This window comes from Leptinotarsa decemlineata, unplaced genomic scaffold (genome assembly GCF_025532065.1).
Source record: "Leptinotarsa decemlineata unplaced genomic scaffold, Ldec_3_MD MMD2_tig00000690_RagTag_RagTag, whole genome shotgun sequence".
Taxonomy (NCBI): domain Eukaryota; kingdom Metazoa; phylum Arthropoda; class Insecta; order Coleoptera; family Chrysomelidae; genus Leptinotarsa; species Leptinotarsa decemlineata.
This window is the reverse complement of record NW_027412554.1, coordinates 526,214-598,302: the sequence shown is the minus strand read 5'-3', so window position 1 is coordinate 598,302 and position 72,089 is coordinate 526,214. Positions and strand designations below refer to the sequence as shown.

Sequence of the window (72,089 nt, the reverse complement as noted above, 5' to 3'; positions counted from 1 at the left end):
GGGCTCTTGTCTTTCCACTGCACAAAAAAGGTCGGAAAACAGAAATTGACAATTATAGACAGATTTCGTTGATTTCATCCTTTTCAAAACTCTTTGAGAAAATAATAGGTAATAGAATTTTGATGTATATTGAACAAAATGACCTATTCTGCAATAATCAACATGGTTTCAGGAAGAGTAAATCAATTGAATCTGCATCTTATCAACTATTGAACTATATTTATGCACAAGTGGATAACGATAATCTGGTTTTTTCACTTTTTTTAGATCTATCAAAAGCATTCGATACTGTTTCTTCCAAATTTCTATTGAAAAAATTACTAGTAATGGGTTTTCCCAATAATGTGTTGTGTTGGATAGAATCGTACATGGAAAACCGTAGTTTGGTGGTTAAATGTAATGGAATTACATCAGTTCCTTATGATGTGAAACTAGGTGTTCCACAAGGGTCTGTTCTGGGTCCATTGTTATTCTTGACTTTTATCAATGACTTGCCTGAATTCATATCAGATTATCATATAACTATGTACGCTGACGATACTACAATCACTGTTTCTGGAAAAAATGAGAATGAATTATCGATGAAAATTAATTTAGTTATTGACGAATTCAGTAGTTGGTGTCAACGTAACAAACTGATTTTAAATAAATCTAAGTCAGTGCTGATGAAAACATTTGTTAGGAGGGATTTCTGTTGTAATTTAGTCACTTTGAATGACATAAAAATATCAAAAGAAGTTGATTTTCTTGGAACTATTTTAGATGAGAATCTCACCTGGAGAAGTCAATTCCGCTTATTATTCGATCAAACAGTTGAAACATTGTTTAGATAGGTTTGGTTTACTGAATGTTTACTTTGCGAATGCATACTCCCACATTAGTTTCAACATAATGGCTTGGGGATGTGCAAAGGAATTTTCTAGAGTTTTCATCTCTCAAAAACGACTGATAAGATTGATATTCAACCTGGGGTACCAAGAAAGTTGTAGACCCGTTTTCAAAAGAGAACGCTTGTTGACTGCACCCGCAATTTATATAATGAAATGTGTCATTTTTGTGCACCGGAACCTTGACTTGTATATAACGAACTTGAGCATTCACGGTCGTGATACTCGATATGCTACTGCTCTGAGGGTCCCTTCACATAAGAGTGATCATTTCAAAAAATCTCCATTATATAATGCCATAAATTTTTATAACAGACTACCACTTTCTATAAAGAGATTGAATTCTTCAACTTTGTTCAGTAAGAAAGTTAAAAACTTATTACTGGACAAATGTTACTACAGTCATAAGGAATATTTAGAGGATTCTTTCACAGAAGGATAATAAGATATATAATCGTGCTGAATTTTCACTTGCTGTTTTGCTTTAGTTTCAGTGTTCTGACTGGCGATTTTATCGTTTTTTTTTAAATATGTGTGTACATGTTTGTAAATATATGTATATATGTAAATATATGTATATATGTAAATATATACATATGTATATTTATTTGACTACGGCAAGGAAAATTGCCACATTTTTTTATTCATTTTTTAATTAGCATTTTATATATCTATATGTACCTATACCTTTGTATATGCAAATATTAATTTTCATTCAAGCTTTGATCCCATAATTTTATTCATAAGTGACATACTGTTTTTTGTAAATAATCATTGACCTACCATATATACGCTATGTATCACAAATGGTGAATAAATATTATTATTATTATTATTATTATTATTATTGGTGGAGTTAGGTAGTCTGGCGAGAGCATCTCGGCTATAAACCGGCTGGGGTTCCATCTTTCCTATTCGTGGCTCCAGCTCTCTTGGTTCCGGCCGAGCGTACGTGTTGGGCCTATGGACCTGCTGAGGGCATACCATAAAAATTCACCTCATAGTATTAGGGCACCATAAATAATGATACTAGTCTTTTATCATTTCGTTAAGTGCCCTTGTATATGCGATGTGGAATACTACAATATAGGATATCACCACACCAAAGGTAATATGGTCGACTTCCAATACCAGATACCTCAAGACTATTCAGAGAATTTCTCTCCTGCAGGCAGGGTTGGCAAACTCTGTTCACTCGCGTCGCCACTAATACTGAAACAGAATATTATTTTCCGCTTATTGTAAATGGCGAAAATTCCAGGCATATACGAGGGTTATCCGCTGGTTCCCTCCATATTAGAGAATTTATTGCATGCAGATAACGAAGACCTAGCAGACCATTAGTCAAATCTCCAATGATAGTAAACCATCCGTCAAATCAATTCCTTAACTGAACACGGGCTTTCTAGCTATTCAGTTATTCGATTTATCTCTTGTCGTTCAGCGACAAACATTAAATTTTCTGGTATCTAAATCACTGAGTCTTTTTGTTCAATTATGCAGGCTCACTTTATGAGTCCAATTTGATTATTCAATGATGATAATAATAAATGTTAATTTCCATAAATTTTCAGATCATAATAAATACATTGCTGTCTAGCGTTACTAGATGACAAAATTAAAAGGACAGTTGGTACATTGAAAAGTTCCAAGGAACTTGTCTATGAATATATATTTTGTCCAGTTCACGTTTTACACAAGCTATCTTATTCATAAATCATGACGTATTACAAAGTTTTATAAGAGAACTAATGTAGGTAATTACATGCATAAGATATTATGACACGATATAAAAATAAATTACGAAAAGTTCAGAACTGCTGCCACATGTTTACTTATCGTCGTTAAGATGAAGGATATATCATAAACTTTTGCCAATCGGGCGATATAATACGAGCAATAAAATGATATTGTATTTATTCTGCCTTTTTCATAAAATCATAGATATACATTACATTAGGCAAAGAGGTTTATTGACATGACTCTCTTTCGAAACGGAAGCATGCAAACCGTTATTCAGTTACCAAATTTTTACCCTCTTTATAATCAAATACCTCAAAACGAGTGCGAATTAATGGTGGGTAATGTTGGTGATCCCCTCCGACATCAACGTTCAATACTGAAATAAAAGGTAGTGCTGGAACATCTGGCGTAGAATAGTTCCAAACTTTGGAACTGATCTCTTTTTATATCTAACAAGGTACAGTGTCACTTTCGAATACACACATCAATGATTTGAGGAAGAAATTCTCGGAAATTTTTCTCGTGAAAATTCCAGCTAATTTCAAGAGAACGGCTCATATAAAAGATAAACAATGGACTGTTTGGAATGAGATCTTTAACACTGTTCATAGGTTCTTATGCCACACTTTGCTATTTAGACTTTCAAAAGCATCGATAAATCTAGTGTCATGTACCGATCTCAACCATTTCAGACGGTTTTCATTTATTCCATCGCGTCATCCAAGACGTTATGAGAGACACAATAGGGAACTTGCATAAAACTTTTATCACGAAAATTACATCGAGAATCTGTTTAAAATCTGTTTAGAATATGTTTTTCCGTTAACCAGCTGTCGCATCCCTACGAACGGCAACTCTCAGAAGTCGTAACTTGTGCCAGCTAAGGACTAACGAGGACTAACATGTGATTCCTAACACGGGTTGGACGATAGCAAGTGAAAATCGATCGTTCAACCTGGGGCTTGAACCACCGGCCAACACGGCGGTCGATTTGAGTGAGTGAACAAAGCACCCACGTCGAAACGACCGGCTATGAAAAGATATGATTCTAATAAAGCCTTTATTACCGAAAAAAACTATTTTTTTAATGCTAATCGTTCTATAGAAATAATTAAAGTTTACTAAAAATTTAAATTTCGCCCAGCTATTGGATGTGACGTCAAACTGTATTTCGCCAGTCGCCATTCCATTTATGTTGAACTGTTTGCATTTACTGGTTCAGTTGGTTTACTGTTGGTTTCTGTTGTTTATTGTGATATTTTAGTCCAAATCTGTGGTTTTTACTGTATTTAGTTAATTTCACACAGTATTAATTACTAGTTATTAAGTGTGTAAATTCGAACAAATATAACCGACGACGGATTTTCAAAAGGTCAATCCGATAATCTGCCAGTTGTTGATATGTTTATGGCAGTGAAATTCATTAAAGAAGCTGAACATTTTTTTCAGAGTGAAGTACGCGGAGTTGAAATAGATAAGCTAGTACACTTATTATTTTGTTGTAAGTTTAATCACTATGTATAAATTCTATGTACCTATGTTACAAAAAATTAATACTCGTAAACTTATGTGAATATCTACAATATGAAGCATTGCCATTGTTTTTGTATACCTCAAAAGTATAACAGTATAATATGAAACGGTTGTCTGTTACTCCTTGTAAGCATGTACGTATTTATCATATTATTTTTTTCTGTATAAATGTATTAATTGAGCATATGAGCAAATTATTACTCCCCTTGTATCAATGCCTAGGTTTCGTGAATGCTCAATTTTATGTGACATTTAAAGAAATAAGGAATATTTGTTAGTTATTAGAATTGGTAATGTTGATTTTAGCCAACCATGCCAGAGGTGAATATTCATTTTTGATTTGGATTATAATCAAAATAAGATGAAAGTAGTACAAAATGTCTTTAGGCGTAACGTGTATGAGAGGTAATTGAAGAATGCATAACCACATATTCAATGTCATCATCTCTTCCTCTGATTAGAGAGGTTTTGTGACAAATTGAGAATTAGATCAAATCTTGAGAAACGTAAAGATTGGAATCATCGAAGACGGCCTTGCAAAGGTCCTAAGCACCATAAATCAAACAACTCAGTCGGCGAAATTGAGATGTGTTAATGTGCGTGGCAAATGATTGAAGTCATAATTAATGGAGTCATAAATAGTCAAAGAAGCCGCGTGTAATACAATTTGCGATAGTTTGGATTGCCGGCAAATCATGAAACGGCTTTGCACCTGTTGTTATATGTATATGAAAACCCGAAGTCGCGAGAATATCAGTCCAAAATCAATCTCCGTTTGATAAACATAGAATCAGTGCGTGATGTAACAATGGAATCAGTTCAGATTCGATCACCTAAAACTCAATTCTGGTCTCCGGTCTTGTGTGTTAAAATTAATATAATGTGCGATGAAAAGCAACAGGGCAATTTCGCTTTTAAATCGTTCATTACCGAAATTATTCTTTTGACAATACGAGAATGCCAGAAATTGATAAGTGTAGTAACAGTTTGTTTAATCGATCGTTCAATGCTGAACCTATGCAAAAACCTACGGATTTAGTAATATAAAAAGGGTCCAGTTCCAGACGGGAGTGAACGACTATGAATTCATTCGAAAATATGATCAACGAGTCCGATCGAATAAATGTGAACTTATCTGGACATTTTTATTAGGAATTATTCACCGAGTTCGGCATGTTTCATGATTTTTGGTTTGCAGTTCATTTGGTAGTAATTTCAAATTGAAAAATAGTGTACTTTGTTTAAGCTCTCTGAATAGCGTTGTTTTCCCGTAATTAATTATTAAAAACCGGATTTTCTAGGCCCGTGACGTCACGGACCTAGTCCCGCTTCTTGTTCGATTGACCAATAGAAACAATACAAATAATGAACATTGCCAAATTGTAAAATTCACGGAGCTTATAAACAGTTTCTGATTCATTCGTGATTCAAAGTAAAATCACACTCACTTCCGACAACTAAATCTAAGAAGAAAGTGTAAGAAATGTATTGGGAGAATTAATTATACATGGGATCCAAATAACACAAAACGCAATAAAAACGTTATTTTCAAAATATCTCCGGCAGTAGACATTTTCATGTTGATATCACAGAAATTTCAATAATGGAAGCGTATATGAACCCGTTAACGTTTGAATTCATGAAAAAATTCTTCATATGAAATTAAATGTACTCGAAAATCATGGTTCTAAATAGAATTTAACGAGTTATATTTTCAAATGGTTCTCAAAAGCTTATGGACCCTAATAAAATAAATCAATTATGCATTCATGCTACCCACCAAAAATAAGAAATTCAACGTTATAGGTATATATTAACCATATTGCCACCCATTCAGCTATCTCTCTTGAATGTATGAGACAATGTACTTGTTTCATAACTTCGTATTTTTGTTAAAATAACACCGCTGTAGACACGATCATTTTTATTGATCAACAGACACGCGGCCAATTTAAACTCTTGCTTCTCGTATTTTTCTTTTTTCTGCAAATATGAAGAGATATTGGGACCGATTAGGCTCGATAAGTATAATACACCCCTAACTCGATCAGTCTATAAGCAAATCAGTATCATTTTCAATAGCATGAAACATGCCCATTCACTGAGCTCTACCTCTGATGATTGCATTTCTGTGTTAGTAAGCCGAGAATACCGCCCAATTTCTCTCGAACATGTTAAGTCGTCAAACCATTATTGTATGTTTCACTGATATTAAACTAACTTATAGGGAAAAAGAAATATGATCAACTAATGATGATAAACCTACCTTCCGCTTGAAAGATTACGGTACATATTACCTATATTGGATTAACTCTAATGATTATTCCGAAGGTTAATTGTGATGATTTGAATATCCCCAGTTGTTAAAATGAAACTGAGTAACTTTTGATATTTTATTCGATGTTTCCTATCTATTGTGTTAACTACCTGTATATGCGGCTATGTACTCTTTATCGGGTTACTGTTTGATTATAATAAGTTGTTTTCATGCTGTTTCGCCCATTATATTTAGAGGATTGTTATTGTTTATCCAATTATCCAATGTTTTCATTGGATGCCCTGCTCGTAAGTGTCTGGTAAACCCTTTTTTAGAGACAAAACACAAGCACTACAGGGATATCCTTAAGGCACTCTAAAAGAGGTGCCTGTGCGGAAATAGTGATTCACGTTGGATTTGAATCGCTAAAGATTAAATTAATTTGGAAAAACCTTCTTAGGAAGTTTATTCTACATAAACGAAGTCCTTCAAATACTATGTACTCTTTCGATAACATCCAGCTAGCTATGAAAAAGTCTCACTTGTTTGGGAGTGAAAGCTCGTTTACAGGCAAGATCATTCGTCCTAATCCCGACGTTTCGAGTCACCCTTTCATCATATACTTCGGTACATGCTCCCGTACCGTTGAGGTCGTGTGAGAAACTTCCGGTGACGTGCATGCTGGTGGTGGCAGGTATTTGTATAGTTTTCAACTATTATATTTTACTTTGTTTCCCATTCTTGAAGTACCGGGTCATGACGAATGTTGACAGGTACGACAAGAAAGATATAACAAATAGCGTCTATGATCCATGTTCAGCTTTTCCTATCAAGAATGATACAGCTCGAATATTGGCGAAGTAGAACTACCATCAACATCAATGGAAGTGGTATCAAGTTTCCGTCTTTTGTGGGTGACAGACATTATCATTACGTATAGTGTATCCCAGAGAATGGAAAATCAATGTGTTTACTGGTGTCAGCTGTTGACTTCGAAAGTCTTTCCACTATTAGTTGTTTGGCGATCTCTTATATCTAAAAGTAGTCCCATATGGTCGTTGCAGCTCTGAATTCCAGAAAAATAATTCATGTTTCCCCCTTGTAAATTGACTGGTTAACCGTCTAGATCCAGAACTATTACAGTAATGTTGGGAAATTGGTTGGTAAACTCGAAGGTTTCTCGTCAATCACATAACCTGGATCTGATTCAATAGTGAATTCATAAATAGTTTGCAGAGGTGTGTATCCGTCGAAGGTTCCCTAAGTAATACTGTAATCAAAGTGTATGGTCAATACTTGTATGATCCTAACAGGTGAACCTGAAGAATGGACTTGTCCTGGTTGAAGCACCCCCTGAGAAAATTCAAATATGGTACCAAAACTGTGAAATTTTTGAATTGAATCTTGAAGTATTATTACTGGGTTTGAGTGACAATTTTGGTACAGGACCAGCGGATTTTGCAATGTTCATTATTTTTTAGTATAAAAGCTTCAATATTGTCAAGTTCATAACAGCCATTGGAAAATTTGATAACATTCCACTTGTGAGTGTCGTGATACTGAAATTTTGTTTCAGACTCCAGAGTGCCAATACATAATATTTTTATTGATATTGATCGTTGATATAGAAAATTTCTACTTTTTTCTGAAACATTTAATGAGTTCTCTCATTGGCCTCAAATTACCAAAACAGTCAGAATAGTTCACCTTATCAGTCATCTTTCTATAAGCTTCCCAATGAGTTCCACCATTTCGCGCTGAATCCAATTTGATAATAGCACATTCATACCTGTGTCTCTCATAAAAATACCTCGAAAGTATGATATTAAGTCTTCGTCATATAGTGCTCTGTTGGGTAGCGTTATTGGAAGTTTTTTTGTTTCTTTCACTAGAGTCTGAAGCCGCTGTAGCATTTTTCCTCAGATATAGTCCTTTTCCGATTTTGAGCGTTCTTCGCATCAATTATTGTTTATGCAAGTCTTATCGCTCTCTCACTTTGAGCACCTAAGCCACGTAAACCAACAAACAGCGGTATAAGTGGGTATCCCCCAGATTTAGATTCAATCTCTATCATTCTAATAGGTAGCCTTACTCGACGTTTTCCACTGCTGCTTTCGCAGCTTTCGAAGCAACAGTAACATATTGTTTAAGCGTTGAGGCAGGTTTCAGAGACCTCTTTAGTTTCCAAAAGAAACAAGTTGTTTGGGAGTTCCCATACCCAGTTTCCTCTTAGTTTTCATGCCACCAGTAACTAAAAGAACTTTTGAAAGTTCACTCAAACTTACGTTTTTGTCTTCAACTCGTTCCCAAACTCTATCTTCGAGCGCTTTATCAGCTTCACGTCTTTCTTGGAATGAATAGTTCTGCAAATAGGCAATATCTCGATTTTTACAAGCGACCTTTAGAGAGATAACGCCTATATATCTCCCTTGCAAGCCGCTTTTGTAGTTTAGTACCTACCTGGACAGCCATACTATTGTCCGCTCAATAAGTGATCTTCAGATGATAATTTACTAACTAGAGAAATCAACACACCCTCATCCTCGTATACCAATATTGTTGATGATATTGTTACAAGATTCAGATGTAGGTATATTCATTGATAAGCATCAAATATAGAAATGCCATTTACAATGGGAAGCAGACACCCTCCATTGCAAATCTTAATTTTGATAATAAAATGTGATTTCAAAAACTATACCCCACGATTTGATCTTCACAAACTTCATCACTAAGTTTGTGAAGATCAAATCCTGAGGTGTAGTTTTTGAAATTACTATCAAGTAACGGCCGAATCAATCAGAAAAAAAATGTGATATTTAAGTGAACATGGAAAGTTATTACCTACTCTATTCAACCCAAATGGAGTTGAATTCAAGAATTTTTATGCGTATTCAAAGTCATTGTATCAACCCAAATATCACCTGTTGCAAGAAGTATTAGCGCAAGTCCCAGACGTCGGATATTTTTCATTTAATGAAATAAACTAAATCATTTCCTCCCATGAGGCTCAACCAAACTTAATTTTTTATTTGATGACGTTGCGTGCGATGGTCAACAGAAAATTCGAAAAGTTATTGAAACGGAAAGCGAAAACAATAATCAAGTATTTGACGAATCTAGTCTTTCAGAAAATATATCAGATATAGTTTCAAATGAATACTTGGACTACAACTACATCACAAATTATAGGAAAAGTGATGCCAAGATAGATACAGTGTACGGTCGTTTTCATATGATAGTGTTACCTCGAAATGGTTTCTCGGAAACACCGAGATTGATTTCGGTTGATACAATAATATCATAAATAAAAATCGTCAGGTTTAAGTGGCACCAGGCCTATATGTACTACGAAATAATATTTTACTACGAACCGGAAAACTTCAATAAGGACGATTAAAAATATTACATCTATTGAAGAAGATCTTCCGAGTATGAACCTCTGATATTTTCATGTGGCGATTATTTCAGTCACAATTTGTATATATTGATACCAAGTGTTTAGCGATTGCGAAATACATCATTCCATTCTATTTTTCCTAAGAAGAAGTTTACCAAATAATCGAAGCTGACAAGAACTTACTGTCTCATCAAGTTGCCTTACTGGAAAATATTAACTTTTGTGCTGATTAACATAATATGATAGAAAGGTATTGTTGAAACATTTTTCAAAAATACACCGGAAATTAATTTTGGAAAGTTAGAGTTATTAGAAATATCTTGTGAAATATCAAATACTTTATTTAGTAATGCTCTCAGATAATATATTTTTTAATATAAAACTAAAATTATAAATGATCTGTGAATTTTTTTAAGAAATCACGTTTTTTATTACCAGTTATTTTAAACGTTGTTTGGCGTTTGTCAAGGTTTAGATGTAACGTCGACTTCGTTACGTCGATCGTTGACGGAGTATCAACATTTCGTCGAGGCTAATGCTTCATCGATGTGTGTTGACGCTTCGTGGGACATTGTTTTAATCGATATCTCACGAAAAAAACTTCATGTGACACTGACAATGGTTCCTGAAATAGAAGAAAATCAAAAGAAAAAAAAATTTCTACATTGAACGCTGCATAATCAAAGTTTTGGTCCTGCATTTGTTGTGCTAAAACATTTTAATCCAATCCAGTTTTTCATTATACATCATTTAAATAAACTTTTTTCAGCATAATTTATTTTTTTAGGTGGTGACTATCCTTACAAAAAATTAGAAGATAATGAGTAATTGTGTTTTGAAAGTAACCCATAAAATTATTGACGCCAGATTAGCTGTCATCTGAACCTGTGAATCTATGATTTATTGGACAAGTGTGTAATGAGTTTATAGGTACCTACCAAATTTCCTATCTTCAGTTGCGAATAAGAACTGTTGAAAACAATTTTGACAAAAATGAAACTTTCTATGTTGTTTCTATAAGGACATTTTTAAACTTATTCATTAAACTCGGTTTAATGTATGAGTTTGAAAATGTCCTTATAGGACAAAACTGCAGAAACTATAGTTACGAATAAAAGTGGTAAAAAACATAGAATGTTTAATTTTTCATTTTTTATTATGATTTCCTACCACGTAGTAATAGCTATATCCATCAATTTATTGAATGAAAAAGTTGATTAACTTACCTGGAAGGAGCATCAACTTTAAAATTTTGTGAACATTTCTTCCCAGGTGATTACAAAAACATACGTAGTCTTGATGATTCATATCAGTCGATGGTACATCTTTTAAAGCAAAAAATTATCTCTCTCGCTACCTCATTTACACGATTTAACTAATCACTTCAACGTTTCACTTCCGAAGAAAAGATCACAAAATTAAAGTTGATGCTCCTTCTAGGTGAATCAATCAACATTCTAATTTTATTTAACTTTTTTTTTCGGTAATTACAAAAACAAACGTAGAAGTTTAAAGAATATAACTGTGATCAGATTGCTTTATTTTATTCAATTTTTTTAATGACTAGATAAACGAAAATTTATACATCTAACATATCTAATTTATTATAATATATATCCCAACACCAAACCGTTATTTTAACATCTCGATACGTGTTTGGATAACCAAGTGATCATCTTCAAATGGTGTTGAAATAACGGTTTGGTTTTGGGAAAAAACTCCAATTATATTCATTAACACACCAAAGGTTCCAAACAGTGCATCACAAATAACAATATATACAATATATATGTAAATTTTTTAACTTTACTACATAATATGAAACAAAGTCTCTTCCATATGTCGGTCCCTATGTACGCTTAGAACTTCAAAACTACGCAACGGATTTTGATGCGGGTTTTTTGATAGATAGAGTGATTCAAGAGGAAGGTTTATATATGTATATAACATGCATTATATAGGAAAAAAAACTGATAATTTTAGAGGTTTCTAATGTGATGTCGTAAATAAAGATATGTTTTTGCGCTTACATTGCAAACACTGATTACGAGATAGATCAAAAAATGTACTACAGTATCAAACACCTTAAAAAAGTCTACAAAAAAGTCCGCAATGGTATATGTCTATCTTCAAGTCATAACCCACAATAACCATTTCTTATCCCCGAGACTTTTTTACGAAGCGATTTTAAGCAATACAGCATTAATCCGTATCCAACTAAGTACCTTATATACATTGTGCATTCAATATAGATCAATATGGCCCTGTACACTATGTAATTCAAATGAATATTTTCGAAGATAGTACAGATTTGTGCAGTACCCGCCTATGGAAATAGTGACGGAGCAGCGTGACTTATATATTATCTAAGCATTAGTCACTGTGATGACTGTGACAGTGCCGATTATATTATGTTATAGGATAGGAAATGTAGTATTGATTCATTACCGTTTGAGACTTGAAGTAGAAGAGTAGTTAATATATCGTTATACTGTGAATACGCGTATGATTCCGTAACCTTGTCCAATTTACTACATCAGAAGTGGTGAACAGCGTGAATAGTGTGGTGTCATGTCAAAACACGAATTATTTCGAAGGATTTACTTTGAGACTTTTTAAAAAACTTTATTTGTACATTTAAGGCAAATGACTACAATTGAATGACATGAATAAGAAAACAAGGTGTATAAATAAGTTCGCATATGACGCAATGCTGAGTAAGCAGGCTGGATCGGCTAACGACCTGGTCTGGGAACATGCATCTGTAATGTTATACCAGTGTACTATCAGTTCCTGATATAACTCCTCCCTCCTAAAATTTCGACTTCGGGCTGGAACAAGACTGAAGGCGAATTTTCAAGTTCTTTTCCTTCAAATTTCACTTTCAATTCGGAGTTTGATTTCTTCCGTGCATTTTGAATTTTCCTGAAGGTGTAGCAGGCCAAAAAAAATAAAGCAGATAATTGTCCATAGAATCCAGTCGGTTGATTGGTAGTAATCGATGTCTTCTATTGATAGTTGATTTGTCGCATCGATATGTCTCTGAAGTTGATGGATATCTTCCAGTAGTATAATTTCTATCCTTAAAGGTTTTATTTCGAGTGTCTCAATCCTTAACACTTCATTGTCGATTTTTGGCAAGACAAATGGTTTTCCAAAATTTGAATTTTGGCGGTTTTCGAATTTGTATCGTTTGAATTCGAAACTGCAATTGGTTGGAATTCGGAGAAGGGTGCTGCCTTTGACTGCGAAGAATTGGTCCTCTGGGCATTTTGATTTTATTTTTATTTCTTCTGAGGTGATGACGATAATATATTCTTTGTTGATTTTATTGAATATTTGGGTGGGTGGTTCTATCGGCATCGTGGGGCACCTAGCATCCTTGTCGTGAATAAGGGCGGCAATGCAGTCTTTTTCTGGGTGGAAACTCAGGTTTTCTTGATTGCAGAGATATATGTCCAAGATTTGTGTACAGGGTTGGTCCATATATTGGAATGTTTCTTCTCCGAGAGCCAAGTAAGGTGTTTTTTGGGATGATTATGGTATTTGTTTCAGTTGGGATAGGAAACAAATGAAAGTATTGAAAGATTTTGGGATAAACTATAGGAAATTCTAAGGCAAAGATAATTTTTATTTTTTGAAAAATAACAGTTTGTTTGAATAATTGAATACCATGAATGGACATCTAACTGAAGTATTTCGTCAGGACTATAGTGATTGTGAAGCTCACTAATGATTTCTTCCAAATTTTGACTTGTAACTGTATGTAATTTTGCAAAAATTATTGCATTTTCGACGTTATCAAGAAATGTGATAATTACATTTGCATTTAAAAATATTTGATCTAGCATACTTGAATACACAGTATATTTATAAAATTGATCAATTATATTGATTAAAGCTGGTTTATAGATTTCAATCTATTTAGAAATAGCTTTCTGATTTTTGATAATAGATTCAATATGTTTGGAACATTTATTTTTGTTTGTTTGGAAAGAGAAATTTATGAATTAACTTCTTTTACAATTTTTTGTTGATTGCTTTTCAAAGTTTCGATTGCCTTATCATATCGCTCTTCATCGGATGCGCCTAAGTTACCAAAAAGCCATTTTTGGATTGTTCCTCCAATATTTATTAATCCTCATTTTTGTCTGATCGTGGGTGTATTTCGAATATTTTTGAGTTTATAAGAAATTTCGAAAACCAGTGGTTTTAAATTTTCGTATTTATTTGCCAAACTCCTAAAGTACATCTGTTTATTATTTGATATCCCATTTAATTTATTATAGTTCTTTATTAAATTTTTTATTTCAAGTTCAAGGATACTTAAATCAATATCGTTGAGATAAATATGTTTTTTAGTTAAAATTTTTGCAAAACCAAGTTCAAATGGAAGGATTCCGGGAGAAGGAATTATTGTTTTTATTTCAATTTCTGGATTGGCCCTGACCATTGCTATTAACGTCAGGAGGTTCAGGATTCTCAGGTTCTTCATTTTGAGCCTATAACAAAGGTGGTTTTCTTAATTCTTTTATGTGAATTATTTCAACCTTTCCCTTTTTATTTTTTATTTCTACTTTGTTGTGTTCTAAGATTTTTGTAATGGTAAATGGTCCTAAAAATTTATTGTTCTTTTTATTTCTGTTTTTCGGATTTTTCTTGAAAACTTTTTGATTGATTTCAAATTCCTTGTTCGTATTACCTTTAATGTTTGTTTTTTCTTGTATTTTTTCTTTGCGAGATTTCAATTTTTCCAAAACTTTTTCATAAACAGGGGTTAGTTTTTTATTGTGTTCTTGTACATATGTTGAAAAAAATTCTTTGGGGCTGAAAAATTCTTCTGGACTTCTTGAATTTGTATGACCAAATATTAATTCAAATGGAGTAAAACCAGTTGAACTGTGAATTGAAGTATCTTAACCTAGTATGGCGTAATTAATAAGATCTGTCTCGTTAGGGTGTATTTCTTTCAAAATTCGTGGATGTTCGATTAAGGTGGAATGAAGTCTTTCTTCAGGACTGTTGGATTCATGGTGTCCAGGGGTGGTGAAATGTACTTTTATTTTGTGTAACTTCAAGAGTTCTTTGACAGTTTCGTTATTGAATTATCTGCCACTATCGACAGTTATATTTTGAGGGGTGCCAAAAGAAGCAAAATACCTTACTGCATTACAAATGTGAATGGCTGATTTGCCGGCCATTGGTATCGCTTGAGCGAATTTGGAAAAAGAGTCAATAATTGTCAAATATATTTGGGCGTCGAAAAAGAAAGCATCGATGTGAATTATTTGAAAAGGTTTTGAAGGAGTTTCTGTCAAAACTGAAAGTACATATGTATTTTGCCTAGAATACTTTGTTCTTCGACAAATATCACATTAATTAATGTTTCTTCGATTCCACGATGTTTTTCCTTCGTGAGGATTTTTCATCAAGAGGATTTGTTCATCCTGACCTTTTATAGTGTTGACAAGTTTTGTACACCTGATTAATTTTAGAGTCTGTTTGCTAAAATTTTCAGAGTACACTTTTGTGAAATTTTTCGTGAGTTGTGCGTTTTCAAAATATATGAAGTAATTAATATTCGGTTTTAAATAATCTTTCATGAAATTGAAAATCAAGAATTAATTTTCTTCTGAAGGTAGTTTTACTGTTGAAATTTTATGAATACCATATGTTTCTTGTTGAAGAGATATTTTGTTTTGTTTATTTTTCAAAACGTGAATTTGATATATTTTATTATTGATTATATCATCTCGAATAGGAATTCCATCATTGGCTACTTGTGGTGAAGAATGGGGAATTTCGTCGGTTTGAGAGATAGGTAGTTGATCGATTTGATTAGTGAGTTCATTCGGGGGACTGATTTGGATATCTGAAATAATATTAATTTTTGATTGTTTTCCAGGATTATCATTAGATATATCTGGTTTTAGATTGTCTACTGGATTTTCTGCTAGTTCTCTAAGAAAGTCTAAAGTTTCTTGGTCAATGTCTCCTGGATTGTTAGCAATGGAGTCGGTTTCGTGCATGTTAAGTTGAAAAAGGAGAAGTGTGTCCGCATTGGAGTTTAGAAGTCATTTCTTATAAACAATTTTGTAGTTGTATTCTTCCAGTTTCAAACGCCAACGGAATAGTTTGAAATTGGGTTTTCGAATATTAAAAAGCCATGTTAGTGGGCGGTGGTCACATATAGTTGTAAAGGGTCGTCCAAAAATGTAAGGTCTGAATTGTTTGCAAGGTCAAACTATCGCAAGAAGCTCTCTTTCGATAAAGCTATAACGTTGTTCAATCTCATTTAAAGTTCGCGAAGCATAAGCGATAGGTTTGTCTTGGCCAATATTACCTTGTGAAAGGATTGAGCCTAGGGCTACGTTTGAAGCATCTGTGGTCACTATAAATTCTCGTTCAAAGTCGGGGTATTGAAGTATAGGGTCGTTACATAAAATTTTCTTACATGTTTTGAAACTTTCGATAAAGGTTTGGTCATGTATTATTTATGCATTTCGTTTTAAACATGCGGTCATAGGTTTTGTAATTTTCGCAAAATCTTTAATGAATTTTCGATAATATCCCATTAAGCCTAAAAATGATTTGATTTCTCTCTGAGTTTTTAGGATAGAGAGTTTTCACTCCCTCAGGGGTGATTGAATGTCCTAGGTAGGCAACTGATTTCTTAAGAAATTCAGATTTAAAATTGTATTTTGAAATTTGCTTTCCTCAGTCTCTCGAATACGTTTTTTATTCTAGAGATTTGTTCTTGTAAGGAGCTACTGAATATTATTATATCGTCAAGGTACACTAAACAAATTTTGTTGTTTAAGCCCCTCAGAACATTATTTATTGTCCTCTGAAAAGTAGAGGGACCATTTTTTACCCCAAAAGGCATACGTCTGAATACGTAGTGCCCAGTTTGTGTAGAAAAAGCTGTTTTTGAAATGTCATTTTCGTCCATTTCGATTTGGTGGTATCCTGATGCCAAATCGAGAGTTGTGAAATAATTTGTCCTACCAAGTTTGTCTAAGATGTCTGTAATGTTGGGGAGAGGGTATTTATCGTCTATTGTTTCTTCATTCAATTTTCGATAGTCTATAACGACGCGCCACTTCTGTTTTCCACTTTGATCTAATTTTTTGGGAACTACCCAAATCGGGCTGTTCCAGGGTGAGGTAGATGGTTGAATTATATCCTGTTCTAACCTTTTATTGATTTGGGATTTTACTTCATTTTTGTGAAATTCAGGAATTCGATAAGTCTTTGTAAAAATTGGGGTTTCATTTTTTAATTTTATTTTATGAGTAATTTCATTAGAGAACCTCAAAGGAATGTTTTCACAGTGAAATATATCTCTATAATCATAGCACAATTTTGTGATTGCTCTTTTTTCTTCTTTATTGCAATGTTCCAACCTTAGATTTTTCAAGTTATTTTTCAAAAGAAGGTCCTGTTGTTCGTTCACTTTACTATTTGTCTCGATATTTCCAACGAAATCAGTTTCATTTAAATCGAAAGGTTCAATCTCAAAAGCTTCTGTTATTGTGATTTTGAATGGCTTTGTGTTTGAGTTTGTTATTGTTGTATAAGCAAAATAATTTTCTATGTTACCGATAGCTTGTGGAGATTCTAAATTGTTTCCAAAATTTAAATAATTTAAAATTCCGAAACCAAATTTTTGTAGGACAGGAAGTTTTATAACTTGCTGCACTCTGCCAGGGATTATCAAAGTATGAAAGCATTTTTGTGGAGTTTTATTTGATGTGGTTAGTGACTCATCAAAAATAATTGGAATTTGGTTAACAGGAGTAATCAGTAATTTATTATGAATATCGACTATTGCTTGTAATTGTTTTAAAAGAACCATTCCTATAAATCCGTCATATTTTTGATTAAAATCAAAAATATAGAATTTGTGACATTTCTCAATATTGAAAATTTCAAATATTGGAATAACAGCCACTTCGTTGTGAAAAGAAATACTATAAGAGGTTTGAATATTGAAATTTCCATTAAAAATTTAATTTTGGAATAATTTATTTGCCAAATTTGAACTCATGAGACTACGAGAGCTACCTGTATCTATTAAAAATTTTGCTTTCAATTTGGGAACGAATATATATGGTAGATTGTTCTGTAAATGATTGAGGTCTATATTTGTTATGTTGTGTTGTCCTGGGTTGAGGTATGGGGAAGATTTTCTTCAAAAGTAAAATTCTCGGTTTCGTTAACATTTTCGTAAGGGCACTGGTGTCCTGAAAGTTTTCAAAATTGTCGTTATGAGCATTTGGGTCATTTTGTTCATTTATAACATCTGAACATTCATATGGTTGGTTTTCAAAGAGATTATCAAATTCTAACTGATCATTTGGGTAGTATCTAGTCTCTATATTATGAAGTTCCTCTGACATGAAATTTCTTGGACCGGAATTTTGAGAATAATTTCTATTAGGATTACGATTTTGTTGTATCGTGGGGTTACGAGATGATGTTGACAATGGTTCTGGTTTATTTTGTATAACTTGTCCGGTAGGTTTGAAAACGTTACGGGGTGTTCAAAATACTTGTTGGTTAGTAAAATATTTTGCAGGAGGCGTATTTTGTCTCGTTTGTAACTGGATAGGTTGAGATGGAAATTGGTATCTCAAATTTTCAACCGGTGGTTGGATTTTATTTTGTAAATTTTGGGTATTGAAATTTGGCCTTTGAAAATTTTGAACTGGCATTTGTTGTCGGAAATTTGAAATTGGTTGTTGCGGTTTGAATTGATTAGATGATTTTGGTCTTGGAGGCATCGTTTTATTATGTTGAAGAGGATTTTGAAAGTAATTATTTTGTTTTTGATTATATATGAAATTTTCTGTTTCCAGAACATAAGAAATGGCTAGTTCTAAAGAGTTTGGATTTCGTAGTCTAACCATGTCTTGTATTCTTCCTGTTAAACCACGGATGAAGGTTTTTAAAGAAAGTTCATCGTAATTTCGCATTTTGAAAGTTCGTTCTTCCACACTCAGGTTCATTGAAACTAATTTTGAAGCATTGTACTCCTACTTTTCTGAATTCTCTGACCGAAAGAGAAGAAAGTTTCATTTCGAAAAGGTTTCATTATCATCATTTCTTGAACAAGGCAATCTAGATTTCTTTGGTCTCCGAAACTAAGCCTAAGCAGATTCTTTAAATTATCCCAATCTCGAATTTCTGGTCTACTTCCGACTAACAATAATGCATTTCCTGATAATTTCCCAATAATAGCTCTGATCAAAAATTTATTTATTTGGTCATCAATATTTTGAATATTTTTGTAGGTAGAAATCAAATATTCACGATGTTCAATAAATACTTCCAAGGTACTTTCCTTATCACCATTAAAATTTGGAATAGTATCAATATTAAGTCTCAATAATTGGTAATTGATACCCATTTCTTGAGGATTTACCATATTATTATCTCTATCTAATACTAAGTTATTTAATTGTCCAATTAATTCGTCAATTTTGATTGATTGTATCTGTATCTGTAGAGTAGGGAGGGTGAGTGTAAGCCCACGCACTTAGGCCACATGTGACCCATTGTACATCCTCCCGAGGAGTTGTCCTCCTAGGTCGTCGTCCATCCTGTCCTTTCCAGGAAGGTGGACAGGTCGCTGGGAGACATCTCCGTTATATCGGCAGGTGTAGGCCAAGACTCGCCGAACACACACTCTCTTATTGACGATAACTCCGGGCACTCGCACAGGACATGCCTGACAGTCTCATCTTCCTGTTCACACATCCTGCATAGAAGTGTGCCCACTAGCCCCATATTATGTAGGTGTTTCCTTAGCTGACAGTGGCCAGTCAGAAATCCTACTGTAAGGCGTAGATTTTTCCTGGTCATCGCCAGGTCGCCTAAGGTGATCCTGGCAAGATTATATCCTTTGATTTCATCCCATCTCTTTAGAGATTGAGCATGGGTGTAACTTTTGACTAGTTCCGCAATTGTCGAAGTCATCAGGCCGTGGGTGCCACTTGGTCCTAAAATTCTTAGTCCAGCCGCTTCCTTGGCTAAAGAGTCGGCAATGCGATTACCTTTACTCCTGTCGTGCCCTTTAACCCACCTCAGGATAATGTTATTATCCACCGAGGCTTTGGCTAAATCTTGGTGGCAGTCTAGTGCTAGCCCTGAAGTAACACGGTGTCTGTTCAAGGCTAATAGTGCTTGTCTGCTATCAGTGCAGATTGTTATGTTTTTGCCAGAAATTCTTTTCTTGGTTATTTCTTTTGTGGCGATTGAGATACCAGCCAGTTCTGTTTGGACCACGCTGGTATTTCTTCCCATTCCCCACTTAATCCTTAGGCTTAATGATCTGGAGTACACTCCACATCCTGAGCCTTCTTTGGTTTTTGAGCCATCTGTATAAATCCGTATTGCATTTGTAGTATCTGACTCTGTGTTCTGCTTAATTTGTATTTTGTAGGGTTTATTAAACACAAACCTGGGTTCAATTGCATCACTTGTTGCCTGCAGCAGAGGTTGCGCAGTAAGCACTTCCCGCCATAGGCCCAACCTCAATCGACCCATTCCTACTTCTAGGTTTACACCAGCCGTGTGCAATCGTACCATGGCCATTAACGCAACCTCCTTAACGTACAGGTCCAGAGGAGTCAGACCCGTGATTAATTCCATTGCCGCGGTTGGTGTTGTTCTCATGGCTCCTGTGATGTTTAAACAAGCCAGTCGCTGTATTTGATATAATTTTTGGATGGCCGTTGCTTGTAGAACTTTCGGTCCCCATGCAATGGCTCCATACGTTAACATATGGAGCCATTGCAGTGTAGATCCAGGCGACTACAGGCGACTATACGGGGTGAAAGACCCCATGCGCGTCCCACTGTCCTTCGACATTGCTCATAAGCCACGTATACTCTTTTTGCTCTACTCTGTAGATGAGAGTTCCATGTTAGCTTCTTGTCGAGGATAATACCAAGGTATTTCACCTCTTCAGAGAAGTTTAGTTGGCTTTTGAAGATTTCGGGAGGTTTTAAGCCCGTTAAACTTCTTTTCCTGGTGAAAAGGACCATCTCAGTCTTCTTGGGATTGATCGACAGTGAGTGTTCCTTACACCATGTTTCTATCAATTTGAGCCCATCCTGCGCTTTATCGCACAGTGTGTTTACAAATTTGCCGGTCTGCAAGATAACTATGTCATCTGCGTACGCAATTGTGTAGAATCCATTTTTGTTAAGGTGATTAATTAGGGTATCCAGAACTATGTTCCAGAGAAGGGGTGATAAGACCCCTCCCTGTGGACATCCCCTCATGACCAGTCCTTTTACTGTGATGTCTTCTACATTAATACTTATTGCTCTGCTAGAGAGCATCTGGAGTATCCATTCTCCTACTACCAGGGGTACATTCCTGGAGTGTAGTTGCTGGGTAATTGTTGGAAAGGTTGTTTTATCAAACGCTCCCTCAATATCTATGAATATACCTAGGGTGGATTCTTTGTTATCCAATGATCTCTCGATTCTGCCAACCACATGGTGAAGGGCCGAATCAGTAGACCTTCCGGGGTATATGCATGCTGATTTGGATGAAGTGGGTTGTTAACAAGTACTTCATCTCTTATATACCGCTCTCATAGCCTCTCCATGGTTTTTAAAAAAAACGATGTGAGACTAATTGGTCGGAATGCTTTTGGTAGGGTGTAGTCCATCTTACCTGGTTTGGGTATAAATACTACTCTTACTTCTCTCCACTTACTGGGAATATACCTCAGAGCTAGAGAGGCTCTGAATATTCCAACCAGGTGTGGCATAAGAGTTTCCAGTCCCCACTGAAGTAGGGCTGGTCTTATACCGTCAGGCCCTGGTGACTTAAAGGGGGAAAAGCATGATATAGCCCATCTTATTTTGTCCTCATCAATTACTAAACTAGCATATTGCCAGTCATATTGTGAGGGTGGTATTGGTACATCCGTCCAGTTCGCCGTTCCAGGAAAGACAGAACCTGGGAAGTGAGTTTCCATAAGAATCTTAGCACTCTCCTGGAGGTTGGCGGCTTTGTCGCCATTTTTCCTCGTCAGGATGCCGATAGTCTTATGGTGGTCATTTGAGAGTGCCTTCTGTAGCCTAGAAGCTAGTGGAAAGTCTTCGACTGCCTCACAATAGGGTCTCCAGGCTTCTCTTTGTTTTCGTCTGCAGACTTTTTTGAACTCTCTGAGGTTGGCTTGATATATAACCCAGTCCTCTTCGAGGACTTGTAAATAAAAATGTATTTTCTTACTATTCTTTCTTTTATTACTTTTACTTATTACTTAGTACTATACTTTCGAAAAATTGTAATTATCCTCTTTCTCTTCTTATGCTAAATTTATGTTTCAGATTATTATTTTTGCTAATATCTAAAACGCAATTGATTTCCACTCAATTCTGTATTTATTGCTGAACTTAAATCATATGCACTAATTGATTCAATCAATACTCAACTTTGCCACAAAATTCATATTAAAGAAGAGGAAAAATGGACGGCTCACCTATTCCTGGCTTTCGTCCACTTTTATGGCTCACTGTGTTTTTCTGGGTCTCTGGCTCGTTCTCCAAATTTTCGGTTTCTTGTCCGTTAAGAGTTGAAACTCACAAACGAATTCGCAATGAGTCGTTTTCGAACAATCCTACAACGACTGCGCCAATTATTTCGAAGGATTTGCTTTGAGACTTTTTAAAAAACTGTATATACACATTTAAGACAAATGACTACAATTGAATGACATGAATAAGAGAACAAGGTGTATAAATAAGTTCGCATATGACGCAATGCTGAGTAAGCAGGTTAGATCGGTTAACGACCTGGTCTGGGAACATGCATCTGTAATGTTATACCGGTGTTTTATCAGTTCCTGATATAACTCACGGAAAGAAATCGAAGAGACGTTTGTCCCCAACCAACAGTAGTCCATCCAGATCCTCCTCCAGCTCCAGTGAAGAGGATCGTAATCGAAAACGAAAGAGGATGCTCCTGCCGGTTCGGGTTCACTCTGACTCAGAGGGTAGCAACCTGTAAGGGTCCCTTGTCCAGGGATACGGACAGTCAATTTGAGGAATCACCTAACCATGGTGTGGTAAGGTCATTAACAGCCTTTGAATGTGCCACTACCTTTCTGACGAAGAAAGACATCATCATAGCACAGAAGGAGGATCTCGTCTTGAAAACTGTACGAGAATGGATTGCCAAAGGAGCGAGACCGGAATGGCGAGAGATTTCCAAGCACGGCCAGGAGGAAAAGGGTTACTGGCTCCAATGGGATTCCATGAGCATCCGAGATGACCTACTCACTCGGAAATGGGAAAGCCCGGATGGAAGAACCCACAAATGATCCTTTCTAAGACGTGTATTCCGAGCACCCTCGAACAGCTTCACGATGGTCGCACTGGAGTGCATTTCGGAGTAAATAGAACTCTAGCTAGAGTGCGTGAGAGGTACTATTGAGTCAATTGCCGTCGAGACATGGAAGAGTGGTGTAAGCGCTCTGACCTGTGCTTATCGAGAAAGGGTCCGAAGACAAGTCAGAGAGGAAAGTTGAAGCATTACCTCAGTGGGTACCCTTTCGAGAGAATCGCAGTCGACATTTTGAGACCACTCCCTACGAACACATCCGGTAACAATTACCTTATGGTTGTAATGGATTACTTTTCCAAATGGCCCGAGGTAGTAGTTTTTGTGATGTGTTTTGTGACACAAGTTATCTATATCAATATTGTTAGATTGGCTACAGTGACTGTCGGAACCTACCTGTCATATTGTAAGTCTACAGAGATGAATAAAGGCAGTTGCTCATGGACATGCGACTACAAAGTATCACGAGTTTCATTCAAAATATAACATGGCGCAGTCGAACAGTCACATGTGGTCAGACATCTTGAAAAAATTGAAATCATATTAATAATTTTATATTATTATATTTTGAGATAATTATGGACTTTAGAGGAGTTCCACCCATGCTGCACTCTGGAAATCTCTCGGAAAACTGGAATTTCTGGAAGCAACGTTTTTTAACGTATTTGAAAGCTGATGAAATTAGCAAAAAAGAAGACTCCACCAAATGTGCTCAGCTTCTAACACTAATTGGTGAACAAGGTATGAGAATTTATAATACTTTCTCATTCTCAGAAGAAGACAAAGATAAATTCGATATTTTAATTGAAAAGTTTGACTCTCATTTTCATCCGAAAAAGAACGTGACATTCCAAAGACATATATTCTTCACTTGTAAGCAAAAAGAAGGCCAATCTATTGAAGAATATACTACTGAACTGAAGAATTTATCACTCTCTTGTGAATTTTTGACATTAAGAGACAGTCTAGTTAAAGACATTCTAATATGCGGTTTGTGTTGTGAAAAAATGCGCTCAAAACTAATAGAAGATGTTGCTAAAACCCTTGAAGAAGCTGTACAAGTCTGCATAAACATAGAAAATACCCGTAAACATAACCGACAAATTACAAATGGTTTGGACAACGGACAGTTCAATGCAATAGATCTCATTGCAAGCAAAAATATCAAGAAACATAACGCTGGCATTAGTCATCAACATAGGACCACCAAAGTGAATCAAGGAGTTCAGAAAAACCAATTTCATAGAAGTCAAGGTAGCAGTCAGAGACGGGGACCATTCAAATGCCTGAAGTGTGATCGAACACACAGTTACGGAAAATGTCCTGCGTTTGGTAAAATTTGTAACAATTGTGGAAATGAAAACCATTTCTCATATATGTGTAAAAATTACAGAAAACCATTATCTAACAAAAAAGTTCATGCTCTTGACAATTATGATTCTGATAATCTTAATCAGGATTATGCTCATTCTTCAGAAAATCGTTTATTTGTAGGTAGTGTTGAAAAGGCAATAAACATTATTTCAGAAGATTCGTGTATGGTAAACTTAGAAATTAATGGAGCAAAAATAAAATTTAAATTGGATACTGGCTCAATGGCAAATATAATTCCTATAGAAATATTGAAAGGTATGAATTTCAATTTCAAAAATATTTTTGAAACAAATGAAAAGCTTTCTTCTTATACACGAGACCATTTACCAGTGATAGGAAAAACCTGTATTACATGTATTCATAATAATGAACAGAAAAATATTGAATTTTATGTAGACATGAATAGCTGTCCAATTCTTGGACTGCAAACTTGCATTGATTTGAATTTAATAAAAAAAATTGATTCAGTTACTTATAATGAAAACAATCCTTTAAAATATAGGGAGCTAAATGATATCTTAGAGAAAAATAAATCTTGCTTCGAAGGCATAGGTTGCTTAAAAAATGTTCATACTATAAATTTGAAAGAAAATGCTCAACCTGTTATTCACGCAGCGAGGAAAATCCCATTTGCAATATTAGATAAATTCAAACAAACTTTAGATGAGCTAGAATCTCAAAAAATAATTGAAAAATGTACTCATAGTACTGATTGGGTAATGCCTGTAGTAATAGTCAGAAAACCGAATGGGGATCTACGTTTATGTTTAGACCCAACCGATTTAAATAAAGTAATAAAGAGACACACCTATAAAATTCCAACTTTAGAAGAGTTGATTGTAAACTTCAGTGGAGATCAATATTTTAGCACACTTGATCTAACTCAAGGTTTCTTGCAAATTCAACTTGACAAAAAAAGTTCCAAAATTCGTACTTTTGCAACGCCTTTTGGACGATATTCATTCTTAAGATTACCTTATGGTCTAATAGATAGTAGTGAGGTTTTTCAACAAAGAATGGCAGAAATATTTCAAAATGTAGATGGTGTTGAAATTCACATAGATGATCTCATAGTAAGAGGTAAAACAATTGAGGAACATAATAAACATCTAGAACAAGTTTTTGACTTAGTAAAAAAACATAACCTTAAATTCAATAAAACCAAATGTAAATTTTTAGTTACAGAAGTAAAATACATGCGACATATCATCCCCAAAGATGGTCTAAGACCAGATGATTCAAAAATAAGTGCAATAACAAACATGCCCGAACCTCAAAATTTAGGTGATGTTCAAAGATTTCTAGGACTCGTAAATTATCTCGGTAAATTTATCTCTGGGTTGTCAGAAAAAACTTCAACTCTCAGACAACTTTTAAAAGAAGAACACTTTATTCTTATGGGATAGCAACCACAGCAAAGCTTTTAATGATCTTAAAGACATAGTTAGTAAAAGTCCATGCTTAAAATTTTTTGACTTGAAAAAACACTCAACAATCTCAGTAGATGCCTCCAAAAATGGAATGGCAGCAGTCTTATTACAGGATAACATGCCTCTTCCGATATGAGCACTTATGGTGATATACTCAAATTAACAAAGGCGGCATATAAATATAATGAAAGAAAACAGGGTCTACTATCGAATAATTGGAAGAAATATCGTGAAATAATTCTACCACTATTATCCAATGGAAACCCTCTGCCAAACTCTAGTAGGGAAGGTGCTGGCATGATCAAACTGCCAACTCAAAAAAAATATATCAGAAATAAGCATATAGATTATGTATATTGGAATAAACTCGAAGAATTGATTGATCGCCTTCGATTACTTTGGAGTTCACGAATGGCTGGTCATACCGGCCACGATAATGAAATATTGGCCATAATTGAGGAATTACGTGAAGAAGGATTAGTCTATTGATCACAAAGTCATAAACACAGAATCAGTTTGTGAAACTGACTCATCACTAAATGATTTGAGGAATGTGGAAATGTGAATTAGCGTTATAACTGAATTGATTGATACTTTTACTGAGCAAGTTGATGAATTTGATCAGTCAGTCGTTAAACCTGCACTTGAACAGTAGAGAAGTGAATCCTTAACATAATAATCTTGAGTAATATGAGTGATGCAAAATGGGAGATTGTGAAAGAAATACATAAGCCGGCGCGTCGAAATTTTCCCCGTCGAAAGACAATAATAAAGGGATTTTCGGACTTGTGGCAGATGGATTTGATGGAAATGCAATCATATGCTAAAGAAAATAACGGTAATAGATACATACTCATAGTAATCAATTGTTATTCAAAATATGTATTGTCAAAACCGTTGAAAAATAAATCTGCTGATTCAGTTACTGCAGCTATGGCAAGTGTGTTGGAAGATGCAAAGCATGTTCCGAAAAACTTACAATCCGATCACGGTAGTGAGTTCTATAATTCAAAATTTTCATCGTTAATGAGGAAACACCATATCAATCATTACTCAACATTCAGCACAAAAAAAGCTTCAATTGCCGAACGAGTTATCAGAACTTTGAAAAGTTGGCTTTATAAACAATTTTCACTTCAAGGTCATTACAAGTGGTTGAAAGTTCTTCCTAAAATTACCAATCAATATAACAACAAAGTTCATCGCACCATTGGCATGAAGCCTGCAGAGGTAAAACCATCTACAAAATTGTTCGTTTATATAAAATCTGAGAAGCCAAGTGGTAAAAGTGAAAAAAGTCAATTCAAAATTGGAGATATGGTGCGAATTAGTAAATTTAAAAACGTATTCGCCAAAGGTTATACTGCAAACTTTACCACTGAACTTTTCAAAGTTGTGAAAATTAATAATACAGATCCTATAACTTATGAGCTAGAAGATGTGAATGGACATCCAATCAAAGGTTGCTTTTATAAAATGGAGTTGAATAAAGCGAAAGATCCAATACATATTTGGTTGAACGAGTTTTGAAAAAGAAAGGACGTCGCCTATTTGTGAAATGGTTGGGATTTTCTGGAGATCATAACTCTTGGATTGATGAAAGTTCATTAATGTAATTGCAGTATTATTGTTCTTGATGAAAAATAAAGATATATAAATGAAATTGAATTTTTTTTTTGAATTTATAATGAATTTTGATTCTAAATAGTTAAAAAAACAAACAATATTCAAACTGATTTTATTCATCACATTTATATCTATTAATGCATTTGTTTAATTATTAGCATTCGTTGTGATAGGTGGCACCATAACCAATGGAATGTATGATCGAATAACGTTGCCATAGATTTCTAGTCTCCTCATCTGATCTTCACTCTCCAAACACCAACAATCCCGGAAGTGAAAGTTCTCATCGGGATGGAAATCACCAACATTTTCACATAATATCCATCCATTTCTACACATACTACATAAATTGTTACAACAATCTACTTTGTAGTTATCACAACGCATACAACGTTGAATTAGTAACTCGCGATTTGATGCACAATTCACACACATATTTTTACAAATTCCCATATTGTTATACACGATTTTGGTAAAACATTTGTAGCACTGATGATGGACGCATACTTCAGAAGATGAATCATTTGTCGTCTTCGGAATTGTGAATGGACTCGGAACTGGAACTGGATTCTCCAACACACATCTACGACACAAACCAGTACATGGATTAATATACGTCTCAGGCCAATAACCTTGACAATTATTACAAAATATAGTTTTATCAATTTTAATTGGATCGCCACACACTTTCGGTTTTGAATTCCATTCTTTCGGAAAAGGCATATTAGTATTCACTATTAGATGCTGCAATATTCAACTGACAAATTCAACTGCACTCTCATGAACCTATTTTGCCTATCATAAACTCATAGAGAGAATAGAGGGAGAAGAGTGGTGGGGCACCACCTCCACAATCGAACAAATCATAAAAATCGAATGCTGATTCTGAAACTTCACTTCACTAGTACTATTAGTAACTTCAAGCTTTTCACTCAGAAATAAAGAAAAATGAATTCTGCAAAAATTAATGAAGTTTTGACAAGGTTGACACTTGAAGACGAAAATAATTGGTTTTCGGATGAAGAAGACGAACTTCCCAACATCATTATCGAAGGAGATGATAACATTGGAGGAGAAATCGATATATTCGACGTAGTACAAGAAGACGGTGTACAAGAAGATGGTGGAGCCATAGCTGCTGCTGATAATCTGCAGGATATTGATGGTGTAATGGATCCGGAACTTCAAGATGAAGGCATGGATGATGATCCAGCGACAGACAATGGCAACATTATAATAGGGAGCTGGTGGATGAACATTAGTGAGACAGTGGAAAATAATTTAGATCTGTACTGTGTGACGGACTCTCATGTGCGTATACGAACCATTAATGATAGCATCCACACATTATGTTGGTGTTGTTTTAGATTTTATTCCCATCGAAATAGAAATAATGGAGGCGAATATGAACATATGGATTTACATTACACTATATCGATGATGGAAATAACACAAACTTGGTGTGAATCTTGTGACAGACCTCTGACAAATTTTCGCCGTTTAGATGCGTGCATTATTTGTAACAATGTCCCTCCACAATGAAATGTTATAATAAATATAATTGATTTCACTATTGTTGATGTTATTTTAATAATGAACCTTTTGATGGAGAAGAAAAGCCCTTCTCAAAAAATATGATTGACACAATATACATGATAAACTAAAGTATATTGTTAAGACATCCAAGTTTTTATTAGTGAGTTGATTTCGATTATATCTTTCAATGATTCGTGGGGGAAGAGATAACATAAATCGCTATGATAATACAATTCTCAAACATTTTTATTACCATTCAACTAGTTTAGTGATGCAATAATGTGTCTGAAAAAAGGGGTTGGTTGGGTAACAGGATGAATTTTTTTCTTAAAAAAATAATTGTATTCTAGTCGACGATTCGAATTTAATTGAATTCTTCTTCAGAGCTCAAAAAGTCGTTTTTTCGTGTTGATGATATTGATAATTTAAAACCTATCAGAGATAGTAGATACATATTTGAAAAATAAAAATCATTGCAACAACAAATTTTCGAGACAACATCAACACAAAACGAGATGAAACAAACAAATGGCTTTATCTTTATAATCATCATTCATGTTTCACATTGAATTTTGTATTGAACTTACCTAATTTTTTTCTAACATCTATAAGTGATAGATATGAGTAATCAGTTTTCAATAAAATAATGTCTTAGGTTGAACACTGCCCCAAACCACGCAGTATTCCGTGTGCACAAACCAAATTATGTACACTCCGAGTACACTAGCGTAACCTAACCATTCTGATCATCATCGATAATGACTATTTCAGGATCTGGAGAATCAGCTATCATAATGATTTCTGGGGGGTCGGCTAATTGATTTTGTTCAATTTCTTCATCCAAATACGGTTCCATAAGGTCAGGGCTGGGTGAATCCCGAAAGATTGGAAAAAATTCATTCATTACACCAAAGTCGCCGTCGGAATCATTTGGGTCGTCAAATAGACCGAATTCGTCAGCGTCGAATTCGAAACCACGGTCCTCATCCAAATCAATTGTGGTGTCTGAATATCCATCAAAGTTGTTGTCCACACCCGTCGAATTGATAATTTCAACTTGAATGTCTCCATAAACTGAATCCTCAGAAGGAACGAAATATGGTTCACTCGTTGAATCGGCTTCTTGCACAACCGGTGTTACTTGATTCATGATGAGGGAACAAATGGTCTGTTACTTGCAGTGTGAAGCTGAAAACCTCCAATCTTTCGACATTGACAATGCATGACATCACAAATCCTTGGGATATTTTGTGTCACATGACCTCGATATATGAACACAACTCATTTATATCTCATATGACCTTGTGTTATGAAATGTCATATACCCTCCGACATGGAGTTTTGGCCTTGGTTTTACTTGATTCATGATGAGGGAACAAGTGGTCAGTTACTTGCAATGTGAAGCTGAAAACCTCCAATCTATCGACATTGACAATGAATAACATCACAAATCCTTGGGATATTTGTGTCATATGACCTTGATGTAAAAACACAACTTTGCGTGTCTCATGATCTTGTATTATGATCATGTCATATAATCTCAGACATGAAGTTTTGAAACTCCGATCATTCGAGTTTAACATTGAATGACATCACAAGTCGCTGAGATATTTATATCTCATACGACCTTGTATTATGAAATGTCATATACCCTCTGACATGGAGTTTTAACCCTAACGATTGACTTTGTTTTCGACAGATAACTTTTGAATGTAATGAATGATAATCTCATTCTGTTTTCTGAAAAATAACCATTGATTTGACTTCATCTGAGTCATCCATCTCAATATAGGATGTAGAATTTTTTTTGATCTGTGGCATTGACGACATTTAATAATCAATGCTACAATCATTTTAATTTTTTCAGAGATTGAAAATAACTTTCTAATTGTTACTTTTATATATTTTTTAAATAATCAGATTTGCACTTTTAGTTATGAGTAGAAAGTAACATACATAAATATCATTTGTTTTTTAGAAATAAAAATGACTGATCATTACTTTCCTTATTTAGTTTTCAAAATATAAAATATACTTTTTTACATATAAATAGAAATTGCATTACATAACTTTATTTTGTTTTTTTTTAAATAAATGATTAACTGATACGTTCATTATTCATTTTTTCAAATATGAATAATCAATTTTACACTATTAAATATGAGTAGAAAGTAACATTCACATATAACTTTATTAGCAACATACAAAAAAATATTTACAAAATATATATTGGGGGAGATTTCTCGACACGATTGCTCTGAATAAGAATGATATAATACAGATATGAAAATAATATAGAAAATATTATGATACATGAATTGCAAATGTATAGGGAAAGATAAAAATTTTTACAAGAGATGTAAGATGGAATTTTCATGTATCTCCTTGCTGAAGATTTCTAATTGTCGAATTTTGGGAGAAAGTTTTTTCATGTGAGCAGATCTCTCTCGTTGAGCTGCTCTCATTTGTTCACATTCCACTTTGAGGAGAGAAACTTGCTCTTCCAGTTCAACAAGTTTTTCCCTCTTCGCTCTATATTTCGTTTCGAAGCCATTGTAAACGTGATACATCTCTAGAAATTTGTCTCTCCTGGATCTCATAAATGAAAACCAATCGTTTGATTTTTCGAGGTCAATCGTTGGGGGAGGCGTGCTTACCTGTTGGAGTGATGTAGAAGGTCCTGCTATGACTCCCATATCTCTCACTTTTATCGACTTGTCTTTATCCCTTTTTTCGTGTTTCGTCTTGTGTCTCCTTCTAGATGGCGACTTCGAGCTAGACTTCTTCGCCTTCTTCATTATTTTTTCATCACTTTCCATTTTTTCTTTTTCGTCTCTCAAGGTCATCATCCGAACTATTCTGAATGATTGAACTATATGGAGATCCCATATTCTTCGAATATGTTTCCTCCATCTCTAATATGTTACTCACAACAGTTTGTGATAAGTTCGGAAGTGACTCATCAAGATTCTGGGTGTGAGTCGCCATCACATTATCAATGTTTGAGGGATTGTCATTCATCTCCACATGGTTTGGATTGAATCCATTTAAAAATGATTTAGCATTGTGCATCTGCTGAATGGAAGTCATCACCGGTTGTGGTATCTCCCCGCCTTCCTGAATGATCACGTTCTGGTGGACAATTACATCCCTGCGCTCCATTTCACACATTTCTGATCGGTTCACAGAGCTTGATGGTTTTAATAAAGCTTCTTTCAACATGAGACATGGTTCTGAAATAAAAAAAATAATAGACAATATAATATGATTACATTTAATTAGCTAACAAAAAAGTTTTCATCTTTTCTTTTCATCACCTTGATACAAAACAGTGGAAATCTTTCAGAAAAAGCAATTTCAAAAGAGGTAACTATATACGAAGAAGTAACTTTTAATCACAATGTACCCTTTCTAAAACAACTACTTTCAAAAAAACATTGAATTACATGAAACAAAAATTACATTCAAATCAATTACTTTCATATGAACACTGAATCACACAAAAAAAATACTTTATAGAAAAACAAAAACCGTTCTTTACCAAAATTAATCTCATCTTTAAATATAACCTTTTCAGTTTGATATGAATAATATAGTAGGTTGTACTTACATCGAGATGAATTTTCAGCTGCTAAGATTTGAAGATTTGAAGCACCTGGCTGCTTTATTGAACTGAAAGGAAGGAATCAATTTCAAAAAAGAATTCCATATAACATCATCAAAATCTCGATGTCCTTTTAGAAACCTTCAAACTTGTTTCACACTTTTCAAGGTTGTATTACGTTTACATAAAAACAACTACTTTCATAGAAAATAATGAATTATACGAAAAAAAACTCTGAACTAATAATTTCATATGAACACTGAATTATACAAAAAAAAATTAGAAACTGAAAAGAAGGAATCAATTTCAGAAAAGAATTTCATATAACATCGTCACATCTCAACTTCCTTTCAGAAACATTCAAATTTTGTTCAGAATATTCAAGGTTATATTAAGTATAAATAAAAACTCTCTTTCGAAAACATCTACTTTCATGAAAATCAGTTGATTTACACAAAAAAAAACTTTTGGAATAGATAATTTTATATGAACACTGAATTGAATACAAATTAGAAATTCAAAAAACTAAACACTCCTAAAATTATAACCCTTTCAATTCGAAATGAATAATATAGTACACTGTACTTACATTGAGATAACTTCAACTGCTAAGAATCGTTGATGATTATTGGGTTGCTTGAGTCAACTATATCACTTGACTTGACTGTGTCACTGCAAGTTAGTTCGATGGGTAAGAGATACTAAAACAGAATGATGTGTTGTCCCTTCTGATTCTGTTCTGGTGTTTGGAAATGTCAGCCCTTTCTGGTGGGGGGTTGAATTCGAGTCTTATGATTTGTCCCAACGATACAAAATTAAAAATGGAAGAAAAGGGTAGTAAGAGTTTATTGTTGGTAGAAACTAATTTGAGATTTTACAATTGTCCAGAGTGCAGGGTCATATAATCACAAAATTGGTAGAATTCCGTCTTTATCACCCTATAAAACTTCCCGAATGTCCTAATGGACATTTCGACGGTTTCTACCTCAATTATGTCAAGGCACCTCTGAACGTGCTAATGGATTTTACGGTCGAGGTTTCCAACCCGAATTTTTTTCTTCAAATAACCAAACATCCTTTGACATCCCTTCAATAAAATAATGAAATTGACTAGACTACAACACCATATAATCATAAAATATTTTCTCTCCAAAATAAACCAAACAACCTTTTGCATCCCTTCAATAAAAGAATGAAAATTGTCTAGACATCAACAGCATATAATGATAAAATATTTTTTCTCCAAATAACCAAACATCTTCTCGCTTCCCTTCAATAAAATAATGAAATTGTCTAGACTTCAGAGACATATAATCATAAATGTTTGTTTGAATATCGATATTTTCTACCCACAAAGTTACAAAACTTAGATACTAAACATCCTTTTTTCCCAAAAATGCCGAATACGCGCAATTGTCAGTTTTGGAATAAAATATAATAATTGAATATTTTTTGTAAATCATATACTCGCGCTAAACTAATTGTGACTCAATCACTTATGAAAATGAAATCTTAATTCTAATTTATAGTGACACCACAAACAATTTGAACGATTCTTTTCGTCAAATATGAATTTTCCAAAATGTTAAAAGCAAAAATTAGATTTGTAAAATTCAATTACTCGATTGCTCTTCCAATAATGCAATAAGGAGATCTAGGTTTTCATCGATGGTATTGTTGGAATCTTTCATTACTTCCAAAAGAATTCTCAGATTCTGTTGGGAGCTTGTTTGATAAAATTCAATATCGGAATGACCCCAAGGTAATGTTTTGGTAGTATTCGGAATTATGAATCTTTTATCATGGTTATGCGACAGAGCGACTTTATTACACATCAAAGTATAAATATCATGTAAATCACTTCTGAATACATTCATCTTTCGCAATATTGTTCCACCTGTTTCAACAATCCTAATGTAATCGTCAATTGAAATCCGATTTTTAATCACGGATTTTTTGACACCCTTAGCCCTTTTAATTTCATTTGACACACTTTGGATGTGATATGCTTTTGCTCCACTCCCATGAAAACTAATTATAGGATCATTTGGAAGTTCGTCTTTCATATTTCCAATTACCGACTTCTTAACTGGCACATGGAACTTATTATCCAACGCATAGTTGGAAGTGTCAAATTTATCAACATTCTCAATGATAAATTCATAAAAATTATCTGTCATTATTTTCAAAATCAAAGAGTCTGTGTCGGTGTAGAGAAGAGAAGAACGTGATCCGAAATGTTTTTTAATAACATCATAGAAAAAGTCGTAAATGACAGTTTTCGACATATCCAATATACTAAACCCCAGATACAATGGTTTGTTGTAACAAACCTTAACTTTATCCATATGTATGACTACAAAGTCTTCTGCAATTATGGATAATGTTTTGAAATTAGGGCGAGCTATCAATGCGTTGGCACCCATTCCTCCCCGTATAGATTCCCAATGTGTAACAATTCGAATGTCTTTCCTGTTGTAAACATTTTCCAAAGTTTTCCCATAAATAGAGTTCACATTTAATTTGAAGTAATTCTTCTCAAACTTATTGGTGGCTTCATTTCTCAGTTTAGTATTTAAATCGATATGTTTTTTCAACCATTGTGACTAATTGAATCTGAGAACTCTATGGGTTCTAATCAGTTTTAAACCATTACGAAGCGCCTGTTTCAAATTTCTATAATGAACGATATATTTATTTTTATCATTCAAATTAGGTATGAGTTTGGCTATTTTATACTTTGACCTAGGCGGTATGATACTTTTAACCAAAAATGGCAAGTCTGAATGTAAATCGTGCATTTCAACGGGGTAATGAATATCAACTTCAAGAATGTATCCTTGAGAATTATCATCTGGAATACTGACGATATCTAGTTTACTTATTTCATCGGAGGTCAACCATGTAAACCCTCCAAAAGGTAGTGATTGAGACATGCTATGACCATACAGATTTGTTGCATCCAAATACATGATAAATGATGAAGCTTCATTAGGATTATAATTTGGAAGAAATTGACTATTTGCAACGTGCTGTCTCTCCGAACATTGACTAACACCGCCACGAATACCTTTTTGAAAAAAATGCAACATGTCTATATCCAACTTGATGCCTGTATATTTCAACATAGCGTCCCAAGAAAGACCTGGAGATGTGAAATAATGTGCAGGATCCAATTTATATGTACTCAAACTCATGTTTCTGAAATTTTCAAAAATATCACACAGTAATAGAACATCAGATTTTAAGTAACTATCAAAATATTCACCCAAATCATGACAATTGAATGTTTTCCATACCTGCTTCACTCTATCATATTCATTATCAGAAATATGTCTTTCATTCAGTTTGTCAAAAAAGTCCGCCTTTGATGGTATAGATGAATAACTCAATTTATCTAAAGAATCGATGAAACTGTATGGAAAAACACCTTTCTGTCTCATAAGTTTAAATTTATCATTTTCTGGAAAATGTTTTCTCATTTCCACAAAATGTTTCTCATCTAAATTATCGCCCAACTCTTGAAGAGATGCACTCATAAATTTGAAACTATCAATGAACCTTGATTTCAAAAATACTTTTTTTAATTGCCCATTTCGATTTAATTTGTTTTCCATAAATAAATGTTTCGTGAAAGAAATATATTTCTCTTTAGTTTGAGCGATGACGTTAACTTTACTTTTATTGGTGCATAAATCTTTTATGAACAAGTGACAGTCATACCCACTGAGATTATGGAAAATGATCGGAATGAAATTGGGCAATTTGAAATTGAGATTACATATGGAATGTGTTGCTCCAGTTCTTTTTTTTCCTGTCAGATGACAATGATCGTGAATTTTAATGTCATTCTCTTCGAATGTCTTTCCACATATAGCACATGTAGTGGCATTATTGAAATCATTTTCTTCCTCAACAGTCAAAGGGTTCATTGGAACGATATTTTTCAAATATTTGTGATATATATTGGTGACGACGTCAGCCTCCAACTTTGAAATGAAAACTTTAGATGCATAAGCCCCTCTATACAATACGAATTTTGAAATTGAATCATCAAAAAAGCACTTTATGAGATATGAGAAAGCGTATGGTTCATGAAGATAGGTTCGATTTGTGAAATACTTAGCAGGATTTGGCTCATTTGTGTGCAATGGTTTAAGGATTGATTCAAAATCAGCATACACTGTGAATGGAACTCTCAACTGTTTCTCAATATTTTCAAATTTCAAAATATTCTCAGGTACGCATTCACCGAATTTATCAACTCTGAATTTTGGGGTTGGTGTTGTTGTCGATATGTGATTACAATCATTCAATTGATGTCGCAATAAACCCCGCTCATTACTAAAGTATAATAAACAACTATCACAGGAATATTTTCTATGTTCATATGCTGATATTTGAGATGATACTAATCTCGATAAATCTTGAATCCAACAATAATGACTGTTACCAGAATCATCCGTTATATTCAGCAGATTCACATGACTATTAAGTCTACGTTTCGAATAATGTAACGGGCCTACAACATCATATGAATCTTTACCGTTTTTGAAACATTTTTCTAAACCATAAACATTGATAGAGCAATCATTCATAATCTCAAATTTAGGAATATATTTCAACTTTACTGGAAAATCCATACCTGCTACATTCAACACGGTAGAGAAGTGAGGATAAGATGAAATTTCACACACTCTCACACTGGCAGGATACAGAGCTGAAGTTACAGCCCATGCAAAACAGTATTGATCTTGATTAATAACATTCACAACACTTTTCTTCAACTCAATGAATTTGGGTAACTTGATATAAGAAGAGCCTCCAAGGGAACTATACTTGTTGACATTTACTTCCATAAACAGAATTTCCTCGATAGTCCAACCTGAAAATTTATTTTCTCTTCACATCTAATAACCAATTTTGTGAATGCATCACTTACCTGAATCTCGATGTTGAAATTCCATTGCTTGAGCAGTTAAAGCATCAATAAAAATGTTATAAATCACATTCAAATCATTCGATTGATCGACAACTTGATTGGGACTATTGAATGATTTTACTTCTAAAAACTCCTTAGTTTGAAGATAGTAACGTCCAAACACCTCCATATTGACTTTCACACTTTTATGGATAACTAACACTTCTTCGAGTAGTTTAAAAACTTTTTGCTTCAATTAATTGAAAAATGTTGCGTAATCAATGTGATGGTTTTGACTATCCACTCTATAGCTCACAATTCTACACTTGAATGCTATGCGTATGATTTTAACACCGTCCCCATATTGAATACATGCATTTGTTCTATGTTGCAAAGTCCTCCGATGAATATTCATCTGATCACTTGCAATATTCAAATTGCAACACAAACAGGTTTGCATTTCTGGAGATAATGGAGCGTTTAACCTAGGCCTCTTCGACATTGATGGTCCTTCATTATTTGCAAGAATACATGATTCTCGCTGATGACGACGCAAGTTATCACTCCGAGTGAAACTATTTCCACATTCACTACACGTATACATCTTTTATATGATACCACACGATTATGATGAGAATACGGACAAAAAAGAAACATTCACAACACACATTTTATATGTACATAACCCCCCACTCCAATCCAAGGTAAATCTATGTCATTTTATTAAATATCACTCAAACTCAAGGTAATACATCAGTAATATCGTTCAAAATTTTTCCCAAAGTCATATGACGTGATCGAAGCTCGAAATCGCTTAGGAAATTTCCAAGGTCATGTGACCATGCAAGGCCAAATCATAGCTGTACAGTAAAAAGGGGTTCACGGTCATGACATCACACACATCTCAATGCCAGTCATGGGCGGAGAGTAAAAAAGGGGTTTCACCTCATTATGTTACACATAACTCAAGGTCAACCCATAGACGGAGAATAAAAAAACGAATCAAGGTCACAGTCAGTGTTGTGGATCTGGGGGGGGCATACCCTTGGGGGGAGGTCCAGACCCGTCTTTCCCCCTCTACTACTGTCTATGCTTTTCTCCATATTTTCACATAAGAATTTAAGCCCTCTTGCTCAACCCATCACAGAAAAACTGTTAATGTATGGTACCAAGAAAAAACTGTGTACTTTAACTTTCAGATAAGTCTCTGCATGATAAGACCGTAGCGTGCCTGGCCCGTGCTCAACCATTAACGCACAGATTTGTCGACAGACTGAAACCGTGCTGGATAAAGTCTTCAGACAAACCTCTGTATGTATGGCGGGCTAAAATATCAAACACGTTAGAAATCCAAGCTCGCGCTACTTTTGATCAAGTATGTCAATATTTATCTCCATAAACACACATTTTTGGTATGTACGTCAAAGACTCTCATCAAAGTATTGCCATTCAATATTTTCGTTAATGGACAACAGTGTTCTTGGCTCGCCACAGACTTGGCTTGCATGCTTTGCATGGACCATGCTAAAACCTTCTCTAAGTCGCTATCGCTATGTGTGTGGCCGGCTAATTTCGATTTTGACTCCCACCTCCTTCATGGGATTGACGTCACAATTTTCCTGGATGGTGTCGAAGTGCGCCAGTTTCCGTTTTGCTGTTACTACTGAAGAGTATGAGAACGTTGGAATTTTGCTAAAATGAAATTTTGTTTTTTTTTTTAATTACTTTTAGCTTTTACTTTCAACCTAGTTTTTCCATCTTTATTTCAAACATATGCAGCGTTATGAATAAATCAAATAGAAAGAAAATGGATTATATGTATTAGTTCAAATCTAGTGCTATTTCTCTCCAGTGACATCACAAACGTGACGCCCAAAATCTTTAACATTTCGTAACCCAGAACCCAGAGTTAATCTGTGGCTATATAAGTACTCTGGGTTCTAGTCGTAAGATATAACTTCTCTCCGGTAAGGTTAAGGGGACCCCCATACAAACATTACAGACAATAAAACCACGACAAACTAACAGACAACAAGAGTGAAAGCACCTAAAGGCTGTCTTTTGACCGCAGGAGGTCAGATGTCAATTTTGCTGAAATGCTCATCAGAAAGTTGAGGTCCACCCAGAAATGAGAGGCTATATGAATAGACGAGATTTTAGAGAGTCCGTACACGAGCCACATTTTGCGGTCGGATCGACCACACAATTGCAGTCGCGTTCCAGCGAACTCAAGCCGCCCATAAGAAATACTTTACTACACGTACACGGGCGTTCACAAACGTCAAAATGGGCGTCTGCAGCCAACTTGCTGCTAATCTCCGCCGAAATGTCATCGCGGCATCCTCCGTACACTAACCACAAACTTGCAGTCGTACCCAACTGCGTACACCGTCGTGTACTTTTTCTCATATTGGTCTCACAGCGTTCAATTTCTGATTTCAAAATTCTAATAAATTCATCAAAATAACTAATGGACATTCTGAAGTAATTAAAAAAAATGTTTTTCATCTTGCCGGAGTTTATCGAATATAAAATATAAAAATTTCCTTCCTGTTGTCGCGCAGCCAGAAGTTGATGTACCCAAAGCGATCATACTTTTACACGTCTTCTCCTTCTCCTCAAAATAAGAAGTAGTAGTGCTTCTTCGAAATCCATTTTGAAAGTGGCACTAAACTCTGACACCACAAAATATAGATGTCAGTTGCCTCTACTGCAAGTGCGGTTTATATGACCGCAAGTCGACCACAAAAATGTTGTTGGGTCAACCGCGAAGTGCAGTCAACGTGGCCACAATGTTGTGGTTGCCTCAACTGCAAATATGTGGTCCGTGTACGGCCGGGCTTAGCGTCTGCACACAGCAGTGTTGCTAACCTATAAATTCGAAAGTCGGTAGAATAAATCCTGGAAAATAAGTAGATATCGGTAGATTTGAAAATAGAGATATAAACTAAACAGACATCAATTGTCAAAAAAACATTTTATTCATTAAAAACCGTACAAAAGTAGAATAAAACAATTGGAAATAAGTCAGATATGGCAAGTAGGTATCAAATCTAATTTCCAGTTGATGAAGATGAACTATACAAATTTGGCTTGTTCATATAAGACATTATTTTTTTTATTTAATTTTCTTCGGCTCATTACTTTTTCACTGCTTGATGAACTAGACATGTTTAATTAAGGAATAAAAAGACAAAACTATACTTTTCCAACCTGTAGAAATGTACTTATACTATCTGAGTGGGGTATTCCCATAGTGACATACATATCCTTTCAGTACTTTCCCGGTGCAGAAAGTTTAGGGGACTCTCGTATAGGAAGATTGATGCTTTATTGATATCGGTTTCTAAAAGTGTTGTTTTCTGCAGTATGTGTTGCATACATTTTCAACACTTGAAACGTATTATCGACATTGATTTGAACATGAAGTATCTGAATATATTTATACATTTTGAAATAACATCCCCAAAAATCGGTAGATGATATCGCAAATCGTTGGATTACTTACCAAATCGGCAGAACTACCGATAAAGCGGTAGGGTTGGCATCACTGGCACAAAATAACCGTGTGAGCACCATTTAGTTAGAAGTAAACACATACGGTGGTGTGGGGAAGATTCTATCTCAGGGCCAGGGCACTCAACCCCAAACCCCAAGTGGGCATGGGGGGGGGTCGTAAGAAGAGTTCTATGATTCTTAATTACAATGCTTGTGTTCTGGGAAGTGGTCGTAATGTTTTATTTTATTTTCAAAAATTTTAATTTTGTTTTAGTGACATTCTTGTAAATTGGTTCTTTTCGTCATGTGAAAATAAAATGGATAATAAAATTTGTCGGTTCTGTCTACTAGAAGAAAATAATAGTACAGATGACATTCTAGAATGTTTTGATGATACAATAAATTTTTTTACCCAAAATGTTTTGAAGATTTTGGGAATAGATGTGAGTTTTGTCATTTAATAAATATGTACTCCTTATAATAATTTCAAAAATTTTCAGATTTCTGCTGAAGACGTTTTTCCACGAATGATATGTAAAAGTTGTTCAGATTTCATTAAAAAAGTATTGAATTTTCTTAAGACCATTCAACAATCAGAACATGTTTTGTGTGAAATTGAAGAAACGAAAAATAGAAAACTGCTGAGAACTGATAAAAATATAAGCAACTCCGATGAAGCTTCAAAAACGTAAGACCACAAATTTAACTGTCAATACAAATTTTTGACTTAGAATATTTCAGGGAACTACCTGTTCATCAGAGTAACACCAGAATGGAAAATAATTTTGAAAATATTGATCAAAATCCATACGCTTTGATATTTTGTCATTCAAGTTCAGATAATGGTGAAATGAACAATGCTCCAATAAAACTAGTTAATGAATTATCTTTGCCAGATATTCATAAAAAGGAGTCTGTTTCATATTCTTGCCAAGAAAGTGATAAAGTTAAAATTTTCCAAACTGATTGTGAGATCTATTATTGTGGTATTTGTTCCACAGAGTTTACAAACTTTTGTGACTATGAAAACCATCAACAACTTCATGAAGTAAAATCTGCCACATGTTTGAAATGCAACAAGGTACATTTCTTTTACTTTAGGAGGATTGAAAGTTGTTCATTATTTAGTAATTGACTCATTTATTTATTTATTTACAGGCAAGCCCAATTGAAGTATAAATTACAATGTAGAATTATAATTAAAATAAAATCAGATAATATACTGAATTACAAATTGCAACTAAGAATAGTTTAAAAGGGGTAAATTTATAGTTTAAAAAGGGTTAATTTTATAGTATAAACTGATGAAAAAATATTTAGCGACAATAAAACATACCACATATACTACCTTAAACTATACACTAAATCATTAAAGCACAGTATTTCGTAATTGAGTTTCAAAATGATGCAAGATGTTAAATATCTCAAGATCAACATTACTATTGGCTAATCGTAAAATTCTATTGAATGTGAGGTTCAAGCTATAAAATTGTACATATAAATGTTTGTTGCTGTTGAGTTGAGCGGTTATGAACATGCAGATAAATTCTTTCTAGGAGTTAAGCACAACTGAATTTGCCGTTAATATTATTGAAAAGTAGAGTCAGGTCTCTCTGTTTCCTCCTAGTTTCCAGGGAGGACATGCTCAGAGATTGCAGTAGCAACTCATACTAGCAACCAATACCCGATTTATATGCTATGTATCTGAGGAAGTTATGTTGGACATTTTCAATGTTCTTAATATATACATAATAGTTACATAATGAGGGAACCAGACAGAAGAACAATACTCCAGGTGTAGACGGACCAGTGAACAATTTAATTTCTGCACAATTTCAACCTGCTTAATTTACTACTTGTCATAAATTCTCACAATAGAGTGTGATGCTTTGTAATATTATTATAATCATAGAGAATGAACTACATAGCAATGCCATAGTGAATGTTTTCCACACAGTGTTTGAATGAATCAGCTCTCCCATGATGCATCTTTGAGCGTGGTTGAAAACACTGTGACAGAAGGAGGAAGAATGAACAGAAAGAATACCTTTAACTATCATATTGATCCCGAGTCCTATTTCAACAGTTTTTGTTTTTTATTTTGGGTCAGAAAATATTAATTTACAATTCCCAGTATCGTTCATTTTTTCATAAAGTATGTTTGAATTTTTGATATCTATCTATTATTCATGTGATGTTTTTGTCAACCAATCACAATTTTTTTTCTGAATTATTCGAACAAATAGAAACATTAATGAATATAATTCAAGCTTAGTACCTGGTAAAATTTAAAAAATGTGGTTTCTAACATATGAAGTTGCCACAGCTGTCTTTGCAGTATATGACTTGGGGTTGTAAACTAGCTTCTGTATGGACTAGTATATTTTAAAGAAAGCTTGTTTAGAAAGTTGATTAAGTCAACGAGAGAACAAATAATATTTCCTATATTAGGTATCTGTAGAAAAACTATTAGAGAGTATTTGCCAACAAAAATATCTTGAAAATAAATGTGAAATAAAACATAAAAATGATTTTGCGTATCCCATTCACATGAAGGCTCTGTTTGAGTGTAGCACCATATACCAAGCTATTAAAGCCTATAACAGAATCTCCCAAAATATATGCAACATTGATTTATAAGCAGACTTCTGAAGTCTTTGAAAGAATTCTTACTCGATCAGGAGCCGTACAGTATTGAGGAATTGTTTCAAGGTGTGTAAAGATGCAAAAGCTTCATTTAAATACATTTTTTTTATTTAAAAATTTTAGTGTGATGTATTTCAATTTATTAGCATCTACTTCTGTATATTTATTTTCTTAAGGTCTTTGTGCTGATTTTTGATATTCCTGAAATGTGTGTAGATTTGAGATTTTGTATTTTGTAAAATACTTTTACAAACAACGAAATTCCATTATCTTGAAATGTATGTAGATTTAAGATTTTGTGACATACTTTACAGACAACGTATTCTGCTACTGTTTTCATGTAGGACTACAAATACTCTGTGAAATAAATAAACATATCTATCTATGTAATATATGTATCAAGTGTAATTTTTTCTTGAGCTCGATTTACAGCAGGAAATACGCCTTCGTTCGTAAAATAAGGTTTGGTTGCAGTGCTGCATCCCTCCTTAAATTAACTGATATTAGAAACCTCTGTCTCACAACATTTTATTTGAGATTATCCTTTCCGTTAATCTCTCTTTTTTTTATATTTTTATCGACATTGATCCTTTCACTTGATGTCTCATGCATTTTTTGCTGACGGATCTGATCTTCTGATATTCCCGAGCATTCCACATACTTTTTGTTATTCATGTTTTTATTCTTCAGTAAACAAATTTTTTCTTTTAAGAGGAGTTTATTTTCTAATAATATAGTATATTTTCAACTTTTTCTTGAATGATATACTTCTGAAGATTAATTTCTTCCGTCATATGTCTGATGATTTCAGCACTAATTAATTTGGAATATATTGGTTCTAAAGATTTTGAGCTTGAGGTACCTTATCACTATTTTCACAACAAATAATAAGTGTTTCATATATCGTTATATAGTTTTTGACGCGTTCCAAACAACTTCTACGGAAAACATTTCCACAATGCAAACTGCAACTTCAAATCTTTGATGTTTCGGACACATCTTCATATAACTTTTCGCCGGCAGCCATGTTGAATATCTCATAACTTTTTCATAATATATAGGTATACCTAAAGTCTATAGGTCTTTTGTCCAAATGTTTTGTTTGTTATTTTTAAAAGGATGCACAATATTACAAATAATTTTTTTTTTTTATTTTCAATTTTCCACAGATCTGAAATAACTTTTTCAGAAAAAATTAACTTTGGTCTGGGGAACTTTGGAAACTCAAAAAATAATTGTCTTCGTGAATATAGATATTTTTCAAAATTTTTTGTGTAAATAATACTGTCTGTCTCCCTGTTACCGTCAACGGTCTTTTGAAGGCTTAACCAATGACTTGTAACTGGTTCGATATTGGCAAACTAACAAATTCTTGAACTTGTTAATAACAGTCAAAATTAAAGGGCCAGCGTGGCAAAAAAATTTTGAAAAATACTTTGATTTCACTCAGTAACTCATCGAGGTGAACTAAAAATTTTGCCCTTTCTACGCCTGCATAAAGTCATCCATCACAATTTTCAATATTTTTTTCAGAATGTACAAGGTGAAAAAACTCAAAAAAGGTCATCTCTATTTCCTCTACAAAAAATGACTTTCGTTCAATATAATATTTATTTTAAAAGATGCACTCTTCCCATTCACCAGAAATGTAATACTCTTCTCGACACGCGTTTCACCAACAAAGTTGGCATCTTCAGAAGATGATGAAAAAACTGAAACATTTTTGTGATTGGGGAAAGTGTTTGTTTTTGGATTTTGTAATATTTTTTGTTACAGGTTTTCCTGAATAGAGACGAATTAGCAGAACATGAAAAAACTCATAAAGTGGCCTGTGGTGAATGTAACATTAAAGTTTTACCGAGCAGTTTAGAAGCACATATGAAAAAACATTCAGATATTCACAAGTAGGTTTCAAATATTCATTCAGGTATCAAGATGGAGAAGTAGAAACCCAAAACTTTTCTTTTCCTAAAATCAGTTGTTCTTGAATATGTTTGAACTACTCAATACTTACAACATTCTAGTTGTTACATTACAAGAAGGAATTTTAGTCAACCATCCATAAATTATTTTTCAGAATTGATTGAACAAATAAAGACATTAGTAAATATGATTTCAAACTCAGTACCTATAGGTAATAATAGTAAAAAGATGTGACATTTAATACATGAAGATATCACAGATGTCTTTGCAGTATATTACTTGGGCTGTAAACTAGCTTCTGTAGGGACAAAAATATCTTAAAAGTATATTCTTTACTTTTAGGAAAAATGAGAAATGAAACTTTGTTTTTTACCACTTGTATTCGTCCTATAAATAAATAAACAAATCAATAAACTTTTGAAACGTTTGAAAATGTACTGCAGTAACGTTAGTTATGAATACAAGTAGTTAAAAAACATGGGATCTCCTATCACATAGTTACAGCTACATCCATCAATTGATTCTTAAATTTTATCTTCATTGTATCATAATTAACAACAGAATTTAAATTCTTCATCACTAAACAAAAAAATATGGGAAACTTCAGAAGAAAATACGAAAAAACTACAATTGCAACTCTTCACGAAAATAGATAGATAGATAGATATTTATTTAATCTCTTATGGTTGCTTTACAACATGATATAAGTCACAGTACATAAAGAGAGAGAAAATTCTCATTGGATATAAACATTAAGAAAAAACATCACAAACATTCTAGTCGTTACAAATTGATTAAGAATAATAAGAATGAAATAAAATATTTAAATATAAACACATGTTAAAATACATTGAAACAAAACTGCCTAGTCACTACGTTTTTTATACTCGTCTAATGAATAAAAGGCATGGCGGATGAGAAACTTTTTCAATGATAGGTAGTTTGAAATGTTTCATATTGGTAATGAGTTTCAAGTCTTCAGGCAAAAGATTGAACAAATGTGCTCCAGCATATAGAGTGCTCTTTATATATTGCTTTCTTTGCAAGTGGTGCAAATGGAAGTCATTCTTCTGTCTGGTATCATATTCATGGTAGTCACTGTTTTTATTCATATTTTTAGCATTCTGATGGGTATATATTAATATGTAGTGCATACACAGAAGTCTATTACAGCAACAACCTGGAACAAAAATCCTTTCGAAACAAATACTTCGACACGAACATTGAATTACACACAAGAAAAAAATTCTTTGCAAACAACTTTTTTTATATGAACATTGAATTACACCAAAACGACCTTTTCCCATTCAGTTTTTTCTACGAATATTCGTAATGGAATTGAAAGAAATATTCACATCCTTAAATATTTGGAAGACTTTAACATATTGAGCGATCATCAATATAGCTTTTGGAAACAAAGATCAACAGGCAACCTTCTATTCTATGCACCCATATTTGGAATAACGCAATCGAGAAACATGGGGAGTCAAGAGCTGTTGCGCTTGATATTTTTAAGGCTTTTGACCGTGTGTGGCATGAGGGTTTGTTGGCCAAACTTCGATGCTATGGCTTGTTGGATCATTTTTGTGTATGGCTCTTCATCTCCCTGAAAAAACTTTTACTGCAAGTGATCGTTGATGGATATTTCTAGAATACTTTCACCATCAACGCTGGTGTTCCCCAGGGATCCATATTGTCTCCAACCCTTTTTTTATTGTATATCAATGACTTATAAAAACTAAGAATTCAATATATTTCTTTGCTGACGACAGCACCCTTTGCCATTTGGATTCCAGGACATCGGCTGTGGATGCACATCTTCACCGGCAGCAGAAGTTTGCGTATCTAAATGAGGATCTAGAAATTATTTCGAATTGGGGTAAAAGTAACCAGGTTCAATTCAATGCCAGGAAAAGACAGGCATATGCAAAGGCTGCTTCTCAAAACTGTTCCGAACCAGAAAACTGTACGCATCTCAACAACTTTTGATGCTCTATAAAGCTCAGATCAGGCATCGAAGAAAAGTTGGAGATTCAAACTCACATTTATCCGAAAAACAATTTTTATACAAGAAATTCTGATGCAAGTTGATCTGTTCAGTGAGACTTTCACAAAACTCGATACGCTTATCGAAATCATCTACGTTCAATTCATGATCTAGTCTAATCTTAGGATCCTGAAAACATTTGTACGACTGATTCCTTCTTCTCGAGATAACTTAGTAAGAGACTGCGAATTTTCCATTAGTCCAAAGTGCCCTAAAACTGCAGTACAAATAGCTTCATCTTTGACAACTCCTGAACGGTTATGCTTTTTATTGTTAACAGATCCAGTTTCCATAAATTTGTTCAATAATACCGAAACGTATTTGTGTCGTACATTTCTTCCTGGATGATTATCTTTGAACATACGGGCAGCAGCTCTAGCACTATTTCAATTCTGGTAGTACAAACTTACTATTTCAATCCGTTCTCGAAATGTATAAACCATTGCTTCTCAAGATTTCACAAAAACAGAAACACCAATTATAACTTCACCTGGCAGGTAATCGTTATTGAAGAATGAGACAAATACAAAATGAAGAGAATATCGAATTCAAACTTAACGAGGCAAAACTCAGTTTTGATCTTCCGTATTTAATATTCTCATTATTAAATTTAACTGGATCTTCTGAATCAATTGATATAGACCTTTTTGATATGAACATATATGAAGATTTCTGAAAAGTCAGTGTCATTTTATGGCATTGGATCTTTAAAGATATTTGATCAGTGTTTTGAAATATTAATTTTGATTTCTTGTACACTATTTCCATTGTAAATGAAAATGGTGTCATCAGCAAACATTTGTATTTCACCAAATAAATTTACTGTAGCCAAAGAATTGAAATATATAAGAAACAAAATCGGTCCAAGTATTGGTCTTTGCGGTACTCCACTTTTTTTAAACTAATTATGTCGCCAATATAGATATAGTGCTTCCTATTCATTGAATAATTCTGAAAGCAATTTTAAACTAAACCTCTGATACCTATATTATGTATTATTTTCAGAAGAATTTTATGGTCCACAGTATCAAATGCTTTCTTCAGGTCTAATGAAAGAACTCCACATCTTTTATTTGAATCAAAATCAAGCTGTAATTGGGTTATGGCATCTAATACTGCAGACTCTGTGTCACTATTTTTCAAAATCCATATTGCCCATCATGTAATAATTTTGTCTTTTGAAGATATTCAAACAATCGAGAATACACTGATTTCTCAATAATTTTAGATAAAACTGGTAAAACTGCAATTGGTCTATAATTCTTCATTTGTTCTATTTTATCTGCTTTAAATAATGGTTTGGCAATTTTAGCATTATTATTAGGTACCACACCTGTTGAAAATGAAATATTTATCAAATATACTTATCCGTGGTTATTCCATAGAATCCTGGCGCTTTTCTCGAATCGAACATACTAATTATTTTTTCTGGTTCGATAGGCTTTTGAGATACATAGTAGTGATGGGTGTAATCAAATGATGAGTACTCGAGTGATCCCAAAAATCGAAATATCATTCGAATGAAATCACTCGGATTCTACGTCACTCATCACTCACCGATTTAATTCGAGATCCGGCGATGCGAGCAATAAGCACGCAATCACTCGATGCTCATGAGGTCGTGTGCCATGTGAAACTCCCACAATAATGGCGAAATTCGGAATGAACTGGATTATTTTATGAGTTAGGATTGTTTGAATTTGTCGCACTAAGAATACAAACAGAGAGCATTGAAATTGAAACAGTGGCAATAATTTTTCAGTTTGGAGGATTCGAAGCCGTTGTAACGAAATTTCTGTTATTACTCATAAATTCCATTATTTTTTCTACTCCTACTTATTGTGAAGTTGATAGCTTTATTCCGTTATTACTACTGTTTTGATATTGAACGATGCAGCCTGGAGCTAAGAAATCTATTGTTTGGAAACATTTTGACAAAAAAAGAAAATGGTCAAGTTCAGTGTCGAATTTGCAAGTTTTTTGGTACCTCTAACACTACCAATTTAAACCAAATTATAACTGATTTTAATTTTTGTGAGGAATTTTATTTTTTGTTATGTTTTCAATGGCATAAATTAAATTTCAATAAATGTCATCGTCAACAAATTTCTGAACATTCTCAGCCCAAACCTGTATTTCACCACATCCTACAAACAAGTGTCGGTATATAGGCCGGCACTGCACTGGTACGTAGCGGCGCAAGAATTTTATACTGTTTTCGACTATTTCACTCACTACTGATTTTATTGGATACATTCAACATTCGAATGATTCCATTTGACATCTCGAGATATCTCGAGTGATTGCAATAATCGAATAACCGATTATTTTTAATTCGAATGATCCCATCACTGATGGATAATTCTGATTAAACTGCTGGACTATCTTGAGTAGGAATAGGATACAGTTTATTTGAGTAACGGGACAGATAAAGATTCTTCGTTTATTAGATATTGTAGTCAATAAGCGTGTTGTGCTGTATAAGATACACTATTTTTTATTATCCAAGCTTTTGGAATAATCTATTCCTTATTCAAAAATATCTACACAGTGAAGAATTGCAAAACATTAAAATGAAAATGAAATGAATGAAATATGACAAAAATGTCTAAGGAAAATAATATAATGTTGAATATTTTGTTGCATCTGAGGAAACGGATATGTGGTATTGAAATGTTTAAATTTGTTACTCAAAAATTGTAATGTAATTGTAAATTTTGCAGAGTTTTTATATATTCTAGATTTTTTGTTCAAATCATTCTAACTTTTACTTATATAAAACATTTCTAAAAATATTTCAGTTTTATTAGTTTCAGCAGCCAACATTTTCGTATTGTCATAATACATAACATGACCTTCCAAGATAACATGCTCAGCTAAACCACAGGAAATAGTAACATCTGAAGATTTCTTTTTCTATAGTAACTTGTTCAGGAAACTTGCGTTGAATGAAAATGCTCTAGTTTTGGTATGGGAAAAGTGTTTTCATTAAACTTAATACTATAAATGATTTTCAAATATTCTCTTGAAATCCATACATATTGTTTAAATTGACTTAATCTTTGTGATATTTTTTAGATGTATCACTTGTGATGCACGTCATACATCAAAGGCAGCTATGGAGAAACATTACCAAGCTCGTCATGCAGGCATCAAAGGAAGCGTTTGCCATATATGTGGAAAGCAAAACAGTTGTCAGAGCTCAATGAAACGTCATCTAGCCTCCCATTTTGCACACAGACCTTTCATGTGTAAATTTTGCACATTTTCGGCCAAATCAAGAACTGTTTTACAGGTGCACATTTCTAGAAAACATTCCAATCAACAGTGTGATTGTGAAATTTGTTTGAAAAAGTTCAAATCAGTTCTGAGTCTGAAGCAGCACATTAAGCGAATGCATAACCCCAAAAAATATCAGTGCATGATTTGTGAAAAAGCTTTCAGTGAAAAATTCAATTTAGACCAACACATTTTCAAAAAACATTCCAAACAAAGATTATATGAATGTAAACTTTGCCATAAAGAGTTTTTTACAGTTAAAAAGCTGAAAGATCATATGCACTCTCATAGAGAAGGTTGTGTGAGTTGTCCAAAGTGTGCCAAAGAATTCTTTTACAAAAAATATTTAGACAAGCATTTGCTCAAATGTTCTGTTGATGATGAAAGTGTTTTAACTAAACTAAAAAATACCTCTTCGATGCCTAACAACACTTGTGATTGTAATGAGTAGAAAGTGACTGTTTTTTATTGCTGATCCTGTGAAACTAGACCATGACATCATTATGAAATATATTTCCTCTAAACTGATCATCTTTCTTACTAAATAAAATTCGAAATTCAATAACTGATTACTTGACTAAAATCACACATTTTTATTGAAACAATGTTGGAATTTAAGTTACTGACTGGATATGAAGGTTTTAAGAGACATGGGGAATATGGGTGATACTAGTGTTTTTTTTGTGAACTGCGTTTGACGATGCAACAGTATTTTATGTTTTCTGAAAAACTGTTTCATTCTATCCCATTCTATTCTATCTTTAGCTAATTCCTCAGTGTTTTACAACCTGAAAGTTGTAAATGATAGAAATCAATGGAAAGTTCTAAGGCTCGCCCAGAAGACCACCACTGTGCATTGGAATAAACAAGTTTTCAGAAAAGAAATATATTGTTTATCAATGAATCAATAATCAGTGACACTAATATTAATAAGTATTCAACAATTTTTTTGATATTTTATCGATTCTATGTGACTTCTTGATTGTTGTAAAATTTGTAACTGTTTTCAGTCCTACCAAGGACTACTTAGGTTAAATTATCAATCACTCCTTTTCATTAGGACAATATATCAATAACGTGAAGACCTCTGAATCAGTTCCCATAAATAAACATAAAGGATCAAGATGTGATATAAATAACTATAGAAACATCTGCTTACAAAATCAACTTGCAAAAATCATAGATATGGCATTCAACATTAGATTAACAAATTTTATTGAATCTCAAAATCCTCTAGGTACTTTCCAACATCACTTTTGACAAAAAAAAACAATAACTTCAGCCATTTCCATAACAACAATATAAAGTTGTATAGAAAACTGTCAACACAATAAAATAAAGATACTGAAAGTTAATTATAAAAATTGAATGAGGCGATAGAAAAGAAGAACAGAAGTAGTGGTTATTAAAAAATTCTGCTAGTATATAATAACAATTTTCTAACAGATATGCTCTCAGTGTTTGTTTGAAATTATACAGTCGATTTAAAGCCTTCACATATTCAGGAAGATTTACTACACATACACACATTTTGAATATATAGAATGACCCAAAACATATAATTTTTGAAATACTGTCTACAAGAATCTCTTTGGGAAATATTTGCCATCGAATCATCGTACAATGCACTTTTTTGAAACAAATACATTTTGTGCTGAAGTTGACCCTCCTTAGTAACATATACTGTATCTAATTCTAGAGTCTAATTCTAGATACTAAATAACAGCTGTAGTCAATACCGATTTTGAAAAAATAAAAAAAGATTTAAGGAATTGAATTTAGATATCAGATGTTGACAATGACTATTCCAATTCAGAAACTCATCCAGATCACTTTTTAAAAATGTTATTTACTTTACATTGAACTGGAGTTTTTGTTCTGGCGATTGTGAGTATAAATAACCTGTGTTTCATCTGTGTTAAAAATAAATTGTGATCATTAAAAAAACTGGATATTTGATTTAATGCATTCAAACATTTATTTTCTGAAATTTTAATATCAGATGCAGAGACAATTATATGATCAAATTCTGTTTGGTACCTCTTCAAATTGAAGGTACTGTAAAGGTACTGCAATATGTGGGGTCATTGAATGAGATGCATTTCAAATCAATTTAGAAACCGATTGGGTTCTATCAGCTGAACTACAAGAACCTTGCTGTTAATATATCAACAAGATGTTGAATAGAAGTTCATGTCAACAAGTCATACAATCAAAATTTTCAGGAACTAAGATGGAGTATTATGCGACTATCACCTCTTATGCTGATGGGCAGGTGGAAAGGCAAAACCGTGCAATACTGAATTACTTATTGAGTTCAACGAGAACACATAGGATAATCTCTTTATTTATTTATTTATTCAATGGCAAAGCCAATTTACAAAAACATATTCAACAAAGTATGAGGAACAACAAAGTATTTTTGAATGCTCATGTCTGATGTCTACATTATAATTTTACAAAACATTTAGCAAAGTGTGAAATACAAAATATTAAAAAATCCTTATATCTATAGTGACTATATTACCAAAAGATGAAACAATTCTGGTACTCACAAGAAAAAAGATGTAACAAATCTGGTACTTACAAAGAAAATGGTAAGGTAAGAAAAGCTTTCAAAACGCTATAGCCTTTTCAGTTGATTTTCAAAGACCTGAAGTGATACATTAAACAGATCTAAGTTATTATGACATTGATTTCCCAGCTTCAAATTACGAGGCATCAGATTGTTCAAAGCATAATTGGTATGGAAAAAATTTATATGAAAAATGTCAACCTTGATAGCCTGGAACATCGGAGAGAAAGATTGGAGATTTGTCTCTCTTCTATACATACTTTCACGGGAAGTGTTCAAGTGACTGCACATTTGATCCCACCAAGAGCGGTACATATCAGAAACACGGGACAGACTGTGGCTGCTCATCATTTTGAGGTTCAACTCAGTACACCTCGAACTTCACTGTTTAAGAACTCTTTCATCTGGAGAACTGCGATCATGTGGAATAAACTTCCTGAGAACGTTTTCCAAATGGATTTAATCTCCAGCGGTTCAAATCCAACGTGAATCGCTGGAGATTCACTTTGGATTTGAATATAATGAGATTTGAAAACAAAACGCTTCAGATGTATTTTATATATATTTTTGATAAGAAGTGCGTTTTAATCTGCGGAAGAGTTTCTGCAGAGTTGCAGTTTCATTCTAAATGTACATGAATTTCAATATATAAATATTTTAAATGTGTTGTTGAATATAAATTGATGTGTTTAATACCTATCAATTATTTGGATCTGTATGTATAACTATACTAAAATTCCATAATAGTAGCCACTAAATTATCAGAATTTTTATTGCATTGATACGAAAACATTGTTGTCAGGTTGTGAATCTATATATTTTTCATCTGATAAAATATATAAAATGGTAAAATATCCAGAATCACAACCTGACAACAATTTAGTGTCTACTATTATGGAATTTTATTATAGTCTGATAAAGTAGGTACATATGTGTATTACCATGTGTTGTAATTGTAACATATTTGTACTGCTTCAACAGATGAATAAATATATTTTATTCTATTATATTTCTACAAAATATAACATCCAATATAAAATAGTAGGTCAAATAGTCTAGTGATCGAAATGACTCATATTATGAAAGGTTTGGTGTTTGTTTCGAATCTAATTTAATTCTTCTTCAGGGCTCTGTAACAATGAATTTTATAAAACATATCTGCCACAAACTATAACTGTCTTTCTTTTCAATGTTGTAAGAAGTTATAATTAAAATAACTCACCTAAAAGGAGTTATTTCATGTTGAAACTATATCAAAAAATTTAAAATTCTTCAGACGTGTTAACATATATGAAAAATAAAAAAACACTGTAGCAAACAAATATTTGAAACTAACAATGACATGAAGCAAACTTTATAGTCATTCCCAAGATCTGCTCCAGGTTACCCGAACAATCTTTTCCTATTCACAAATTTTCCCAATTCTCAAAATTGTCAATGTCAGATTCTCAATTCAACATATCTGCACCTGTAGATATACTTCTTTTTGCTGATAGTTTTGGCTCACTTCACAGGTAAAATTATTTCCAGTGGTGTGGAACAGCTTGTCGCCCTTGAAACCTGTTTTGGTTGAGTGATCATGGGTAAAGTCCCATCTGCATCTCATAGTAATCACAATTACTCATTTTTTGCTGCCAACGATATTCCTCTCGAAACTTGTGTAACTCAATTCTGGTTAGAACAAGTCCCAAATGCTCTTCCTATTTCTATAAAAGATGAATCTGTTGAAATACATTTCAAGGAAACTTTCCAAATTTAGGGAGATAGTCGTTTTCTGGTTCAACTTCCTTTCAAGTCGGACCTCCCCCCATCGATGGTTCTAGAGAAATTGCTCGCCGAAGGTTTTTTTCATGGGACGTAAACTCATTAACAACCCTGATCTCAGGAAAGAATATAATGTCTTCATGTAGAACTAATCAAATCTTGGTCACGTTGTCTCTCATACATTCTCATAATGTCTCACCCTTTCTTATTATATTCATCACTTTTGTGTTTAAGACCTGATAGTCTTAGCACGAAGCTCCAACTAAAGATCTCAACTCTTCTTGGAGGAAGAAATACTTCGAAATGCGAAGAAAACAAGTTCGACGTTTATTCAATCAAGCTAGAGTAAGGTAATTGTGAGTTTTGACCCAGAACAAAGAAATTAGAAAAGCAAAATGGGTGACCTGGGGAGAGAAAATTCTATAAGAGTGATATTTATATACTTCGTAGCACCACAGGTCACAATATTTTCTCTAGACAGCCGATCGATGAAATTTGATCGAGGAAACGATCTTCTAGAAAAAAATCACTTTCCTGGAAGATTGATACTTGAGGGCGCAGGCACTGTAGATCAACAAAACTCTACCAGGAAGAGGAAGAGGAACAAGTAAAGCTTTCTGGTGTACAAAACAGGCTTGCCTGGCTATCTTTGGTACCATCAGCATCATACCCTCAGCAAATTTAAAATGCTGCTAGATCTGCCATTTGCGCAGAACATATTTTTGCGGAGCGTAGCGGACTACTAGCTGATACTGAAAGTTACAGCATTCTGTGAATTTTTTCCGACATAATGTCCCCAACATCATACAGTTCTGATCCCAAATAGAGAGAACAAGATTCTCGGAGAGGAAGAAATACTGAGAGCATTGATTCACAGTTGAACCAAAACCATTGTGTAATTTCCAGTAATCAAGTGTATTCTGCAACCAGTTGAGGTAAACTAATAGAATTAGGCTCAAAAGTTGAAATAAGTAATGTCTGAAAACTCATTAGTCGGTACACGTCTTTCTTTCGCTGATGAAACTTGAGAGGTCAATACTCCGATTGGAAGTTCCAGATGACTAATTTATTGGCGGTTATTCAGCAGATACAACTACTGAAGCTCGAAGTGCTAGGCGCGATTGAAAAGCTTATGCAAAATCAATTTAATGATTGACAAAAGTTCATATCCCCATATTATCCAATCATAGATTGCTAAGACGCCTGGATGGCTTTGCAAAATGCACATGGAGAGAGAGATAAGCGTTTGCCTATTGCATGGTTTGTGTTCTATTAAACCAATTTCTCAACTATGAAAGCATGCTTTAAGAAGCCATGACTCTTGCTCAACAACTGAGAACACTTGAAGAATCTTTGTACCATAAATTTCTGGGAGCAGTAATACATCATGATTACCTTTGAACCGATGGTAATGGCTCTGGAAAATGTAAATGCCAATATTTGTAATGACTGTGAAACCTAAACTTTCACAAGGCGAAAAATGATCAAGAAGCACTTTCAACGAAAATAAGAGTAATCAATCAGCACTTTTATCCAAAAGAAGTTACAAGAAATGTTGGATACGCAAATCAACAGGTCACTCAAAAAATTCTCGTTCGAAACAAATAGCAACTAAATCACAATTTGGTGAAAAATTTATCAGAAAAATATATCAAAGAAAGATGATGCTTTTTTGGCAGCCTTCGGAGTATCTGAAGTTGAAAAAACTTCAGAATGTTATGTGGATACAGGTACCACAACTCACATTAAAGGTAGGAACGACTTTCTACCTGAAAATTTCTGAAATTGTCAATGTAGGACAAGTAACGATTGCTAATGATGAAAATTTTCATGTGGTGTTAGTGGTGCAGTAGTACGGTTCAAGCCAAATGGAATCTAACATAATGTTTGTTTCAAATCTATCTACTAACTTGTTATCTTCTTGTACAATTTGTAAAACATAGTACTTAGTAATATAGCCATATATCTAATCAACCGTTCTCCTGCAAGAAACATTTCTGACAGTGTTCCCGACAACAAGTTGATCCAGGAAATCTAAGAGTATTTGGTTTAGGTACTGTTTGTGCCCATATACCAGACCAGAAAAGGAAGAAACTTGATTCTGAAAGAAATATTTCAATATTTGTTTAATATAGTGAATCTTTCAACGGATATAGATTGTTTCTTGGAAGAATTTTTTCCTAGTTCAGACGAAAACGAATTGAGTCCAGAAATGAACTCGAGAAGTGAAGTCAATTCTAAATTCTCATCAGGAAGTTGAAGCTAGCGAAGGAATTGAAAAGTCAAGTCTAGATTATTATCATTATCAGGAAGTTGAAGCCAGAGAAGAAGATGGGAGGGGTGAAAACCCAATAGTTGAAAAGGAAGAACCCGTCATTTAATATATTGTTATACAAGATATAATTGATGGAACCTGTTACTTTGATTTATGCATTACGTAGTAAACATTTTGACAAATGGATGAATGCAATGAGGTCTGTTGTTGACAACAAATGAATTTTTCAAGCGAACAGAAACTCAAGGGAAAATATGTGTGTTTGAAGCTAGATCAGTAGCAAAAGGCTCTAGATATAGTTTGGAATTGATTACACTAAAATATTTTTTCCTATAGTACGATACGTTTCTTATTAGCTCTTTCTATTGAGTTACATTTGTAAATTTCAGTTCATTCAGTCTTCTCACGAGCCATGTGTTTACTTCAAAATTAGGAACCATTCTATAAAAATCATCACAAGATACTTTGATGATTATATTTTATTCTACAATGATTTTGAAGTAAACATTTTGAAAGAATATTCGAATTTTCAGTTCAAAACTAAAGATCTAGGTGCTGCTAGTCATATTCTAGGAATGCAAATTATTTGAGATCAAAGAAATAACTCCTTGAAATCAAGTCGTCAAAATTATATATGAATCAGATTCTTGCTGGGTTTGGAATGACGGATTGTAATTCGGTAAACATTCCAAAATGGAAACATCCCATGATTGAAAATGAGACTTTTATTGATAATGTGCCATATCAGCAATGATTTGGTGTTTGTTGTTATATTTGAGCATGTGTTCTGCAGTTTATATTTGAGTGAATTCAATGTTATTTATACCAAAAATCATCGGCAGGCCGTAAAAAAACATTGAGATATCTCAAAGGAACTCAATCTCTTTGTCTATGCATAGAAAAAGTGTCAATTTTATATATGATCACATTGATTCTGATTGGGCCAATAATATGATCCAGACAATAGAAAATTATTTTATAGTTTTGTTTCCATTTTTTTGTGACACCTATTTCTTGGTGATGTAAAAAGCAGAAGTGCACTGCCTTGTGCTCTACCGAGGTTTATTATATTGGTATACATGAGGTCACAAAAAAACCGATCTGTTTTCAGAAATTTTGAATAGTATCTGGTCACATATTATATTCGATTATTATAATGGTACTGAACTTCTCAAGTGTGTATACGATTGCTTCTAATCGCATTATGCATGAGCGTAATATGCATCTTAATTCAATATTCTTCTTTGTATCCAGTGAGGAGTCAACCTCTTTTAATGTAATGACTGTTTATTGTAATGACATGTTTCAATTGTGTAAATGTAAAATTCTTTCCGACACGGCCAACCTCACTAACACTTTTCCCTGAAGATGATAATAAATTTTATCGAAATATTGGTATAACAGCTGGTCGTGCTGTCATCCTCTAGGCCCTACTCTATCTGAAAGTGTCATCCTGTTGTGTGTCCTTTTATACGGTCCGAACGCCTCAATACAGGTACTTTAGGTAAACTTGCCTGTATTTCGATTACATCAGGTACTATTCTTCGTGTTTGGATCTTCTCTAGGTTTATTGTTTCTAGGAGTTTGTCTTGATTTGTTTAATATATTGAATGTTTGGTCTTGTTGTGTTTTGATTTGTACTTGTTCCTCGATAAGTGATTTATAACTGTTGAATTTATAAATGTTTAAGTTTTTCCAAATGTCCATGCGGTTTCCCTTATTGACTTGTTTTATGTTCTCTGGTGGGGGAAATTATGTTTGTTTTGTATGGCGTGTGTTGCGAGGTTTGATTTATATACTATTGGGTTTATGTATGCCTTCTTGTGCTCATCGTACCTTTGGATCAGTTTTTTCTTGGTTTGCCCGATATAGAATTTGTTGCAGTCCGAGCATTGTATACTGTATATCCCGTTTTGGTTTTTGTCTTCTTCTTTTTTCATAGCTGTTTATTTTTTGTGTTATTTTCGTGTTTGACTTGTATGTGATGTTGATGTTCAATGGCTTGAAGATGTTTGCTAGTTTTTTGATTTGGTGTCCTACGTACGTAAATGCTGTCCATCGTTGTGTTGTTTTGATCCTTGTTCTGTATTTTTTGTTTGATTCTGTTTTCTAATGTATCTATTGTCTTTTGGGTGTATCCGTTCTTTGTTTCGGGCTTCATTGCTGAGTGGTATCCACAGACCATATGGTCTGTGGTGGTATCCTTAAACAAGGACCGTTATATAACATAGGATAGCCAGATCCCTATACCAGCAACGTTGTCGTGCGTGAACCGAGTCCCCACTACTTTATGACATCACCGCGGACCCGTAGCCGTTGGAATATCGCGGTGTGTGACTGTGAACGCGATGAGACACGTTGTTAAGTGACGGTTTTTGTGTTTATACTTCTTCGTGCATCTAGTAAATGAAAGAATTTTTTTACAATAAACATGCCAGGACGTCGTTGCGCTGTTTTTGGTTGTAACAACTGCCGTGTGTCCACAAAACTTACCGGAAAAGACATTGTTTACCACAACTTTCCTAAAGCAAATGATTTCGTATCGGGTACTGTACGAAAAGAATGGATAAGACGCTGCAAAAGAACGGATAAATGGAATCCTGATACCAGTCAAATTTGTTCCGTTCATTGTACTAGCAATGATTACGAAAGAGACCTGAGAAACGAATTATTAGGATTACCTGTAAGGAAACTGCTTAAAAAAGTGCTGTACCTAGTTTAAATCTGCCCCAAACCTGTACAACATATGTACCAAAAAATTCATCGCGAGAGGCAAGGTATTTAAAAAAGGAAAAGGTGACACGTCACAAAGAAGAAATGAATAAGATTTTCGAAAAGGAGCCAGAAGCTACTTCAGTCGACTTGAACCTTACCATTTCAAGTGAACCATCCTCATTAGCAGGTTCATCTCACATCATCAGCAACGCTTTAATTGCATCAGAAAATAATTTATCCATTCAGTACGAAAAGCTCCGCGGAAATCACTCTAAATTACGCAAAAAAATGGAAAGTATGAAGCGAAGATTGAATTTACAAAGAAAACAGCTTGTTTATTATAAAATGAAAAGTAAGAAAAAAATCTCCTCAGAAAGAAGAGGCCCTAAATGCATTGAAAATGTTGTGTATTTTTGCGAACTAAACTAAATTTTCCTTTATCAGCATTGTCCACTTTAAGGAGTTGGGCATCAAAAATTACTATAAAGCCAGGCTTATTGAAAGATGTGCTAACTTTTTTGAAAGTAACTGGAGAAAATATGTCGATCATGGAACAATATGTAGTAATTTCCTTTGACGAAGTAAAGGTTAAATCTAGTTTAGAATATGATGTTGGCGAAGATCAAGTTCAAGGCAACTACAATTTAATGCAAGTGTGTATGGTTCGGAGCCTTTTTTCCACTTGGAAGCAGCCTATTTATATAGGCTTCGACCAAAAAATGACGAAGGATATATTAATGAACATTATTACACAATTGCATAAAATATCATACCAGTGTGTGGCAATTGTCAGCGACTGTGGAAGCAGTGATGTTGGCTTGTGGAAAAATTTATCTGTTGATATAAATAAGAGCTATTTCAACTATCCACAGACGGAAAAAAATATATATGTTTTTGCGGATGCTCCACAATTGCTTAAACTCATCCGTAATTGGCTTTTGGACAGAGGATTTATTCTAGACAGTGACGGAAATATTAAAATATGTAAACAACCGTTGGAAAATTTAATAGAGTTAATTGATACAGAGGTAAATTCCTGTTACAAAATTTCGCAAAAACATATTACTGTTGAAAAAAGTAAACGACAAAACGTAAGACTAGCAGCTTGAAGACCTTGGCATGTTTATAAACGATGTTAATTCTTGGTTTGATATTTTCAACAGTTATGTAAAAACACCACCTGATCCCAATCGTTTGAAAGCTCCTTATGGAATTTATTTAAATGAACAAGAACACCATTTAGATAAAGTGAAAACTATGCTACTTGACATGAGAGCCGAAGGAAAACAATGTTTACAAACATTTCAGAAAGGGATGATAATGTCCATTGAATCTTTAAAGTTACTTTACCGGGATATCACAGCCGAATGTAAAGATGTACATTACATCTATACTCACAAACTCAATCAGGATTGCCTTGAAAAATTTTTTTCCCAACTACGGTGCCGAGGCCCAAATGAACACCCGTCACCATTAGAAGCCATGAAAAGAATAAGGATGATTATCTTAGGAAAAAATCCTGGTATTTTAGAGGCTCGGGTAATAAAAAACATTTTATTTTTTATTGATTCAATGTGCATGTTAACTTTTGTTTTCAAGGTAAACACACAAGAAACGGTTCCTGAGGAGTATATGGTCGCTAGAGTTTTGGAACAAGCTAAGGTTTTTGTCGAGTTACCTCAAGAAGACGCATGAGTTACTGTGCCTCTAATGGCACAGTAACTCAAAGTAGTAGCAGTGGAAGTTCGTTTTCAACATCTGACATTTCAGGAACTTCCGATACAAAATCACCAGAAACTACAGATGATGCTTTTGAGTATATTGCTGGTTTCATAGCAAAGAAATTTAAAACGACTCATCCACAACTAGGTGATTTTACTTATAAGATTAAATCTGATTTTTTTCCCAATATACCATCATGGGTACAGCAGCTTTCATTTGGGGGTCTTATTAAACCCTCAAGTGAATTTTTGAATAAAATTAAACAGTGGAACAAGCACTTTGAAATTTACCATGGCGACAACAAACTAAGGAGAGAGCCAATGGTTGTCAAAAAATTATCTTTAAAAATTAAAAAAAGAGAAAGTTTACCTTTTGATATAATCAAACTCTTCTGTAAACTGAGGACTGTTATTCGTATAAATTATTTAAACACAAAACAGTTTTTAGACAGTAAAAGTAACACAATTTGTTAAATAATAGAACATATATAGACACACCTCTCGAAGCGAAGCAGTAACTCGTCTTGATAATGCCATCTGAGATGATGGCGAAACGTCGACTATCAAATAGTACACAACGGATGAACACCCGGAAAAACAAACATCATATATATATATATATATATATATATATATATATATATATATATATATATATATATATATATATATATATATATATATATATATATATATATATATATATATATATATATACATATATAATATATATATCTGTTTTAAAAAATCTGTTTTTCCGTTAACCAGCTGTCGCACCCCTATATATATATATATATATACATACATATATAATATATTATATATATATATATATATATATATATATATATATATATATATATATATATATATATATATATAAACAATGTAGGTTTTCACGAATGGTAGAATATGATGTGTTGTTTTTCCGGGTGTTCATCCGTTGTGTACTATTCGATAGTCGACGTTTCGCCATCATCTCAGATGGCATTATCAAGACGAGTTACTGCTTCGCTTCGTTCTATTATTTAACAAATTGTGTTACTTTTAATTGTTCACTGTGATATTTTACATTTATACATTTTTACTTTTTAATCTATTATATGTGACGTATGTATATGCACTATATATATATATATATATATGAGTGCTATGTCCGATATTAACTTCTGTTTCTATATATATATATATATATATATATATATAGAAACATATATATATACTTTGTGAAGAGTTCATGATATTGTAAACTATATATATATATATATATATATATATATATATATATATATATATATATATATATATATATATATATAGTTTACAATATCATGAACTCTTCACAAAGTAATGACATCCTTGCATGAAAAACTGCCTTTTCAGCTTAATAATACCTAACTAGAATCTGAATTACAGTTTTATGAAAAGATGTAAAAACCATCACAAGAACCTAGGTACTCCAAAATAAAAAAAAGCTGAATTAACAAGAAAAACCATTTGAAATCAGAGTAAAAATTATTTTGAAAATTGTAATGATGAAATTATGGTTGAACGTTACTTTTCCATTTCGCTCCTCTTACTTTCCTCACTAGAATTTCTCAACTATGCATAAGGAAGCCGGTATTTTTGAATTGACTCAAGGGTTTACAGCACAGCATGAAGCTCTACTCACTTTCGATCATGAAATGAAAACTCTGTCAATCTTTCACAATGTAAATAATGGCAGAATGTTGGCAGAATGTCATATGATGCGGTAATGGCCCGGCGCTGGAAATACAACAATGGAAAGTAGCTGTCAAAAATATAAGGGTCCCACAATATTTTACGGGAAGATAGGTGGTGTGTTTTCACAACCTCATAAAAGACAATGGCTTAATTATGTTGAACCGTTGCCATCAGTATTCCATTGACCTTGGGTGTACCCAAGTTTCAGAAAGATCACACTTTGAATCATCTTGATTTCAGATAGTTTGGAGCCTGGCTCCCTTACCCTTTCGGCTGGCGCTTGTTAGAAGGACAAATGGGACATAACTGATCAGGGGTGGCAGCATGAAAGTCCTCAGACATCAGTAGTGCTCGTCATGGTATACCACTGCCTGGCTGGCGTGCGTGGATGAAAAATTGTTCATCTGTTAACGGGGGACATGTGGGCCTCATTCGACCAAGTGTTGGGGCCTTCTAAATCGGGAGGGGTCGTCTACAGCATAATCTATAGCTTCCCTAGCTAACGAGTTTCTGTGCTGTGCTCTATTTATACGTTGCCATAGGCTGTACTTGTGGCGCAGAAAGTCCTGATTGGTTGGCGACTTCTCGCGAACACATACTATATATTAAAGTACAGAACAGACAATATCATTGCCTTACTTTTTAAAAAGGTAATCTAAAGAACGTTTTTGAATACAAGATTTTAAAAGGTAATCCATACATATTGAGCACAAATGGGAAAGTCTGTTGAACCCATTGGAATACCTAAAACTTGTTGATAACAAGAATTTTGAAATGAACAGTATGTTGTTTTGAAAATTCAAATCAACTAATTTTCAGATTACCCTTTTTTAAAAAAGAGTGTACCATAGTCTATTTTGTACCATATGATAAAATTAATGAAATGAAAGTTTAGACGAAAATATACAGTTCACTAAAGAAAAAGAAACTGATAATGAAGTTCCATTTTTGGATACCCATCTGATAAGAGCAAATAATAATACTATTATTTTAGATCGGTACATCAAAACAGCTAATTCAGACGAATATATTGATTTTTTTTATTCCACCACTATCAAGAAACTAAAATTATTTTTCCTTGGAATGAAGAATAGAAAAAATAAAATTGTTCATAGCTAATATTGAAAGACGACGCCTACTCACGAAATTGCTTTTCAATACATTGATCATCAAATGAAACAGTGAATATAACATCTAATACAACAAACTCTAGTATTATACTGATGGTAATATAATTACTTTTGGTTCCATTCCTTTTATTCAACAATAATCTCCAAAAATTGTTGACGTTTTTAAAAATGAACCCGATATTTAAACAGCCTTAAGGAATTTATTACCAATAAATAGAATTAATTGAAAATTAAAAGACAAAGAATCATCTTTCATGAAAATTATTAGTGTGTATAGTATACCTTGCATTTTTTGCAACATAAAATATATTTCAGAGATAAGTCGAAATCTAAAATCAATAATAATAGGACACAGGAGTGATTATTATATAGGCTTTTAAAACCTTCAATCTTTCAAAATAATCTTGATCATAACATGAACTATGAATATACCAAAATTATCAATTTAGAAAACAATTATGCAAAACGACACTCTTTAGAAATGGTTGAAATTAATAATGAGTGGCACTGACCAATTGAGTAGAACTTATTAATTTCTTTCAATATGATAACATTTCTCCAACAAATCCTTTCTTAATTATTACAGTAAATGTGTGGTGTAGGAATTCTCCTATCGATTAAGATTGTAACAACTTTTCATAAAGTAAAAGTTAAGTGTATGAACAATCCATACATGATTGTTTCAAAAATGTTTTGCACTTCATCAGAGAGATTGTGATAGTATTTTGTAAAAAGGGCAAACCCTAGGCAATCCAAAACAAGCATTTTTCCCAATCACCAGAGATACACGTCTCACCAACCAAGTTGGCATCTTCAGAAGATAAAGGAAACTGATTCCAAAGTTCTAAGTTTATATCTAACAGGACACACTTTCACTTGCCAGTACATATCAACGATTTCGGCCATCCCTTCTATCTAGTACTTGAAAAATTGTGATTCAGTACTTTCTATAAGAGAAATTGAGATGAAATCAAATGAAATTGATTTTTTGATTTGTAATCAAACTTTTCTTAAGCATCTATCTACACTTTCCCATAACCTAATAATTAAATATAAAATATCACAGCTAATTATATATATTAGAAAAAAATTAATTTCGTATTACACTAATGACTTTTTCTACTGCAAATTCACATTCTTTAGTGCTATTGTTGGAAATCTGAATATCCCAATCATTAAAATCATCTAAATTGCATTCTGACTCCACATCATCCACACCTAAAAAAATTAAAGTAATTTATTTGAAAACAATAATCAAGGACAAAATTATAGTAATTATTTATATTTAGATTGACATGCCTTCTGTATACTTCCAGCCCCTGCTTTTTCGTACTTCAACGTCAGCTGAAATTCTGACGGTTTTGATTTTATTTGTATATGTATCTCGAAACCAGGCTATATCAGATTTTCTTCTTATATCACTAACTATCCAAACAGCTTTAGAAGGTGCTAAAATTTGATAATGCGACTCATTATTTACAAAATTTGATTTTTACCTTCACATGCAACTCGACAAAAGTAACCAGGTGCTTCTTTCCTGACCTCATCACTCCAATTTATCATGTCCAATCTGTATTTCTCTTTATATGGGCCATCAGTCATTAATTCTGCTCCATCTAAATTATGTTTCTCAGAGTACAATTTCTTCAATGGTTCTGATATTCGAATGATTGAACATTTTTCTTCACCTAATCTAATAATTTTAATATCAAATATTTGGTAAAAAAATCAACATGATATAATGCTCACAGTGACTTCACCTTCTCACATATGTAATCCTTACCAGACTTTCTTTTTCCACTAACTAAAATAATTATTTCTGGTTTATCCATTAGAACCTGAAAAATAGAGATAAACTTCATTTCATGAGAATATATGTAAAGGTAAATACAAAAATACATACAATAAACAAGTTTGAAGATTCATAAAAAAACACTTCTACACAGATTACAGAACCAATGTTTTGTGGTCTACAAAGAGTAGAGACTGACAGTGTAGTTGTAGTTATAGGCTATAGGGGGATATTCTGAATATGAATTAGGTAAGATTATGAATTATGGGCATGCGCTGCGGGTATGAACAAAGCGATAATTCTTCTAGAAATATTTCTTGAGCACGTATGTGATTATTCAAGTTTGAAGATCAAGATCACATTCCTATCTGAAATATTTTTTCCAAAACTCTCAAACTACGGCACTCTTAATAAAGAAATAAGATCCAATGAATTTCAGTATTTCTTTCCCAGGGATACTGAGTACAAAACTTAAGTGACGCAGTTTGACAATATCAAGTTGGCACTTCAATTTTCAAATTTTCAATGTTGTTCAAATTTGGGAATGAATTCAGGTGAAATATTTTTTTTTACATAATAACCCATAAATTGAATATTTGAATAAAATATGCGCTACAGATTTCGATTCTTGCACCATCTATCAACATGTGTACATAGTTGGGTCAATATCATTTCTCATATCGAGAGTTTTTGACAAAACAAAAGCGAATGGGTTAAACAGTCATTAAATACCATGATTTCTACGCATCTTCATTTTGTATCTCAAATGACATATTATGTCGATGCCAAGTGCCAAAGCCATAAATACCATTCATCACAGGTGTTTCAAACGTATTCGTCTGTGATTTGAATATATTCATTTTCAAAAACTACACCTCACGATTTGATTTCCACAAACTTCATTTGAAAAATGATTCAAATCACTTGACAAAGCTACTGTGCTACTGTGCTACATGTCGTGATATATTTATATTTTTCAAATAAAGTTTGTGGAGATCAAATCGTGAGGTGTAGTTTTTGAAATTACTATGGATCTTCATCAAGTAACGGCCGAATCAATCAGAAAAAAAACATATACCAATATTCATTCTGGCCACAGAATATCGGAGCTACATTTTAGCGTTGAAATGATGACGTCATATCCATTGTGATTTGAGACGTACTGACGCAACGATTATGGACATACAGGATAGCTTACTTAAATATATCACCACGTTAAACAAGCGCCGAACAGATGTGACGTAACACTGGTGACACTTTTAGTAGCTGCATAAGACTGTGTGTTATTTTAAGATTTTTTGAGGATTATTTTCGGACAGTATTACATTGTTTTTGTTTATTTTGATAACATTTTTATTTAACTATACCAATTAGGTTTCTGGAACATTGAGTTTGTTATTGTGAAAGTTGTATTTTTAGTGCTTTTGGACATATAATACTCTGTTATTTTCTTCCGTTATGAGATTTGTTTTTTGCCATTGTGGAACTTTTTCAGTTTTTTCAACATTTTTAAATTAAATTAAGGTAAAAATTGGAAATATTCACATTTTTGTAAGTAATAGCAATGATTGTCTCCCAAGAGGGGATAAATTCACTCTCAAAAATGGATTTGTTTGTTCCAAACATTTTACAGAAAATGATTATGAACGAGACCTTGAAAATGAATTGATACGGAAAAACTTATTCTATTAATTTACTGCTTAAAATAAATATGTTTTTTATAGGTTTGCCTTTACGTCGTAAATTAAAAAAAACTGTAGTACCTAGTGTTAACCTAAATTATCCAACAATTGATAAAGAGAGGGAAGTTTCACAGAATACAAGTCGCAATATTAGAGTCTTACAGAAAAAACACAATGAAACTATCAGTATGTTACTTGAATCAAATTTGGATAATTTTAAGCCATCCACATCTCAAAGTTGCCCTTCTTCTCATAATATTGTATCTCTTCAACCTCAAGCTGATCAACAAAATATACATAATTTAAATGTATTTGGAAAATGGACAGGAGTTGTAAAAACTCTTTTAAAAAAAATTGCAAAAAGGGAAGATTTTCCTTTAAATATTTTTTTTGAATTTCGCAAACTGAGAACAATTACCAGAATGGAATATTATAATAACTTAAAGGCCGACGAAAATAGGTTACTTAAAAAAAAAATTTAAACAATTTTAATAATATAAAAAAATCGAAAATGAAATAAAGTAATACATTAGTCCTTTGAATATATTTTTCTACATTCATGCAAAAAAATTATTCAGATATATCTAGTGGATAAAATAGTTCCTTTTTGCTCTAATGTAGTATTATAATATATTAAATTGTAGATTTAATAATTTCATGATTTATGGAATAAAGTTCAAGTTAAATTATTCTATCTAAATTTCTCATTTTCTCAATAAAAAATGAAAACCGTATCATGTATTTTCTGTCAGATAAATAAAAAAAGTTGTAACACCTATAAACAATTTATTACTTATATATATTTTTGATTACTAAGGGTTTATTATAAAAGATGGAACAAAAAGTTATGGAAAAATTTTTATTATCTAAAATAAAGTTCATTACAAAATTTTCGTGGGAGTTACAGTTTTTACGAATATAATAAAAAACTGATGAAACTTCTTGCTTTTAAAAAGGGCAAAATAGCTCGCCCTATCATCCACAAAAGAAAATTTTTTACTTAGTATCAATACATTCATATTAAGTATTTAACCCTATACAAAAATAATATTTTAATAAGGGATTTACATTTGTTTACTTTAATTTAAAAGTGCAGTACCGAATCAATCCAGAGTCACCACTGTTAACGTCACGAGATCACGTGACGTGCCTAATAAAATCGCAAAAGTAAGCAATCCTGTATGACCCAATCGGGGGACACCTAATGCATCATAATGTACAAGATAGAAATCGTAATACACAGAAATTTACTCCATCATAACGTCAAACGATAGAAATCGCAATTGATCATATATAGTACAAGATAGAAACATACCGCGGCATAATGTACACTTTCATAACGTAATTCATCATAATATACTTCATCATAACGTACTGCTCGGAGAGGAGTTATAATCCAAGCCGTCTGGATTTGAGTCGTTGCCCAGTCTGCAGAACAAATATCACTCTTCCACCCATAAGTCATTTTTAATAATACGTATGTTATTTGAAGAATTTTTTATAACTGTTTTAGGTCATAGGAGCACTTTTTTTGAAATTCTTTATTTGAAATAGAAAATCTCAACATATAGTTTTGTCCAACATATAGTTTCAGACTGTAGCATTTAAACTTGGGTTCTATCTGAATACATAAATAAAAATAAATCTGGCAACGATCAACGATATATTCTTTGACAATGACACTCAATTTGTATAGTATGTACAAGTATGACCGTGTAATTCCCAAAGGGAATATTTTATAAAAAATGTTATGACATTTTTAGATGCTAGCTGAGAAAAAATATGTATGCTTTTCATTGTACACTACAGTTTTTCTGTACTTACACATTCCTGACACTTACACATGCATATATACCTGTGATGCTTATAGTAAAAATCATACCAGTGTTTAGGTATTGAATTATTATTTACTTTGATATTAACTGTGATTATTATTGTTTTCCCTTAGACAAGTTCCAGCCAAGCCGTCCCCTTGAAGCTTCGACACATACGAAGGGCGCGGTGGTGCCATTCTTGTAAATGGTATTTGGTTTCAGAAATTGCGGATTCTGAAAAGACGAAGTGAGCTAAATACAGCGACTTTCTGCATTAGTCAGGCTAAGATTTCTGCCGTCTTGAAGCTAGACAATATCATGATTCCACACAAGTGGTATTCATCCAAGGACCACGATTTAACTAGAATTTATTTGATTTTCAGTATTATTATTCAGTGTAGTGAACATTTTATTAAAACAACGATGAAAATAAAATAAAAACACCAATAAAAATTAATTGGTCCTCCGGGGCGACTTCATTGATTCCAGTGGTGCATTTGCTTTTTCAGCTGCAGGAAAACCCAGAAAAACCTGCAGCACCACATCATCTGAAGATCTTGATCTAACAATGTCCTCTCTCTTATAAAACAAAATGTAGGGTGTAGTTGTTATATTTCATAACACTTTATTGTGAGATTTTCACATCAGAACATTTTGCTATTTCTCTACTGCATATGTTGCAGCACATAATCTGTGTTGGGTTCAATCAAGGTCTCATGACGGACCGTTACCACAAACTGAAACTGATGAGGTGGGGAAGGAGGTGTACCTTGAGAGAAATAATGATATTGGTTTCATAAGGAGTCACACGGGATGTATATTGCTTACCTTTACTGTTTAATTTGTCAATGAATGATATTGAGACTTCACAACTTTAGAAAATACTCAATTTCTCCGACGACCAAGATCTCTTAAAAGATGTTGGAAATTTGTCAACTAACAGATACAGCCACTTTTTTCAACGAGAAGTATTAGTATAACCCAGTACACCAGGTACTCTGGATGCTATTTAAGGAGTCCTCAAAATATGAGTATTTCATTTCTAACAATATTCCTTCTTATATCTACATGATAGAATTCAGCAAAGTGTTGGGCATGTGTACATCATTGATTTTTAAATTCTTTTGTTTACTGTTGCATACTAGTGCTCTTTTGTAATTTGGTACTCTTTCTTATACTTATGTAGTCTACAGGAAAATAAAGCTATTCATTTATTAGTTATTTATTTATGAATTGTGTCTAGTCTTATTTAGTTTTAAAATTTTATGAAAGTGGATGAGCTTTTATAATATTTACTGGTTGAGTTGTTTTGGATTTGTTGATTTTTATTGCCTGAGAATATTTTTGTACTGTTTCATTTAGGTTGTTTTTAATTGCCCAGTCAACAACTAAGAAAAATATGCTCCAGAATTCAAATAATAAAATTGGTTCACATTGAAGTTCAAATATAGGTACCCATAACCAAGTTCCCACAGTAGCTTTGTTTTGATATTGACGACTAAAATCTGTTTTTCACTTGTGATTTTGATATGAAAAACATGACCTTACAGCACCAATATGAAAAGTAAATATATTTTTGCACTAGTCGAAATTATTTCTATGGGCTCAGGATTTTTCTGGTGAAGGGTTTTTTCAGAATTCATTATTTTTGTCAGAATTCATTACATCATCATGGTTTTTTTATTACATTTGAGTAACCATGTGAAAACATTACCTGTTTGTAAACAAACCATAGCTACCACAGACATCTTAGTACATCGGTAGCCGGTCGGTTCGACGTGGGTGCTTTGTTCACTCACTCGAATTGATCGCCGTGGTGGTCGTTGG

At 33.4% G+C, this 72,089-nt stretch overlaps 3 protein-coding genes across 9 annotated transcripts; 1 reads left to right on the top strand and 2 right to left on the bottom strand.

Annotated features, from left to right (window-relative positions):
• Window positions 1-31,334: 31,334 nt before the first annotated feature.
• LOC141482067 (uncharacterized) lies at window positions 31,335-35,335 on the bottom strand. Its single transcript, XM_074174627.1, has 3 exons — window positions 33,345-35,335; window positions 32,762-32,823; window positions 31,335-32,384 (listed from the first exon to the last, which is right to left on the bottom strand). Exon 3 carries the CDS (start codon window positions 31,998-32,000, stop codon window positions 31,500-31,502), a length of 501 nt encoding a protein of 166 aa, XP_074030728.1. The 5' UTR covers window positions 32,001-32,384; window positions 32,762-32,823; window positions 33,345-35,335; the 3' UTR covers window positions 31,335-31,499.
• A 5,913-nt stretch (window positions 35,336-41,248) lies between these two features.
• Window positions 41,249-51,597, top strand: LOC111513658 (uncharacterized). 3 transcript variants are annotated; one of them, XR_012465313.1, is made up of 6 exons: window positions 41,252-41,617; window positions 41,675-41,862; window positions 41,916-42,120; window positions 42,176-42,255; window positions 45,597-45,724; window positions 50,869-51,597. XR_012465313.1 is itself a non-coding variant. In XM_023169876.2 (5 exons), exons 1-5 carry the CDS (start codon window positions 41,492-41,494, stop codon window positions 51,518-51,520), a joined length of 1,434 nt encoding a protein of 477 aa, XP_023025644.2. In that variant the 5' UTR covers window positions 41,253-41,491; the 3' UTR covers window positions 51,521-51,597. The 3 variants fall into 3 exon arrangements, 2 of the variants coding, with proteins under 2 accessions (XP_074030727.1, XP_023025644.2); XM_023169876.2 differs by having other exon boundaries at window positions 41,253-41,617; window positions 41,916-42,255; XM_074174626.1 differs by lacking the exons at window positions 41,916-42,120; window positions 42,176-42,255 and having other exon boundaries at window positions 41,249-41,617.
• Window positions 51,598-65,954: 14,357 nt separating this feature from the next.
• LOC111513657 (phosphomevalonate kinase) lies at window positions 65,955-67,002 on the bottom strand. 5 transcript variants are annotated; one of them, XM_074174624.1, is made up of 5 exons: window positions 66,878-67,002; window positions 66,724-66,812; window positions 66,471-66,667; window positions 66,274-66,411; window positions 65,955-66,192 (listed from the first exon to the last, which is right to left on the bottom strand). In XM_074174624.1, exons 2-5 carry the CDS (start codon window positions 66,804-66,806, stop codon window positions 66,065-66,067), a joined length of 546 nt encoding a protein of 181 aa, XP_074030725.1. In that variant the 5' UTR covers window positions 66,807-66,812; window positions 66,878-67,002; the 3' UTR covers window positions 65,955-66,064. The 5 variants fall into 5 exon arrangements, with proteins under 5 accessions (XP_074030725.1, XP_023025643.2, XP_074030723.1 ...); XM_023169875.2 differs by having other exon boundaries at window positions 66,274-66,423; window positions 66,471-66,662; window positions 66,758-66,812; window positions 66,878-66,999; XM_074174622.1 differs by having other exon boundaries at window positions 66,274-66,423; window positions 66,878-66,996.
• Window positions 67,003-72,089: the final 5,087 nt, after the last annotated feature.

Bases quoted from the DNA above. Each gene is read 5' to 3' on its own strand.
- LOC141482067 (XM_074174627.1), bottom strand. From the start codon at position 32,000: ATGATGACCTTGAGAGACGAAAAAGAAAAAATGGAAAGTGATGAAAAA.
- LOC111513657 (XM_074174622.1), bottom strand. From the start codon at position 66,806: ATGGATAAACCAGAAATAATTATTTTAGTTAGTGGAAAAAGAAAGTCT. The intron at 66,668-66,723 runs GTGAGCATTATA...TAAAATTATTAG, and splicing joins TGTGAGAAGGTGAAGTCACT to ATTAGGTGAAGAAAAATGTT. The intron at 66,424-66,470 runs GTAAAAATCAAA...ATCAAATTTTAG, and splicing joins TTGTCGAGTTGCATGTGAAG to CACCTTCTAAAGCTGTTTGG.
- LOC111513658 (XM_023169876.2), top strand. From the start codon at position 41,492: ATGGATAATAAAATTTGTCGGTTCTGTCTACTAGAAGAAAATAATAGT. The intron at 41,863-41,915 runs GTAAGACCACAA...AGAATATTTCAG, and splicing joins TCCGATGAAGCTTCAAAAAC to GGAACTACCTGTTCATCAGA. The intron at 45,725-50,868 runs GTAGGTTTCAAA...GATATTTTTTAG, and splicing joins AAACATTCAGATATTCACAA to ATGTATCACTTGTGATGCAC.